We start from the raw sequence: 60,948 nt of genomic DNA, 5'->3' as shown, positions 1-60,948 counted from the left end.
TTCCCAGCTCTGCCGCCTGAGTTGTGGAGGTTTATCTGGGGAATTCAGATTAGGCTATACAGTCCCACACACGCCAGCTGGGTAACCTTGGGCTAGTCACAGTTCTTCTGAGCTCTCTCAGCCCCACCCACCTCACAGGGTGTTTGTTGTGAGGGGGGAAGGGAATGAAGTTTGTAAACCCCTTTGAGTCTCCTACAGGAGAGAAAGGGGGGATATAAATCCAAACCCTTCTTCTTAAGTTCAGTGCGGTGCAGTATTCAGTATCAGACTAGGATCTGGTTCAAATCCCCACTCTGCCATGCAAGCTTGATGGGTGACCTGGGGCCAGTCACACACTCTCAGTCCAACCTACCTCATAGGGTTGTTGTGAGGCAAACTAGAGGGGAGGAGTACCATGTGCTCGTTAGGTGCTCTTTGATAAAAATGAAAGGTATAAATGATGACCAACTATAAAATTAGAGATCAGCACTTTAAAATAAAGTGCGGTGCAGTGGTTAAGAGTGGTAGGTTCTAATCTGGAGAAACGGATTTGATTTGTCACTCCTCCACATGAGTGGCGGACTCTTAGCTGGTGAACTGGATTTGTTTCCCCACTCCTTTACCTGAAGCCTCCTTTACATGAAGCCTGCCCCGCTCCTTTACATGAAGCCTCCTTTACATGAAGCCCCGCTCCTTTACATGAAGCCTGCTGTGGTGTCACAGTTCTCTCAGAACTCTTTCAGCCTCAACTACCTCACAAGTTGTGTCTGTTGTGGGGAGAAGAAGGGAAAGAAGTCTGTAAACTGCCTTGAGTCTCCTTACAGGAGAGAAAAGGGGAGTATAAATCCAAGTTATTCTAACAAGGCTTGTAACCCAGCGGTGCTTTCTTGAATCTTAAGTCCCGTTCCCCTCACAGTTAAATATACAACCCTGAAAAGTCCTGGCTCCCAGCATGCCTGGAACGCTGCCAGTTTCCCCAATAACACCTCTTATTTTAGATGGCCTGAAGAAACAAAAGCACTCAGAGCAGCTTTCCTTAAATATCTACCCATGTCTCATGGTTTTTATCCCGGCTTTCTTCTAAAGAGCTCAGGACTTAATAAAGTCAATGAAATAAACACTAGAAGCCTGGGGTTGCCAATTCCGGGTTGGGAAATTCCTGGAGATTGGAGATGGAACTTGGGGAAGGGACAGTCTGAGGAGAGACTTTAGTGGGTGCTCCCTCCAAAGTAGCCATTTGCTCCAGAGGCACTGATCTGATCACTGTGTTGGAAAGATCTGTTGCATTAGTAGAAGATCTCCAGGTCCTACATGGAGGTTTGATAAATCATCCCTCTGCACAAGTAATGTTAGATCCCACAGACACAAGTATACCCTTCAATACATTTACCACGCTAACTAATTAAGGACCACCTTTCCTAACCCAAAGGTCTGAATATATTGTATTGTCAAAGGCTTTTACGGCTGGAATCGCTGGAGTGTTATCAGAGGATCCTCTGAAGATGCCAGCCACAGATGCAGGCAAAACGTCAGGAGAAAATGCTACTGGAACACGGCCATACAGCCCGGAAACCCCACAACACTCCTGAATATATTATTGTTTTCACAGATATTCAACAACAGAGACCATGCACAGTCAAATCATCAATTCAGTTCCAAAGAAAATAAACTCACATGTCACTATATACTCTTTACATATATAGTAAACAGTAAATAAAAGTACGTATAATAAAATATGCTCTATATAGTCTTACTCAGTCTTTCGAAATAGTATTTTCATACAATAAATCACAAAGTGACACTCAGTGGCTTTATGGCTAATATATTCAGACCTTTGGGGTAAGAAAGGTTGTGTTATCAATCAACCAATATGCCTTTATAGTGGGTTGTGCTATATTTTCTGGTGCACCTGCCCCCATTTTGGATAATACAGTGGAATATGGAGGTCGCAACCCTAAGGCCAGCTTTTGAAATACATTATAAGGGTCACATTCAAAAGTTATCTTCTTTGGGGAGGGGCAGCATTCCTGAGTGGCCACCTGACCCCTTCCCTTCACAACCCCTCGTCTATTGATCCCCCCCCCTCCGGCCACCCCTCCATTTCCGTTTCCTCTCCATCCAGGGATTTCCCTCAGGCAATAGCCTCCATTCCCCCCCGCATCACAGCTCAAGCCCCGCCCCCTCCGGCTCCCCAGACCGCCCTCACCGAGGCAGGGGCGATCCGGGAAACCCCGTTTACGAGCCAGAGCAGGGCGGGGGGAGAGTGAAAGCGGGATGCAGTGCTCCCTCACTCCACTGCTGCAATATCCCTCCGCGTCGCCGAGCATGAAGTAGCCCCTTGGAAGAGCGCACGCTTCGCCCGACTCCAGGACGGCCTCCTCCAGAAATTACCCCCTCCGTTTATTCGATCGTAAGGTCTCCCATCGGGAGTCCCGAAAGGAACCGCGACACCCAAGTGTCGCGCTTGTGGTCGCGTCTCACGGTGGATCTTTTTGTGTATCCCTCCGCAACGGGAGGAGGGAGAGTAAAAGTAGTACCGGCCAACGGAGGGCATATATAAAGGAGGCGCCGCGGAGGCGCTGCCTTTTCAGTTGAGGAGAGCGGCGGTCATCGGAACATGTCAGGCGGGTCTGCGGATTATAGCCGGTAATGAGGCTAGCCGGGTGGGGACCGACCGATTAGGGAAGTGGAGGGGGGGTATTTGAGGGAGAGGAAAGCAAAACGGGGAGGGCTGTGGTGTGAAGGGGGCCGCACAGGGTCGACGCGCTCCCTTCAAGGCCACTGCGGGTGGAATCGACCTTTGTCCGATAACGCTGGTTCATTCCCTTGCCAGTGGTACGATCCGAAAGGGGGTGATAGTGAGTCGCGCCCGCGCCGTGTCTTATTCAAAAGCCCTCTTTCCTTTGGTCGCCTGTTCCGTTTTAGCCCTTCCGAGCCATGTGGTTCGAAGGGGCTCATTTTTTACCCCGGCCCTTCTCTCTTCCCCCCTCCCCGGACCACATGGTTTCGCCCAAGCGATGACCGGGAAAGACCCCATAGCGGGTGGTTCGGAAGAGTCCATTTGTAGCCGGGGGGAGGGAGAGGGGAAAGGCGCGGCTCGCAGGCCGCTCGTTCGCCGGCAGTCTCGTCAGTCACCGGCGCGTCCTCGCGCTTGCGCAATTGGGCCTCGGGGGTGGAGCTCTCGCGAGAGTCTAGCGGCTCTTCGCGGAGGGGAGAGTCGACCCGTTCTATTCCTCTCCACGTGTGGAAAGAGTGTCCTCTCTCCAAAAATGGTGGCCCTGATACCTTTACGGGTTTTATACGTGAAAGTATCTGAATAAATCTTTGCGGATACTAAAAGCTCAGGAATATAATACCCACCCCTGGAAGTGTGTGCGGTTCAGCGGGAAGTGAACAATAATTGGGAATGTGGAAGAGGAGCAAGAAGGAAAAATAAGGGACTGTAGCACACTGCAGTTTCTGGTCAATTTCAGGAACCGCTGTGTTGGAAAAGGGATTTGAAAAGCAAGGCTTGACATGTTCGGAGCATTTTTTAAAACATTCCAGCTCTAACAAAATTGACTGTTATTAATTAAGACTTCATTTGGTATTCTTGAATGAGTGGCATGTGTACGTGCTGGGGGGGGGGTCTTGCCATGTGCTCTGCTGTTGCTCCATGCTAAGAGTTTCTCCTGCTGTAACTGGTTTAAGAAGATTTGGTGTGAAAGGGGAAGGTTGTAATATTGCAATTTTAGCTATATATCATTTCGAATAGAAGACCTATATAATTGTCTTTCTCAGGAGCATTTCAGGATCCTGGGCAGATGAGGGTTGCCTACCCAGACTCTAAATGCCATCTACTGCACCATATTGTGTTAAGCATGCATGTGGCCTCTAATCCAGTATTTTAAAAGAAGGGCAAATCCTTGTTTTACGTCATGCTTACAATATATAAATATCCTGAAGGGATTGTGAAGCATATTTACGTTAAGGATGTTTTAAATTTTAAGCTTGACAATATTGAGCAAACAATTTTATTTATTTTCTTTCCCTCAGAGATCATGGCCCAGAGGGAATGGACCCCGATGGTGTCATTGAGGTTGGTATTTCAATGAAGGATGCTTTATAATTCTTATGGGGTAAGTTTTGATGAGGGAAGTAAAAGCCTGTTTTAATTTACTTCCTGCAGAGCAATTGGAACGAAATTGTTGACAATTTTGATGATATGAACCTGAAAGAATCTCTTCTCAGAGGAATTTATGCTTATGGTTTTGAGAAGCCTTCAGCTATTCAGCAGCGGGCTATTATTCCATGTATCAAAGGTAAGCAAGTTCTTAATATTAGCAGGTGTATAGCATTTTCATTTTCTTGCGTTGGGGAGGTAAAATATCTTCATTTAAAAAGTGAGATGATGGCATACCATCTTTCGGGACTGACCTGAAATGGAGAGAAATTCTTAACTGCTGATCACTTGAGAAGGAATCTACGGTTAAACTGAATCCTTGATGTGTTGTGTGTGGGAGCAGTAAATATCTATCCTTTTTTTAGGGTATGATGTGATTGCTCAAGCTCAGTCAGGTACTGGCAAGACAGCCACATTTGCTATTTCCATCCTGCAACAGTTGGAGATTGATCTCAAGGAGACCCAAGCACTAGTATTGGCCCCTACCAGAGAACTGGCTCAACAGGTATTGATAGTGTAGTTAAAAAAGCTGCTTACATGGTGCCTAAGTTTCAGGTTTCACAACTGTAGGAAAGTTAACAGATTTGTTCTCAGTCTTGGATGGCTATTGGTTGTCACTGGGCTGCAAACACAGGTACTGGCCTCTGTTCCACTAGCCTTCTCCTTTAGATACGTGGAGAGGGCAGGTGTGCTGATAGACCAGAGACTTTTACGAGTGGGGAAAGTTGTGCAGGATCGATGAGGGGGCATGTCCAGGACGCCTAGTGGTACTAATTGTATAATCTGAGTGGAAATATAATATTCTTTGAGAAAAGGCACTCGTAAAATGCATGCAGTTGTGCAACGTAGAAACTGCAGTGCACATGTGATCAGTTGATTTTTCTTTATATGTACGTAATTGTATTGTGTGTGCTTCAGTCTCATAATCTTCTGTTTTGAACAGCATCTTTTGCAGCACTGCGCATTTCCATTTCTATCCTCTTGAGCATCACTGAATATTCTGATAAGAGCATACCAGATGGCAAAAATCTGGAAAGATTTGTGCAGCCAGAATTGTTAGATTTTCATACTTGGGCCTCGAATGTAACAGTGCAGTCTCTGGAGACAACGGACAACAAATTTCCCAAGTGGATTTTTGTACACTGTTCTTTATAGGTTTTTCTTGAAGGTAAACCTGTTAAGTAGGAGCAGAATTAGTCTTTGAACAACTAATCTCTTGAAAGCCCAAAAGTCTTGACACTCTGCAAAATCTTATGCTCTTAATATTTAATGGGTCAGCCACAAGGCATATTTGCCAGAAAGATTTCCATCGGCACTGCCCAGAAAGCAAAGGGTTTCCTAGATTGGTCATTGTCAGTTCTGACATAGCAAACTATCCTCTCAATCTAGCGTCATAGTTGCAGTGACAGATGTAAGGTATATGTGAAGAAGCTGCCAGATCTCACAATTCAGGAGGATCAATTATACTTTTGCTTGTCTTTTGGCATGCAATACCTTTTTCCTTTTAATTAGAGGTAAGACCAGTCTGCAGCTATTGGTGAGGGATACTTAAGTGTGTTCCTTTTAAAGGCAAAGGTGCTCTTACTGAGGAAGGAAACAAGTATTTAGTAGTAGACAACTACCCAACGCATAAAACAGATGAGCTGTTGGTGAAATGGCCCTTATGGGTAGCAAATAGATTTTCATACTGCATGTAGGTTGTTAAACAAGGTTTTTTTCTGTGTTAACGAAGGTCCCTTCCATACATGCAGAGTAATGCACTTTCAGTGCACTTTGCAGCTGGATTTTACTGTGTGAAATGGCAAAATCCACTTGCAAACAATTGTAAAAGTGCATTATTCTGCATGTGTCGAAGGGGTCTGAGACGTGATCACTGGGAAGTTGTAGTAAATGGAACAAGGATGGAGGTTCATTGATGTAAATTCTAATTGAGGCTTCCTGTTTCAGATCCAAAAAGTTATTCTGGCTCTTGGCGACTATATGGGCGCAACTTGCCATGCCTGCATTGGTGGAACAAATGTTCGCAATGAGATGCAGAAGCTGCAGGCAGAGGCTCCCCACATTGTGGTGGGAACACCAGGACGCGTATTTGACATGTTAAACAGGCGCTATCTGTGTAAGTGAAGCACTGTTCTAACTGCTTTCCAAAGCCCTGCAGGGTACTAGATGGAGAGGACATAAGTTATAAAACTATTAAACAAAACCTCTGGGGGAGGGGGTCAAGATTTGGAACAGTCAGGCAAGGTCCCAGTGCATAGACAAGTACGTAAAAAGATGTTACTGTCTTGCATTTGCCAGAACTGATTCATGAGTCACTCTAGAAGCGCAGTTTCTGTATCAAGCTTCCATATATTTTGATTTCTTTTAGCGCCCAAATGGATCAAAATGTTTGTTTTGGATGAAGCTGATGAAATGTTGAGCCGGGGTTTTAAGGATCAAATCTATGAAATTTTTCAGAAGCTAAGCACAAACATCCAGGTAAAATATGTGGCACAACAATAACAATTGGCTATGCAGGTAAAGTTACAATGTAGCTGTGAAGTGCTGCGCTGTCGTTCCCCCTGCACAAAGCAAAAAATGTTTCTCATCTATCCTTGTTTGCTTTGACCCCACAGCAGACAGGGACGCTTGGTCTCATACATTAATTTCTCTTGTTGTTCAGTGTGCTGGACCGATCCACTTAACACCCTTTCCCGTTCCAGGTTGTGTTGCTTTCTGCCACTATGCCAATGGATGTGTTGGAGGTGACCAAAAAGTTCATGAGAGATCCCATTCGTATCTTGGTGAAGAAAGAGGAATTAACCCTTGAGGGGATCAAACAATTTTACATTAATGTGGAGAGAGAGGTAAGGGCAGGGTTTGGGAAACGCACTGCAGCCTCACCTTCTTGTACAAGCACTGTGCTAAAACTGCAGAAGCTAGGCTGGGCCTTGGCCTCTGTAGTAATGCTAGCAGAGTACACACAGGAAGAAGAGTGAACCGCACTAGATCAGTAAAAGACTCGGGTGGACCTCTTTCTTAATGTCCAGTGTCCCAGTCTGAAGACTTGGTGCAACAGTTGTCTTGCAAGCGTGCAACAGTGCTGCCGACCAACTACAAAGCAGAGCAATGCTTTCCTAAGCCCTGTTGTCCTTAATGTGCTAAAGTCTGCGCTCAGTTACCGTACAGCAGAACTTCTGACTTGGTGGAGTTTTGTGTGGCACTTCATGCTGCTCATGATCGCTTCCTTCACTTTGCAGGAATGGAAGCTGGATACCCTCTGTGATTTGTATGAAACTCTGACCATTACGCAGGCTGTTATTTTCCTTAATACAAGAAGGAAAGTGGATTGGCTGACAGAGAAAATGCATGCAAGGGACTTCACTGTCTCTGCTCTGGTAAGACTGTAATATATATGGTGTTGGTCAAATTGCATTTGAGCAGCACACTGAAAGTGTCTGCTGTGCTTTTATTTTATTTTATTTATTTTTTGAATTTGTAGACCGCCCCATCCCCGAGGGGCTCTGGGCGGTGCACAACAATATTCATTACAATCAGTAAAATTATTAAACCAATAAAATCTATTAAAATCTATTAAAGGCAACGGTCCCGAGTGGCAGGGTTGGCGCTCACTTAATGATTGCAGTACTGCTGGTATTTCCACCCTGTGCGTTTGCCTGTCCGCAGTTTTTCTGCAGCAGAGTGGATATCAGAGGACTTGTCACTAAAAACAGTTGCATGACTCAAGGGATAGTTGGGCAAAATTCAGAATGCATAATGGAGCGGCCGGTGCTTTTCCTTTCAATGGAGGGAGAAGGCTTGAGATGTTTGGTTGAGGTGTCAGTTAACAGGAGCCATTTTTATCTCCGCAGCATGGTGACATGGACCAGAAGGAGCGAGATGTCATCATGAGAGAGTTCAGATCAGGGTCAAGCCGTGTCTTGATCACTACTGACTTGTTGGTGAGTAACTTGATGTTAAATATGTAGATACTTTGTCCAAAGCTGTTTGATTTGGTGCAGGTTATTGTAACCCTGCACTGCTCAGGCTATTGGAAGAGTAAAGGCCATGCTCCACTATGGACTTGCATAATGGTAGTTCATAACTATAACATGGTCGACAAAACCTGATGTCTGGGGGTCCCTGGACCCAGAGCGGGTTGCTCAGTGACCATTTGGCCTTCTTTTCTTGCAGGCTCGTGGCATCGATGTGCAACAAGTGTCGTTGGTTATAAATTATGACCTGCCAACCAATCGTGAAAACTACATTCACAGGTCAGTTGGGGCATGCTTCCACTGAGTGTCCACTTGGTGCTCAGGTTGCTTCAGGCTCTTCAAAATCTTTACACTCCTCAGACTTGCTTTTCTTTCTTGCATCCCCTGTGTGGTGTGTGTGTACATATAACGTGAAGATGGGAGGGGCAGAGCTTTTTCGTTAGCTGATGAAACAAAACAGTGGGAAAACTTAAGAAATGCTGATGGCTGATTGCTAATTTTGAGGTGCTCGTACAGCTTTTAATGGCCACCAAACTAATGTTTTGTGGCCTGTGTTGTAGCCTCTGCAAAAACTCTTCCGACTTGGTAGTTGGTTAGGATCGACGGAGATTCGTGCTGTTTTCAGAGTCGCAATGTGTTTTCTTACTAGACTTATCAATATTTGCCTCTTTCAGCTTGATTAATGTTGCTTTATTGGAAGTTTCCTTTGCCAACACCTTCACTACTGCCTTGGTTCTTCTTACAGTGGGATTCTTTCTCTGGTGTATTCTTCTAGTAGAACTTACAGTTTATCTCCCTAGGCTTAGCTAACTTTCCTGGTAGCTTTGTACCTAAATGAAGTAAATTGTACCTTGTTACTTGATGTAAAAAAATACAGGAGTCGCTAGCCCAGTTGATGACACGGGATGGTGCTCAGAAAGGACGACGTAATTTAGGACGTGGATTCGTAAGCGGCACACTGTATGAATAAAGAGCGAGTTGGTATTTATATACTTTCTTCTTGTCATGATTGTTGTGAGCTATGTCTGTCTTTTAAGCTCTTAGTAGCGTGGCCAGATGGAGGCAGAAGTTGTGGGTTTGTTAATGTATGCATAATGTGTGCCCTGTAAATTCTGGGTTTGTCCTGCCAAAAATAAGTTTTCCCACTGAATGATCTTTGTCTCTGAAAAGTGAAGATAGGTTAACGCTTGGCTGTTAGGGATCTGATTTGGTCGTTTACAGAATTTTAAGTTTTGCAAGCTGACATCAAGCTCTGCCCGCATGCAGAAAGAAACGGTGCAAACATTTCTCCAAGGGGTAGGTGGTTTTTAGTCATCTGCTGTTGGGTTTCTTGTTATCTGCTTTTGTTGTGTTAAATTATTTCTGGTTTTTATCAGTATATTGTAATGTTATGTTTTAATGGTATTTTGTCTGTTGTACACCGCCCAGAGCCCTTCGGGGGTGGGCGGTATAGTAAGTCTCACAAACAAAAACAAAAAACAAAACAAGGATCTGGGGAGTGAACCCCTCTTGTTTGAGTGCAAACGTGTCTTGTGTCTGCCACAAAATTTCAACCGTCTCTGCCAGCACAGAGCTAGCAAAACATGCTTTTGGCACCCAAATTAGTACTGTAAATGCAGCATTTGTGGTAACCAAATTAATTGAGTAGGAGAACTAATTATCATTCTGAATCCCGCAAACAGGTAAACTAAATCTCGGTGACGCTGGCTTTTGTCACAACCCCTTTTTGCCCTTTTTTGTGCAGGATTGGCCGAGGCGGTCGTTTTGGCAGGAAAGGCGTGGCTATAAATTTTGTCACTGAGGAGGACAAGCGGATCCTTCGGGATATTGAGACTTTCTACAATACTACAGTGGAGGAGATGCCCATGAATGTGGCTGACCTCATTTAATCCCTGGGAGGAGATGTTTTTGGAATGCAGTGCTCGCTGTTGCTGACTAGGCGATCCACAACGCGCATTGTGCTCCTTTCTTGGGGGATACATTGAATCTTGCCTCAATGCTCATTACGGATCAGAAATACAGATTTTTGATAAGCGAAGCGACTTTTTGTCGTGAGCTTTTGTGGGGAGAGCCCTTGGCTTTCCTCTTTAGGGTTTAGACTGTTGGGGTTGGGTGGAAAGTCATGGGGTCTGTAAATTTTTTCTTCATTAGACATTTATTTCCTAGTTCTTTAGAAGTGGTTGTGCTAGATGTTCTTTATCATTTAATAATTTACTTATGGACTAAAAGGTATAAGTGCTGTATAAAATCAGCCAATTATGTTAAACTGGCATACCTACCTTTATTGTATGTTATAGTTCTATATTAGACAGAATTGGAAAGGCCTTTCAAAATGACTAAACTTTTATAAAAGCATTAAAAATGCATTTTTGTTTGCTATGTATTTATTGAATAAAGTATTTAATTAGTGTTAAGTGTGATCTCGACCCTGTTGCTGAACCCCAGCAAGCAATCATTATTGTTGTCTTAGTTAGGGTGAAACCCATTAAAATTGCCATATTGCACATGTCTTAATGAAATTTGAATGTTCAATAAAATACTTATATATTCACTTTACTGGGTCAACTGGGTGCTTCTTGGGAGACCATCAATGGCAGACAAGATTCCAGGATAATGATGCATGTGCCATAGTGGTTTAATTATTGCTTTTTACAGCGAGGCTGAGGAATACAGGAAGCTGTATCTTATCTACTCCAACAATGCACTTGGCTGTATCGAATGCTTGTTTTCTGCAAGTAGGAGTGGCTTTTGCGAAGTCCCACGTTGTGCTGGGTAATGTGAGGGGCTTCCCTTAATTTGTTTGATTCGAAGACTGAAACTGGTCCAACATGCAGCGGCACGCTTGCTCACAGGGGCGCCTTCCGTGATTATTTTCAGCCTGTGTTGCGCCAGCTGCATTGGCTTCCAGTGGAATTCCGAATCATCTTCAAGGTGTGGGTTTTGACCTTCAAGGCCTTATGCGGCCTGGGACTCTCATGCCTCAGAGACCACATTACCCCATATGCCCCTACTCGACCCCTGCATTCAGCAGTGGCCAATTTGCCGGTGGTTCCTGGCCCCTCAATGATGCGGCTGGCTTCCACACGGGCCAGGACCTTTACGGCCCTGGCCTGGTGGAACACCCTTCCTCCAGCTGTCGGGCCCTGCAGGGCTTGTAAAAATGAGTTGTTCCACCGGGCCTTTGGAGGGTCCAGCTGCTGAGTGGTGCGGGGCCCCCCCTTATGCTTTTATGCATTTATTACCATCTTAAGTCTGGTTCCATCTATGCTACCCTCCTAGAGAGGGATCTGGCCCCTCCTTCCGGGGAGATTTTAATGAACTGGGTATAGGACGCCTACCATTGTTACGTGGATCGCTGTTTTTAAATAGATTTTATTGAATTTTAGTTAATGTGTTGATTGTTATGGTCACTATTGTGAACCTCTATTGTATATATATGAATGTTGTGCACTGCCCAGAGCCCCTTGGGGATGGGGCTGTCTATAAATTGAAAAAATAAATAAAAATTCCAAGAATGCAGTAGGCCATTGCAGAAGAGTGTCTGGCACTGTGATCTGAACAGTGTGCCACTTAAATTGGTTTGCTCTTTTGCAATTTACTGATCTTGTAGAGAAATTTCATTTGAGCATATTATCTGTTAGATTCTGGAAACTGTACCCTCTACTTTAGAAAGATTTTTTAAAGTATGTTTGGTGTCACTAATGCACAGGTTCTTTTATGCTTAGAGCAGCGGTTCTCAAGCTGTGAGTCGCAACCCCTTTGTGGGTCAAACAACCCTTTCACAGGGGTCGCCTAAGACTCTCTGCATCAGTGTTCTTCATCTGTAAAATAGATAAATGTTAGGGTTGGGGGTCACCACAACATGAGGAACTGTATCAAAGGGTTGTGACTTTAGGAAGGTTGAGAACCACTGGCTTAGGGGGTATTTCTGACAAAACAGTCCAAAGTAAAATGTATGGCACCTCTGCAGATGAATAAAACCCTTCTAACTGTTATAGTAGCAAGAACAAGTTTCACCATTAGATTCTATATCCCTATTTCAGGCAGAAAATTCTTGACTGCCTAAAACACAAGGGAGAGGAATGCTAGATAAGAATGGTCTTGCTTGTTGTGAAGCTTGTGGACAGGGACTACAACCTTCATAAAATCTCAAAGCAATAATTCTTAATCTCCCCTCCCCCACTACGGACCAAGAAGTTAAAAGGAAATGCCAGGGCAACTGAACGATGGTGACTTGCGTGCTTGAGCCAGATTTTTCTCAAAATTGTTCATCTTTTCTCCACAGAATTCCATAACTAATTACAGTCTTGGCTAACAAAGTACCATCGTAATCATCACACACTCCACTTTCTTTTTAAAAGTAATAAAAAAACCTAGATGCCTGTATTTCCCCAACACACACAAAAACTTAAAGGTATCTAGAATACAAATGCAAGTTGATGGGGGTGGACAGAGTGGCATTCCTAGGGTAAAAACTAGTTTAGTGGTTTACTAAATACAGAAATCTCCCTCGCTGTATGGTGAAGGACAGCTGGAAACCCTGGTGGAGATCTCAGGAATAAAAAAGAGCTACCTTTATTTCTATCCCCTTCTGAATAGTGCTGGCTTGCACAAATACAGAATGAGTTTCTTGAAAGCCATGTGAATATAAATTTGTGGGGATGGATGTGTGTGTATCCTTTCTAGAAACTCTTGAATACCCATTACAAACTGAAGGAACATTTAATGAAAGGTATCACAAGCAACACTGAATTTCCAAATACAATCACTCATTCTAATGTATAGGTGAAAGCGTGAAGATAAAAAATGTAGTACAGAAAATAGGAATTCCCTTCCTTCCTTGAACCGAGATTGTAACGGCAAGATCCAAGCGAGTGGTAAAACTGTCAGACTGCTTGCCTCTTCGCTTCTGCGCTTACACAAAGGTGCTCTGCCAAAACCACATCAAAATTTGAGGACACCCGGATCCAGGCCAGAACCGTCAAGGAGTCAGTTTCGCACGGCAGCTAGCTATTTTGAGTGAGCTGCTGCATCACAACTGCACCGAGGCTGATCAATTGCAAGAACTCGTCAGAACCGTCTGCCAAGCATTTGTCTGCCTCCTGCAAATGAACAGAGTTACAAAATAAAAGGTCATGATCTTCCTGGTTCAGTGACAGCCGTATCCGATAACAGGAGAGCAAATGATTTTACACAACCCATTAATCCATGTCCCCCCCCATCCTGATACAGAAAGACGAGTCCAGCTGCTTCCTTTCTCTAGACGGGGGTGTACATTTTTTACAAAAGTCCCACAACTTAAATTGGGGGTCTCAATCCACTTGAACTGGGCAAGTCAATCTTGGAAACTAAGCAGGTTAGCGTTTTGAAGGGAGACCAATAAGGAAGTCCAGGATTGCTATGCAGTGGCAAACCACCTCTGAAGATCTCTTGCCTGCCAGCCATAAGCAAGCCCATTTCGCCACAACTCCCAACATGGCACATTCCTTTTTTGTGCGATGGGGACGGGGGCAGGAAAGAGAGGGAAAAGAGATGATGGAAGTTGGCAAACAGGCTATTTCTGTGGCTTGGCTCAGGCCTCTCCCAACTACTGTGAGTTTACAGTTTCAGAGGGTGACATGTTGGCCTGTAGCAGAGCATCTAGATCAGGGGTAGGGAACCTGCGGCTCTCCAGATGTTCAGGAACTACAATTCCCATCAGCCTCTGTCAGCATGGCCAATTGGCCATGCTGGTAGGGGCTGATGGGAATTGTAGTTCCTGAACATCTGGAGAGCCGCAGGTTCCCTACCCCTGATCTAGATCTAAGTCCAGTAGCACCTTATATACCAATGACGTTTTCGGTATATAAGCTTTCCAGAGTCAAAGCTCCGCTTGTCAGAGACAACACTCAAAAGCTCATACCCTCTTAGAATCAGAGTTGGAAGAGACCCCCAGGGCCATCAAGTCCAACCCCTTGCCATGCAGGAACACACAATCAAAGCACTCCCGACATATATTCATCTGGCCTCTGTTTAAAAACCTCCAAAGGAGACTCCACCACTCTCTGAGGCAGTGAATTCCACTGTTCAACAGCCTGATGATGGTCAGGAAGTTCTTCCTGATGTTTAGGTGGACTCTCTTTTCCTGCACCTTGAACCCATTAATCCATGTCCTAGTCTCTGGAGCAGCAGAAAACAAACTCTTTGACATGGCATCCCTTCAAATATTTAAACATAGCTATCATGTCCTTAACCTTTGCTTCTCCGGTAACATCCCCAGCTCCCTAAGCCTCTCTTTGTAGGGCATGGACCCTCAAAATCTTGTTGGTATATCAGGTGTTACTGGACTCGAATTTAGCTGTGTGACTAAAGATATCATGTCCTGCCACACCTAGGGAGGAAAATAACCCCTATACCCATGGTGGCGAACCTTTGGCACTCCAGATGTTATGGACTACAATTCCCATCAGCCCCTTCCAGCATGGCCAATTGGCCATGCTAGAAGGGGCTGATGGGGATTGTAGTCCATAACATCTGAAGTGCCAAAGGTTCGCCACCACTGCCCTATACTTTGTCATGGATTCATCAACATGCTCCTGTGCAGTCCATAAGGGCGGGCCCCTTGAACACCAACCTGTAGGCAAACAGTGTGATACCCCTGTGAAAAGAGCCTAATTTCACATGGTGAAGACTTACAGCAAGTTTCTCTGCAATAACAGATTTCTGCTTGTCGCTGAGTTCTTCCTTCTCAACAATGATATCGTGGAGCTGATTAATGAGCTGTGTCGCCGCGTAACCTTCATTGATCAGATTCTGAACCCAAGGAAGGAAAAAAGAGCAAGCTAGAATTAACAGACTTATAAGCTGTTGACTACCAGTTCACTTCATTAACGGAAAAAGTAAAAACGTTGCTTGCCTTAAAAGAGCAGAAATCAGGGTGCCATTGACACTCTGCTTTGCCCCATGAGGTCTTGAACTAGAGAAGATTATATTGCAAGATATGAAATACCACACATCGCCAATTCAAGAAGTAGATTTAAATGAGATTTGTTGGCTACCGAGGGGGTTACTTGATGGCTTAGACAAGAGGGGACTATCTTGTTTTCTTGTCTGTGAATAGAGCTGGTGTTAATTTACCCCAAAATGGGACAGCTGCCAAGGCTCTGCATAGTTGTGGACTTGGTTATTTTCTTAGAAGAGAAGAAGAGTTTGGATTTATATCCCCCCTTTCTCTCCTGTAGGAAATTCAAAGGGGCTTACAATCTCCTTGCCCTTCCCCCCTCACAACAAACACCCTGTGAGGTAGGTGGGGCTGAGAGAGCTTCGAGAAGCTGTGACTAGCCCAAGGTCACCCAGCCGGGATGTGTGGGAGTGTACAGGCTAATCTGAATTCCCCAGATAAGCCTCCACAGCTCAGGCAGCAGAGCAGAGAATCAAACCCAGTTCCTCCAGATTAGATACACGAGCTCTTAACCTCCTACGCCACTGCTTAGATATTCTGGCTGGTTTTGTAGTCTGTTCAGAGATTTCTTCACTTTTCTTGTAGTATTAAATGTTGCACTTTTGGCATTACACCTAGCCTGGGTATAATGTCTTAAGAACATAAGAACATAAGAACAAGCCAGCTGGATCAGACCAGAGTCCATCTAGTCCAGCACTCTGCTACTCGCAGTGGCCCACCAGGTGCCTTTGGGAGCTCACAGGCAGGGGGTGAAAGCAATGGCCTTCTGTGGCAGTTGCTCCTGAACACCCTGGACTCTTAAGGCATTTGCAATCTCAGATCAAAGAGGATCAAGATTGGTAGCCATAAATTGACTTCTCCTCCATAAATCTGTCCAAGCCCCTTTTAAAGCTATCCAGGTTAGTGGCCATCACCACCTCCTGTGGCAGCATATTCCAAACACCAATCACACGTTGCGTGAAGAAGTGTTTCCTTTTATTAGTTCTAATTCTTCCCCCCAGCATTTTCAATGAATGCCCCCTGGTTCTAGTATTGTGAGAAAGAGAGAAAAAATTCTCTCTGTCAACATTTTCTACCCCATGCATAATTTTATAGACTTCAATCATATCCCCCCTCAGACGTCTCCTCTCCAAACTAAAGAGTCCCAAACGCTGCAGCCTCTCCGCATGAGGAAGGTGCTCCAGTCCCTCAATCATCCTCCTTGCCCTTCTCTGCACTTTTTCTATCTCTTCAATATCCTTATGAGATGTGGTGACCAGAACTGAACACAGTACTCCAAGTGTGGTCGCACCACGGCTTTATATAAGGGCATGACAATCTTTGCAGTTTTATTATTAATTCCTTTCCTGATTATCCCCAGCATAGAGTTTGCCTTTTTCACAGCTGCCATACATTGAGTTGACATTCCCATGGAACTATCAATTAAGACGCCCAAATCCCTTTCCTGGTCTGTGACTGATAGCACTGACCCCTGTAGCGTGTATGTGAAGTTTGGATTTTTTGCCCCTATGTGCATCACTTTGCATTTTGCTACATTGAACTGCATTTGCCATTTCTTAGCCCACTCACCTAATTTATCAAGGTCCGCTTGGAGCTCCTGCAAGCAATCCTTTGTGGTTCTCACCACCCTACATAATTTGGTATCATCTGCAAACTTGGCCACCACGCTACCCACCCCTACTTCCAGGTCATTTATGGAATAGGTTAAAGAGCACTGGTCCCAATACGGATCCTTGGGGGACACCACTCCCCACATCTCTCCATTGTGAGAATTTCCCATTTACACCCACTCTTTGCTTCCTGTTTCTCAACCAGTTTTTAATCCATGGGAGGACTTCCCCTCTTAGTCTTTCATTGCTGAGTTTTCTCAATAGTCTCTGGTGAGGAACTTTGTCAAAAGCCTTTTGGAAATCCAAGTAGACAATGTCCACTGGTTCCCCCTTATCCACATGCCTATTTACATCCTCAAAGAACTCTAGTAAGTTTTAGGTAAGACAGGATTTGCCTCTGCAAAAGCCATGCTGACTCTTTCTCAGCAGGTTTTGCTTCTTTGTACATGTTTTATAATTTTATCTTTAATGACAGATTCTACTAATTTACCAGGAACAGATGTCAAACTGACTGGCTCTGTAATTTCTCGGTCCCCTAGATCCTTTCTTAAAGATTGGTGTGACATTGGCCATCTTCCAGTCTTCAGGGATGGAGCCTGATTTCAAGGATAAGTTGCATATTAAAGTGAGAACATCAGCAATTTCATGCTTGAGCTCTTTAAGAACTCTTGGGTGAATGCAATCTGGGCCAGGGAATTTGGTAGCATTTAGTTTATCAATGGCTGCCAGAACTTCTTCCTTGTCTACCACTATCTTCAAGTTAGTTCCTCTGATTAAGCCTCCTAAGAAGCTTGGTTCAGGTGCAGGAATTTTCCTCACCTCCTCTTGGGTGAAGACAGATGCAAAGAATTCATTCAGCTTTTCTGCAATCTCCCTGTCATCTTTTAGCACACCCTTTGTTCCTTTGTCATCTAACGGGCCTACCGCTTCCCTTGCTGGCTTCCTGCTTTTGATGTACTTGAAGAACTGTTTGTTGCTGGTTTTGATGTTCACAGCCACGCGTTCCTCATACTCCTTTTTTGCCTCCCTTACAGCTAACTTGCTTCTCTTTTGCCACCATTTGTGTTCTCTCTGGTATTCTTTATCAGTTAAGTTGGACTTCCATTTTCTAAAAGACATCTTTTTTTCCCTAATAATTTCCTCAACGTCCCTTGTTAACCATGGTGGCTTTCTTTTGGACTGGGGGCTGCCTTTCCTAACCTGTGGAACACATTCCAGTTGAGCTTTTAAGACTGTGTTTTTAAATAACCTCCAAGCATCTTGGACATTTTTGACTCTCTTGATTTTCCCTTTCGGCTTCCTGCGCACTATCCCCCTCATCTTTGAGAAATTTCCCTTTCTGAAGGCGAATATAACTACATTAGTAGTTGTCACTTGTTCGCATGCAGAGATACTGAATCTGACAGCATTGTGGTCGCTGTTCCCTATCGGCTCCCACTGACTTCCCGCACCAGGTCCTGGGTCCCACATAGAATTAGATCTAGGATCACATCTCCCCTGGTTGGTTCTACAACCATCTGCTCTAAGCCACAGTCATTTAGCATATCCAGGAATGTTCTCTCCTTACTATGACCTGAACATGCATTTTTCCAGTTTATATGGGAATAGTTAAAATCGCCCATTACCACGACATTTTGCTTTGTTGGCCTCTCTAATTTCTTTTTCCATCTCAGAATCCTCTTGTGCGCTTTGGTCAGGGGGACGATAATATATTCCTAATGTTAAACTATGTTTCACCCCTGGTATTGATATCCACAGTGCTTCTGTAGAGGAATCAATTTCCCCTGCATTGTCTATTTTATGTGACACTATGCTCTCTTTGATGTAGAGGGCCACCCCACCCCCAATACGCCGTGTCCTATCCTTCCTGTAGAGCCTGTAACCTGGGATAACAGCATCCCACTGGTTCTCCTCATTCCACCATGTCTCTGTGATGCCCACTATATCAATGTCCTCCTTCAAAACTCTGTAATCCAGCTCCCCATTTTAGGTCAATGCTTCTACTATTAGCATAGAGACACTTGTATACTCTGTCTCTGTCCCTAACCTGGGATTTATGTGTTTTGCCCTCTAGCCTTTTGTAGACACTATCACTTATCACATTGCTATGTTCCTCACTTGTATGTGGTTGATTTAAAAAAACCTCCTTCTCTGTCTGCATCCCCATGGACTCTGTATTCCGAACCGAAGTCACCTCAGCTCCTGTCGGCTTTCCCCCAGGAATCAGTTTAAAAGCTGTTCTGCCACCTTTTTAATGTTGAGCGCCAGCAGCCTGGTTCCTCTTTGGTTAAGATGAAGCCCGTCCCCTTTGTACAGGCCTGCCTTATCCCAAAAGGTTCCCCAGTTCCTGACAAATCTGAAACCCTCTGCCTTGCACCACCTTCTCATCCACGCATTGAGACCCTGTATCTCCGCTTGCCTAGCTCGCCCTGCGCGTGGAACAGGTAGCATTTCAGAGAATGCCACCTTGGGGGTCCTGGATTTTAACCTTTTTCCTAGCAGCCTAAATTTAGCTTCCAGAACCTCCCGGCTACATTTCCCAATGTCATTGGTACCAATGTGGACCACAACTGCTGACTCCACCCCAGCACTGTCTAACAGCCTATCTAGACGTAGCGTGACATCCGCAACCTTCGCACCAGGCAGGCAAGTCACCATGCGGTCATCACGCCTGTCACAAACCCAACTCTCTATATTCCTGATGATCGAATCACCCACTACAAGGAGCCCCCCACCTCCCCGAGGGGTATCCTCAGTGCGAGAGGAGTCTTGTTTATGATTCACTGTCTGGCTTGCCCCTGTGACTACCACATCCCCTTGGGTTAATATGCTATTATCTACCACCACAAGGAAAGGGCATGCAGGTGAGGCTTGCGGCAGGAGGGCTCACAGAAGGCTGCCCAGCTGGACAATGTTGGAGGACCATACAGGTGGGCAAGCAGGTGTGTGGGAAAAGGTGCAATCTGGGGCCGTAGTTCTCCATTCCCAGGAGTTAACAGCCAGACCTTTCCTTCCGCCAAAAAGTGCCATAAAGGTACAGGGACCAAACAGCAAGACACTCCTCTACACAAAATGGATGCCTCTCTGAGAATTTTGGGATACATCTTATGTGTCAAGCCTGGGCAGGAAGGCAGTTGACTGCTGAACTTTTTCTTAGGCTGAAGGTGTGGCTTGCTGAATAAAGGGGCTATCTAATCAGCCCCCACCAGCATGGCCCATTGGCAGAGCTGATGGGAATCGTAGTCCATGGTCATCTGAAGGGCTGTAGGTTTAGACCAGTGATTCCCAAAGTGGGCGCCACCGCCCCCTGGTGGGAGCTGCAGCAATCCAGGGGGGTGGTGATGGCCACAGGTAGAAACATTAATACATATATCTTTCTGTTTAATTGCTATTAAAATTTAAAAAAATTAATTTCCAGGGGGCGCTAAATAATCTAGGATCTGAGCAGCCTAGGTTTGAACCCCCACGCCACGGTGGAATCCTTCTGGGAGATCTCAGACCAGTCACATCCTCTCAGCCTAACCTACTTCACAGGGCTGTTGTGAGGATACAAAGAAGGAAAGGAGAACAATACAAGCCACTTTGACTCCCCTTTGGGGAGAAACATAGGGTATAATTGAATTAGATACATAAATAAATGTTCCAGAAAGGTAATATGGGTTGGATCCAGACTAAGTTTTCTACCAGAATGGAATTTTCATTCCTGCTCTTCCCACTCCATCTCGCTGATCATCAGATAGTCTTCCTAGGGGACGCGGGGGGGGGGGGGGGGGGGGAAGGGGCACAGGGAGGATGTAGTAGGATGGGAAAGTCGGTGGAAATGTCCAATTTAGTCTGGATCGAGCCCTACATACTGAAGGGCTGGATATTAGATCACACAGAAAAACTGAATGGGACCTACTAGAAAGACAGGAGGGATGGTGATTGGTTAAGGATAAGAAGGGGAAAGTGAAAATAACTTACTTAGCCTAAGGGGCCAAAGGAACGTGAATATGCAGGAATCCTATCCAGAGTTTCTTTTGCTTGGTCTCTCTACCTGGATCCCATTTGACAACCTGAAGGCAGACTCAGGCCCCTTCCGCACATGCAGAATAATGCACTTCCAATCCACTTTCAATGCACTTTGCAGCTCAGTAGAATAGTAAAATTCTACGCAGTAGAATAGTAAAATCCTACACAGCAGTGGCGTAGGAGGTTACGAGCTCGTGTATCTAATCTGGAAGAACCGGGTTTGATTCCCAGCTCTGCCGCCTGAGCTGTGGAGGCTTATCTGGGGAATTCAGATTAGCCTGTGCACTCCCACACACGCCAGCTGGGTGACCTTGGGCTAGTCACAGCTTCTCGGAGCTCTCTCAACCCCACCCACCTCACAGGGTGTTTGTTGTGAGGGGGGAAGGGCAAGGAGATTGTCAGCCCCTTTGAGTCTCCTGCAGGAGAGAAAGGGGGGATATAAATCCAAACTCTTCTTCTAAAATTCACTTGCAAACAATTGTGAAAGTGGATTGAAAGTGCATTATTCTGCATGTGTGGAAGGGGCCTTAGAGAGGGGGAAAGACAGGGGACTTCAAAGTGGTGTATGATCCATTATTTTCATGAATGGCAAGTAGCCAAAACTGTAAAACAAAACAGTTCGTTCTGAGTCTACTCCCTCAAATATGCTCGAGCCTTTTGCGGGGCCTGAGACACAAATCCTCAGAGCTATAAAGAACCCTGAGAGAAAAAAAAAGAACCAGGCTGCACAAATCTTTACCGCACAGCAAGCGCAGCCACTCCAAGCACTTTCCCACCTAAGGTCACAGCCTTCATAAATGTCAGCGGGTTCATGTTACATTTATCACGATCGGCTTCAAGATGAGCAGTTTTTAGTTTCAATGTGCTTATGTAACTGCTGTCCTCTCCTCGCACACCATGTGCAACTGGCCAGTGCGACAAGCGGCATTTCAGGGGAGAGAGTAAAGGAAGGCAAAAAAAGCCCTACAGCCAACGCTCACATATTTAAAATCCTCGACGTGGTTACCTGTGTTACGACTTCCAGTTTTTCAAATGAACCACTCTGACAGGCAGCAAGTAATCCATCCAGCGTTTCTTTAGGTACCACCTGGAACAGATTTTGCACGTAGATAGTATGAACGTGTCACGTATCTTATGCGTAATATGCCAACATGTGCGATTTGACGGAATGTGTTTATTTTTGAAAGCAGATACTCGAGCAAAATCCAGAGATTAGTATCACAAGAATCACTTCCCAAGGATTTAGCCCATATTGCCCAATTAGGTTCCCTCCGCTCCTTGGAGGAGAACCTTCTGGAAATCCCTGGGCCAAAACATATCTAGCTGGCCTCAGTTAGGGCCAGGGCATACTCTTTCCTGGCCCCTACCTGGTAGAATACGCTCCCAAATGAGATCAGGGCCCAGCGGGACTTGAGTAGTTTCCGCAGGGCCTGTAAGACGGAGCTATTCCAGCGGGCTTTTCCGGGAGGCCAGCCGGGCTGATATCCACCTGTATTGGCCTCGCAGGGGGTATCTGAATTAAGTTGCCATCTTGTTTGTTTTAGCTGCGGTTATATTGTAGTTGTGCTTTTATAACGTTTTAAGGATTTTATTGTTGTTTTAATTGTGTTTTCTTGTTGTATAGAATTGTAAAAAAAACCCACCCAAATAAATAAATAAATAAATCCAATGCTGAAACAGAAACACTTGGTCAACAAGGTGTCTCACACCATTCATTCAGAACATTTTGGAATGTGTGTGAGTTGAACACATTCCTTTAAACAGCAGTCTGTAGCAGAACGGTCCGCATACAACCCCAAGTTCTTACCCAAAAATAGCTTACAGACCACTTGTCCTTTCAAGCTACCACTATAGCTGCATAGAAGTTGATCTATGATGGCTACCAATCTTGATCCTCCTTGATCTCTGATTGCAAATGCCTTAGCAGACCAGGTGCTCAGGAGCAGCAGCAGCAGAAGGCCATTGCTTTCACATCCTGCACGTGAGCTCCCAAAGGCACCTGGTGGGCCACTGCGAGTAGCAGAGTGCTGGACTAGATGGACTCTGGTCTGATCCAGCAGGCTAGTTCTTATGTTCTTATGTCTGCTTTCACTTAACTGAAGAGCTTTCCCACACATGAGATACAGTCAGATTTACCAGAATGGTGTTGTGGTGTCTATTCTAATTAGCAGCTTTTTTAAAAAAATCAAGTAAATAAAGACAGAGGAACTAGAAACACAGTAGTATAGAAAGGAAGCGTAACAACAGAAACAATTTCACTCAGTGTTTCTCCTTTGAACTGGAAGTTCAAAGGAATCCATAAGAATCCATAAGAACATGAACTGCTAGACATATCTTTACAGTGGGGAGATATTATGCATCATTTTGCAACTAGTTAGCACAAGGTAGGCCATTTTTTAAATAACTAAAAACTTACCCCTGCAATTTCAACGACAACTTTCTCTGTCACTTCTTTCTTGCCCATTAGTCGCGTTGCACTCTGAAGAAGCGTGATTGCTTTTCTCAGGTCTCCTTCAGACACATGAACAAGGCAGGAGATTGCCTGCAAAAGCATGGGGAAAAGAAAGATTTAAAAATAAAGCCAAAATGAAAGATGACCAGTAGGAAGGGACATCAGGAACACCCACACCGTCCAGCACAGTTAGGGGAGGGGAAACAAAAACCCCACCTCCGCCCCTGTGCTGAACTTTGTAAACTTTTATGCCATCTATGTGAACAAAATAGATTCCAGGTCTTCAAGCACCATTTGCGTGAACATGTCAAACACATACATCTGTTTACCCGTTACAATGAAGAACATTTCCCAATTACTTCCTTACCTACCTGATTCATAGGGTTGCTTCTCATATTACTTCATTCTACCAGCATCCTTAAGCAGATACTGAAATCAGACTGTGGGCTCTTTTCTACACTAATATGCCTGGCACTGCATAAATAACCTAAGCAAAGTACAAGCCAATTATGCGCTTTAAATTCATTGACTGCAGAGGTTAGGGCAGGGGTCTTCAAACTATGGCCCTCCAGATGTTCAGGAACTACAATTCCCATCAGCCCTGCTACTTGGCCATGCTGGCAGAGGCTGATGGGAATTGTATTTCCTGAACATCTGGAGGGCCATAGTTTGAAGACCTCTGGGTTAGGGTGTGCCCTGGGCGGAAAAGCAAGAGGAGAATTATACCTGTTCATCCCATGACAGTTTTGGTCTGCTGCAGTCCTTTATCGGGAGCAAATACCATATCTTGTTGGGGCAAGCAAATAAATCATGCTCACCCCTTTCTGTTGGAATAGTACCAGAACAGGGGCACATAGCCAAATATCTTGAACTATTAACTGAACCCCAACAGAGAGGGATTATTACAAGGGCCAGATGCAATACTTTCCCATCGGCCATCGGTCACTACCTATCTATCTCTCTCCAGGATCGGGTCTGTTCACACTGGAAAAACCAAGTGGAGACTCTTGCTCACATTATACTTGACTGTCTGAGGTATGTGGGTATTAGGAATTTCTCTCCTGGGCTGGTCTTAGACAAACCTGAAGGAGACTCTGACAACTCTGTTGTGGAGCTTTTGTTAAATAATACAGAGGCCGTGCTCTTGGAAAAAGTAGCAAAATTTCTTTTACAAGTGACAGAACTTTCTAAGTAATGTCCAATGCTAGATACAGTTTATCTGTCTGTGTTTTGAATGTACATTTGATTTGTACTTCAGAAATGTGTGTAACGCTCTGGAGCCTATTTAATATGCCTAATAAAGGTTGTTGTATTATTATCCCTTTTATCCAGTGAGAACAGACCTCAAAATGGAAGATGAAGGTCACCCTCTCTTTTTTTCCCCCAACGACTGAACTGTGCTTGCCGAGGAGGGAAGTTATTTTGGCCCCCTTCTCCCTACACGGCCACTATCATGGTCTTTTCTGCAGACAGGTCCGCTGGATTCAACCACTAGTCCTGAATCCCTCACATGCCCCCTCTCCCACAAACAATATTCATCGTGTGAGCACTAAAACACACTCTGCAATAAAAGTTAATAATGATCCGCAAGATTATGAAGGTGCTGATCTAGAAAACTTGCCTGGACGACCCTGGGTACACACCCCAGTTGATCAACATGGGATCGAGGAAGACACGTGATATATTAGGCAAGGGAATCTATTTCAGTGGAAAGGTATTACGTGGAAAAGCATGCAAAAGTCTAATCTACACTGAGCACTTTCTTGGGCAAAATCGAACAGACAATAGTTTCACAGTAGGTTTTATAGGGATTGTCCCCATTCCCTGTGCTGTTACTGTGCGAGAGATTTCCTGGCAAAAGAAAGAAGCCCACAACGTTCCTCCAAACGGGAACACGGAACAATGCAGACGAGAAGCTGCCAAGACTGGCGTGAATGAGCAAGTGACATTTTTGTGCTTGCCCCTTGGCAACTTGTTTTAAGCATACGGCACTGCAGCACGGGCACAGAGCTTGTGGCGCTCCAGGACGCCAGGAGGGTCTAGCCTCTCCAGCCCCACAGCCTTCTCAGGAAGCCAGAGATAATGTCATCTCATGGCATGGGAAAGTTGAAAGTGTACTGTTCTGTATCAGGAAGACTGCCAGGTTTTTATTGTTCTATATTATATGTCAAACAGGACTGTGTAGAAGAGCACTTTTCTGAAAAGGGGTTATGACTGTAGTTTTAAGGTCTGTGCAAAAATGAGGCAGCTCTATTGCACTTTTGGTGAAACGCATGATGGTGAAAAGGGCTGTCAAGGAGCAGCCAATTCATAACTAGATCGAGGTTTCAACGCAAGCGATGAAGAGGCCACAGCCTGCCTCTGCGTAGCAACCCTGGATTTCCTTGGTGGCCTCCCTTCCCTTTTTGTTCTCCATACCTTTGGGACGTTAAGTGCAGAACCTTTTCTGTATTTGAGGTTAAGTGTTTTTAGTCACCATCTATTTTTTTAAATTGTTATTCAATTCATCGTATTATTGTCTGATCACATGTTGGAAGCTCATGAGGGAAAGGGCGGAATCCAAGCTGAAGAAATAAAGAAGTACTAGCAAGGGCTGACCCTGCTTAGATTCAGAGAGCGGAGGAGATCAGGCTAGCTTGGGCCATCCTGGTCTGTGTCCCAAGACAGCAGCTGTGCCTGACTCAGAGGCCGGGCCTGTGACTTCATTGCCTCCAACCCCGGCCCATGGGAAGCACAAACTCCCACAGGGCTGCAGACCCGACTGCCTTCTCCCATATGAGACAAAACCTGCCACCCACCTTGTCCCCAGCCACTCTGGGGCAGCGGCGCATCATTCACCAATCCGGCCACCTCCACTAGTAGCACCAGGGTGTGAACTGGAGCACAGGAGCACCCACCCATGGTACAAGACCACCCCGCCCTGCAAGTCGTGGAAGCCGCAATGGCAAGCCAATCTGACACAGGTGGGCCCCAGGAGCAAGCGAAGACCTTGAGGGGCGGCAACGGAGGTGTTCGGAAACAGGGCGAGGCCAGGGAGGTGTGATTAGGGGCAGGTCTGGAAGGGGGTGGGCGAGGCTGAGGGTGACAAGGAAGCCAGGACAGGAATGAGCTTGTTCCCAGCCCTGAGATCCTGATTGGAGGGGGCTGGGGGAAGGGGCAGGGCTAGCCCTATAAGAGGGGAGAAGGGTCAAGGATGCTGCTGCTGGTCACTGTTCCTACAACCGGGGAATTTGGCGCACCAGGAGGGAGAAGCAGTGAGTGAGGCCTCCTCCCTCCATTCTGTGGCTCATGCAAACTCCGGGGAGCTGGAGGGAGTGACCCAGGGAGGGTCCGGAGACGCAATCTCCGCCACCAGGGGCCACCCCGGTCTGTACGCTGTGCAGCATTTTTAAAAAATCACGATGTTTAATTTTGTGACTTGCCCTGAGTTTCAGCAAGTCGGGCAGACTACAAATGAAGTAAACCACATACACATTTACCAGAACAGCCCCTGTCTTATACTTTGGAGTTCACATGTAGCCCACCTGTCTAAAAGGCAGTGCCCACTGACTAAGCACTATGCATGAATGCAGTAATTTTGGCTGGTTTCCTGGACCTTTCTATCCTTCTGCGAAGTGGTTGTATTTGGTCCAGCATTAACCCAGTCAAATTTGGATAAAATGTAATGCTCAGTCATGCATCTCTGTCTCTTTTCACAGCACTAAAACAAAGGCCCTATACCTCACTGCTGACTGCCACGCTCTCCTTTTCAGCGATGTCTAGAAGTCTCTGCTGTTGGATTTTGTCCGAAAGGGGCTTGAAACGAAACTTAGAACACCGGGACGTGATGGGTTCGATTATCCTGTCACAGGGAGAAAGGAAAATAGTTAACGCAAGTTTACGCAACAGTCTCCTTAAGTAGAATCCATTCCAGTGGGTAAAGAAGGAAACAATATGGCTCTCCCGCAAAAACCAGCAAATAAATATGATTTAGTGCACTTCACTTTTACTAGATTTCTTATTTCCCGCATGTGTAAATTGAGCAGTTCTAAAAATACAAGTTTAACACTGAGCTCTCTAAAGAAGAGGAGTTAGGATGTATATCTCCCCCCTTTCTATCTTATAAGGAGACTCAAAGGGGCTTACAATCTCCTTGCCCTCCCCACCCCCCAACAACAAACACCCTGTGAGATGGGTGGGGCTGAGAGAGCTCCAAAGAACTGTGACTAGCCCAAGGTCACCCAGCTGGCATGTGTTGGAGTGCACAAACTAATCTGATTCACCAGATAAGTTTCCACAGCTCAAGTGGCAGAGCAGGGAATCAAACCCAGTTCTCCAGATTAGAGCGCACCTGCTCTTAACCACTATGTTACCGCTGCTCTAAAGAAAGAGCTGGCAGATAAAGAAGCCTGAACCTAGGGAAATGGCACATCACACGTACCTGCTGATATAATTACAGATAAGGCAAAAACGTGTCGTTTTGGACTCTCTCTCCATGGTGCGCCTTAAGGCTGCCTGGGCTGCTGAGGTCATAGAGTCCGCTTCATCCAAGATCACAATCTTAAAAGGGGGACACGGCTTGCCACTAAACAGACACATCAAAAAACATCTGGCATTAGTGAAGTTACACCGAGGAGTCGTTTTGCAGAAGTACATATTGGCAAAAAAACAAGCTATGACACAACATTATGGATTGGATCCAACTACTTTGTTGTGCTAACTCTTCCACTGGCAGTGAAGGACGCTTTTTTCTCTGCTGGAGGACTTGGCAAACGGTGTTGCTGGGGTGGATGCGAGCCATGTTTTCTGCTGACGGAAGACACAGGAACCAGCAGAAAAGAAAGGCACAATTTTCATTAGTCCCCCACTTCCTGATGAACCCCCCCGCCCCATCCAATGCTGTTCTCAGTGGTGCACAAAGATTAGCTGCAGACAAGAGAGGAAAGCTGGCTTCTGGAAATGCTCCAAGCATGTTGAACAGGCCTGTATTTGGACAGTTTTATGGTATTTATGCCCCTGAGCTAATTTAAATGGTTGTCTTTTATACTCATAATGTATTATCAGGGTGCTGTAAGGCACCTCCAGTAGGATTCTGAAGCAACACAGAAATGTCCTAAATAAAGAAGAAAAACAAGCAACGACTCCCTTGGATTCAACTTTATGCTTGCCCACTCTTTAAAGTATGTAGTAAGAAGGTGTTTTAATATTCCAGAATTTCTCTTGCTCATAAGACACTTGTCTCAAAATATTCTGAAGAGGATCTCTGTTCAATTTTTTTCCCTGTGTCTACAGTATTTGCTCTCTCTCTCTCTCTCTCTCTCTCTCTCTCTATATATATATATATATATATATATATACACACACACACAGAGCTTTATTTATATATAGCTTTATTTATATATATAGCTTTATTTATTTATATATATACACACAGAGACACATAGCTTTATATATGTGTGTGTGTGTGTGTGTGTGTGTGTGTGTGTGTGTGTGTGTGTGTGTGTGTGTGTGTGTGTATAAAGCAAATACTGTAGACACAGGGGAAAAAATTGAACAGAATATATATATTGCAAATTTCTTAAATCTCTAAAAAAAGTAGTACATAAATGGCTCCAGTCATATTCAGATGTCACCAACAAACCTGTTTTCTTTGTGATGGGCAAACTTGGTTCATACTTGTGGCCACAGACACCTGCATTGCAGCTGATAATGAAATAAGGTAGCCGACAGCCTTCATGTTTTCAGTGGTGTTCATGGCCTGTTGTTGGTTGTGACATGGACCGTCACAAATAGGCAATCTGTAGGTTTGATCAGTTTCGGGATCCAGTCTACAATATCTTTATTGGCAAACCACAACTTGGGCCAGAGGATCAGGCCTGGACAGATACCATTCTATACTGCTAAGCAGAGAGTCACTTATGACCAACACTGTCCTTTTCCTTCCAGAGCCATTTTTTTCAAAATGCTTTGTCCTCCTCCCTTGGTCTTTCTTGTGTTTGTGGTTCTACTGCTGCCAGTGTTTCCGTCTCTGCCACTACCACAAGGGCCCGAAATCAATTCCTGGGTTCTAACGGCCCTGAGTGCCACCTCACTCAATGTCATGATGAGCCCGTTTGATCCTGCCAATGTCTTCTGTTCCTGCTTGGGATGTGGAGCCTTTCTCTACTCCTTCCCCTTCCCTGCTATGCTTATGTTTTTTTTTTCACTTTGCTTCTCATGCAATACCTTATCAGTTCATTAGACACCTGCCGTTATAGCTCTCTCAGGAGTGAGGAATTTGGTTGCTTTGACCCCAAGGGAGGCTTTTCTTGTCTGGACCGTGGGACTGGAGGAGTGCTTCCCCCCTTGGGAACTGGTAGTCGGGGGGGGGCGGGGGTTTGACATGATATGTAACGTGGGATAAAATGGAGGCCACATTGCTGATTATGCTTAGTTCTGGCAATAGAGGTCTAAATGTTTATTCCTGATGCTGTTTCATAATAAAGAAATCAACTGAATACAGTCTTATTATTGGACAGTTCAGATGCCACCACATGAAGTAAACTGGGCACAGAGGCCTTCAAATCAAATAGGTCCCTTGGATGCTTTCAAAGGTGACTGGAGCATTTTAGAAAAACATTTTAGAGTTGAAGGGCAGCAGGGCCTGTCCATGAGATGTAAGGCTCACAGAATCAAAGAGTTGGAAGAGACCCCAAGGGCCATCAAGTCCAATCCTCCTGCCATGCAGGAACACACAATCGAAGCACTCCAGACACATGTTCATCAGCCTCTGTTTAAAAACCTCCAAAGAAGACCCCACCACTCTACGAGGCAGTGAATTCCAGCCTTGATAGTCAGGAAGTTCTTCCTAATGTCTAGGTGGAATCTCTTTTCCTGCACCTTGAATCCATTACTCCATGTCCTAGCCTCTGAGGCAGCAGAAAACAAGCTTGCTCCCTCTTTGACATGAATTCCTTCAAATATTTAAACATAGTTATCATGTTCCCCCTTAACCTTCGCTTCTCCAGACTAAACATCCCGAGCTCCCAAGACTCTCTTTGTAGGGCATGGACTCCAGACCTTTTACCATTTTTGTTGCCCTCCTCTGGACCCGTTCATAGTGCTCAATTTTACCTCTGGACCCATTCCAGCTTGCTCTTTTCCACCCAGATTTTCTCATGCTGAATAATGGAATAAATTAAGCCGGAGAACATGTGGAAGACTCATTTTCCTATGAACTTTTGGTACCAGAGACTTGAAGAGCTCTTACTGGGGAGTTCTCAAACCTAACCTTAAGTGACTCTCCAAGAACAAGAGAAAAACAAACAACTTAATATATTCTTCCATGTGCCAAGTTGTCCAGGGGAAAAAAAGACCAATAACTGAGAACTCGGACTCTGGAAAACACAATCATCCCATTATTTTCCTGAAGCATGTCTAAGAAATTCCCGATTTCTCTTCAGAAGTCTTCAGCCAATGCTGATCAATGGAAAGACAGGTTTACAGACTAGAAGATTTCAAGGACCCTAGATGGGTTGTGAAGCAGTGGTTCATATGCCAATGGCTGAATCATTCAGAGTGCAGTACAAAACAAGTCCATTCAGCATTATAAGCAGTGCCCCCTTCTACTGACTCAATTCACATTTCAACAAAAGAAAAGTAACCGGGAATGGGGGAGGGGGGGGGACAGAACACAAAATCAAAACCAAGAGATACCCACCTGCATATACTCAGAGCTACTGGTTTTGGAAAACCTTCAACAGCCAATAAAGATGCAAAGTGCTCAATTTTAATAATAAGGCATAACAATCATATATCACAAAAACACATAAACAAGTTCTGCACACATGTTGTTTTTGTGATATATGACTGCCTTATTATTACATTGAACACTTTGCATCTTATTATTGTCAGTTCTTCTACAAGCCAGTAGCTCAGGTGCAGCATCTATACACATTTCATTAGGGCCACTAATGCAAAGATGTGTGCAGATGGTGAAAGATAAGTTCCCTTAGCTTAGAGCAGGGGTAGGGAACCTGCGGCTCTCCAGATGTTCAGGAGCTACAATTCCCATCAGCCCCTACCAGCATGGCCAATTGGCCATGCTGACAGAGGCTGATGGGAATTGTAGTTCCTGAACATCTGGAGAGCCGCAGGTTCCCTACCCCTGGCTTAGAGTGTAGTTATGCTAAGGTGACTCATTTTGACATGCATTTTAGAGCATGGAAGCCAAAAGGCATTGCTGACTTGTGGCTTAATTTAGCATTACAAAGCTATCCCACATAAAACCGGCACAGAGAGAAATACAATCCTATAAGAAGAGTGCCTCAGATCGTTATGCATACTCTGAACGGCTTCCCGAAACTGTCAGCTGAGCAAAAGTCTTCACTTTCTCTCGAACGACTTGTATTCCACGTTCATCAGATGCGTTTAACTCGAGGACTCTCTGCCGGAACAGCTCAGGCCTATGGACGACAAAAGACATGTGGCTTTTTAACAAATCTGTGAAAGTGAACAGTTATAGAGCAATGCTATGTAGAAGAAGAGTTTGGATTTATACCCCACTTTTCTCAACCGTAAGGAGTCTCAAAGCAGCCGACAAACTCCTCCTCTTCCTCTCCCCACAACGGAAATCTTGTGAGGTAGGTGGGGCTGAAAGAGTTTCTGTGATTGGCCCAAGGTCATCCAACAGTCTTCATGTGGAGGAGTGGGAAAATAAACCTGGTTCACCAGATTAGAGTCCACTGTTCTTAACAATTCCCTGTCTGTTCCAGTCAAAGCTCATGGATTTCACTAATATTCTGCACAGAACTGCACCATGGCTCTGGCTTCACATGTTGCAATCTGGGTACATCCCTTGGGTAAAGATTTTTCTGTTCTTTCCTTCTTTTTAACTGAAGGATCTATTGCAGGGGTCTGCAACCTTTAAGACCCAAAGAGCCATTTAGACCAGTTTTCCCCGGAAAAGAAAACACTTGGGAGCCGCAAATACTTTTTGACATTTAAAATGAATATAACACTGTATATATTGTTTTTTACCTTTACGCTTTGTATAAACAATTATAGTGTGTTGCGTATGAAACTCTACACAGAGTTTGGCTATTGGAGAGGCCAGGTCTACCTTCATAGGGGCCAGAGCTACCTTCTCGGAAGCCAGAGCTACCTCCTTGGAGACCAGGTCTACCCTCCTGGAGGCCAGGGCCACCTTCCTGAAGGGCAGGTCTACCCTCTCTGTCCTGGAAGCATCGTTCTACCTCTTCTCTGATGGACTGTTGGAAAAGGGAGACCAGATCATCCCTAGACAGTCCCTGAATGATCTCAGAGTTACTGGGGGCTGAATTGGGGAAAAAACCCTCCCCATCCGCTCCGTTTCCCTGTTTCAAGGGGCTCTCTTGCCTGAGGCTGGAAACGCTGAGTTCCGTCGGAGCTTCTGAGGAGGATGGATCACTGCTGTAGCTGGAGCCTTTCCCCCTCATTGCCAGCTGGGCTTTTGAAGTGGTGGTGTGCTTTCGTTTTTGAGCACACTTTCACAAAATAGGGTGGCAAGGAAACCACGCATGTATTATGGATGGAAGCTTGGGGATGGATTGGACAGAAAGAAATCCCCTTCCCCAGCCTTCAGACGCCCTGCTCTTGTTATCTCCTCAGACATCCCGCTGCAAGCATGGTGGCTACAGGTGCCCTTCAAATGCTGCACAGGAACTTCACCCAGAGATGTCACTAATGAATGGAGCCGCAGCCTTGTTAGAACTGCCCCAACCGCATCACTGTCTTCCTAGACACAAAAAGCTGCCTTAAATAGAGGCAGATCCTCTATCAGGATCAGTATTATTTACTCAGCCTGGCTGTGATTCTCCAGGGTCTCCAGTGGAGGTCTTTCACATCACCTATCACCAGATCCTTTTGGCTGGAGATGCCGGGGACCGAACCTGTGCCTTTCTGCACACAAAAGACAGGCTCTTTTGCTAAGACACCAATGTGATGGTGGAAAACTGAGACAAAGACCCACATTCTAGCCTTCTAGTGGTTTAGCCTACAAGTAGAATAACACTACAAGTAGAATAACACTACAAGTAGAATAACACGCAAGTGCGATTGGATCCAGCCTATGGCTTTCTATAGTTTGGGAGACACGTCCTGCAGTATGTTATCCACAAAATGTTAACGTATGTAGACCGCACTTCATATACTACCAGATTACAAAATGGTAATCAATTTGTTAGCTCCTATAACCAATACAGATGTTTTATATACTAGCAAATAAATGAACTTCTGGAATTAAGGAGTGTTTCTAGCAGCAGTGGCGTAGGAGGTTAAGAGCTCGTGTATCTAATCTGGAGGAACCGGGTTTGATTCCCAGCTCTGCCGCCTGAGCTGTGGAGGCTTATCTGGGGAATTCAGATTAGCCTGTACACTCCCACACACGCCAGCTGGGTGACCCTGGACTAGTCACAGCTTCTCAGAGCTCTCTCAGCCCCACCTACCTCACAGGGTGTTTGTTGTGAGGGAGCAAGGGCAAGGAGATTGTCAGCCCGTTTGAGTCTCCTGCAGGAGAGAAAGAGGGGATATAAATCCAAACTCTTCTTCTTCTTTCTTTTGCCCCTTTGGATGTTCCTTGTATATCTGTATGTAGCTTCTGCCCACCCCTCCAACAATCACCTGCTCAGAACTGCAAAAACTAGGGAAGCTGTCAAGTGCCAGCCGGGCTACAATACAAGACGGGTTGATACTGTTTGGCTTGATGACAAGCTGCACAGCCCTGCCTTGTCTGAATTCTTGCCAACTTAAACCACGCTCTCAGTTGTGAACGTTAAACTGACTTCCTGCCCATTTAAGATGGTTTCAAACCACAGACAGCCGCAAGACTAAGCTGCTGTTCCCACGACTCTTTGAGCATTAGGCTCCAACAATCAGCCCAGTGTACCAGCTTCACATCCCTCTATGATCTTCTCCCCGAAGTACAGGATTAGCACATTTACAGAGCTTACCACAAATGCAGAAAAGATTTACTGGCCACTTAAGGGCTCTCCAATAAAGATATTCATTCCTTTGCTTTCTTGCGAACTGTGTCTTGGGCAAAACGTTCACCCTATAGCGGTATTTTGCTTTTTTTGAGGAAATGGGGAACAGGAGGCAGCGGTGGCTTGATCAATAGAAACCAAGAGATGCATTCCCAGATAATGGTTCCCTGTAGCATTTTTAAATACTAGTGCCTTCCTTTGCGTTCCAGGAGTCCATTCTGATTACACCTCCTTCATAAGTTAAATTGAACTCGGTATACTTAAATTTCCAACTGTGTACATGCTTATTTCTGTAAATATACAGGTCCCTTCATTTTCCAGACCCCCAACAGAACATTTCCCATCACAGTAATTCAACTCCCTATATCGCCCTTCTAGGCCCCTCCGTTCATCGGAGGCGGACCTACTGGTGATCCCTGGCCCCAAGGCGATCCGGCTGGCCTCTACAAGGGCCAGGGCTTTTACGGCTCTGGCCCCTACCTGGTGGAACAGGCTTCCAGGTGCAGATCCAGGGCCTCACCTGCCCAGGGATTTACAAAGGATTTCCTTGGGGCCTGTAAAAGCCGGACCATGTTCCGCCAGGGGCGTTTTAACTCCAGCCGGGATGATATCAACTGCAATAAAAAGCAAACATCTGGCCTCCCGTGGGTACATAAAAGAGGGAATAGAATAGCTGAAGCCATCTCTAATCTAATATTTTATGTATTTTAATTAACTTATATATATATGATGTTTTAACTTTTTATTTTGTTGGAAACCGCCCTGAGCCTTCGGGGAGGGCAGTATACAAATACAATAAATAAATAAATAAATAGATAAATAAGTAAGTAAGTAAGTATAAATTGTCTCTGAAGAAAAAAAAAATTCCGTGTTCAACACAGAGCAAAACAGACTGAGTGGATTGTTGTGGGATAGAAAGCGACTTTTTCAGACGGCACAAGTCCAGTTATCGGTTCCAGCTAAAAATTCTCGATTCCCCTTTTTAAATTTGTGAAATACAGTTCTTGGCTTCTGCTGTTAGGTGTGCTTCTCCCACCTACAGCATCACCAATAGGAATGGGAAGTATATTTCTGTGTATCCCCTACCCCGCAAAATGCAGAGATTTCTTTTTAAAAAGGGAATGCTCCTGATGTCTATAAAATGAAACAGTCCATGCATTTATAGAGATGTACAATCAAATCATCAGAGGGATAAAAGGACTGAAAAGGACAAATGAAAGTGCAGGTTTCAACTCTTCTGCCTTGGTAATGGTTTGATGTCAGACTTACCCATAGAGTTCTCTAGCTGCTGCCAAAATAGTAGATGTCTTTCCAGTCCCAGGAGGACCATAGAATAAGAGATTGGGGAGCTGCAAGAAGAAAGGTGGTTTGTCATGCAATTTTTAGTAAGTAGACATTTCCTTGCTGTTCCTGGAGACAAACGCTTGTAAATACGGATGACAGGCGAAAAGGGGATCTATAAGAATTCAGACATAGGTGCACTACCTTTGTTGTGTCCATACGCACGAAATCCCATTTACATCTCCATCTGCACAAACTTCCATTTATCAGCCCAGCTGACTACTTCCATGAGGTGTTGTCATCTCTCTGCTCAGGAGAGTGCTCAGGAGCAGCAGCAGCAGAAGGCCATTGCTTTCACATCCTGCCTGTGAGCTCCCAAAGGCACCTGGTGGGCCACTGAGAGTAGCAGAATGCTGGACTAGATGGACTCTGGTCTGATCCAGCAGGCTAGTTCTTACGTTCTTATGTTCTTACTCTTTCTGCCAAAAGCTTTATCAGCTACTGCTCTGTTCCATCATTTTTCAAAGAAATCTTCTGAAATATTCTACAACCACACATCTCCAAACTCATTTGCAAAGCTGACTGCTCCTCCATCAGGATCCCCTCCAAATTCTCTTGTGAACTGGAGGGGAGGGGGCAAGTGAGGGGGAAGGTCTATCGCTATGTCAGAACAAGAAGTCTCCCTAAATCTTCTGGTATACCCCAAGGATTTGGGGGCAAAAAATCATCTCACATTGTACTGGGTTTCAGGAAATGCAGAAGAAGAGCGATGCCTCCTGATTTTTGGTGTGCTTTTCTGTGGGTCAGTGTGAAGCAACAGCCTGCTTCTGTACCCCCCCCCCCCCCCAAAAAAAAAAACAACCCCTTGGATAGGGAAATGTAGTTGCAATCACAGTCAGCAGCTACTATGCCAAGCCAAAATTCTTTTTTACTGTCAAGTTGCAGTAGAAGTGGGTTTCCGGAGGTGAATCAGCAAAATTGTTCTTCTTCTGCAAATCTAGGTTTATTCTGCTTTAATCATATACTTTATTTCTCTCTCCAGCCATAAAAAGACCTTAGACATTATTCCAATATGACTTTGTCTTGAGATATAAATACTGAGAAGCAAAGCAAAAAGAAACAGAGACATAGACTCAGGAATATATTTGTTATCAGACTGCTATACTTTATGCATGTTAACAGCTTTTCTGTCTGAACAAAATCAATTTACCGTGAACAATTCTGGCTTAATTCGTAAGAGTGTTGTGACCTCTGGTGTTATGAGAGGAAGATTATTTACTGTTCAGCAGATGATTCAAATCAGTTGTTCTTTTGCAACAGAAAATGTCTGTATCTGATGAAAACAGCGACTTGAATTTTTTCATCCTACAAAACTATTCAAAATTAATAAAGGTAACTTTCTTTTCAGCACTTTTCTGCTATTTATACCAATGATCAAACAGCCATAAGTGATATGCCCATTGGCCTAAAACTAAAGAAAAGTATTTTCCAATGCAAGGGGTAAGCTGAATTTTGAGTCAAATATAATAACTGGAATCTTTCATGGTTTTACTTCAGGTGAAAGAAATACTGGATTCGGCCCGAATCTGGGCGAATTCGGGCAAATATCAGCCGAATATGTGAATCTGAATGCAAGGTATTTGGGGAAGCTTCAGTATTTTTTTGGTGTTTTTTACACTTAGCATTTTTTTTTTGGCCTGCAGTGGGCGTATTTTTAAAGCTAGTGGCACCAAAATTTCTGGGTATCATTCGGAGACTGTCCTGATGATACCAACCAAGTTTGGTGAAGTTTGGTTTGGGGGGGGTGTCAATGTTATGGACCCCCAAAGGGGGTGACCCATTCCCATTGTTTCCAATGGGAGCTAACAGGAGATGGGGGTTACTTCCTTACAAGGAAAAAACGCCTCATTCTCAAAAATGATCATTATTTCTCAGGCTTGGAATTATGATTGGGACTATTTATCTGCATGCTAGGGTCTCAAGGGGAAGTTATTTAGGATGCAACAAAGTGTCCATGGCCCAGCTGATATACCGAGATATCCACAGAGAGCTATGCACCAAGTACCTACTACTCTACTCATTGCTGCTATTCTGATAATAGAGGCTTGGAGTTAGTAAAGTGCACGTTTTCCATAAATAAACTAATTCCAAGTGTATTGACACTGTAGGCTTAGATGTCATGCAATCTGGAACACAAGGAAAAAGGGAGCCAATCCCCCCCCCAAAAAAAATTACTTGCCAAATTGGCAAGGAAGCACACAATGTGATATTAAATTTCTGTTGTATTAGTATTAAGCCAGAGTACTACAATACACCAGAGTACTACAATACACCAGAGTACTACAATACAGCCAGAGTACTACAATACACTAAACAACCATTAATTCTGTCATACAAAATGCGTTCTTTGCATCAGATTCATTCATAAGTACCAGGACCTTTCATGAATGATTTCTGTTAAACGTCACAGACGGCTAAGGAAACACAATTCGTCGGGGACAATTTAAATGGCAGCTTATGTCCTCCGGTGTGTTGATATTTCTTAAGTGAACCGACACACCACATCCAGGTCATCAAGCAAATTGTTCATTAGCTGCTACTTGGTGTTGTATGGTCCCAGCGTAACACCTGAGTATCTTGAGGAGATAATATCAGCCCACAGGAAATTTTCACAGCGCCAATTGCCGAGAAGTGCTTGAGTATATATATAGTTCCAGCTGTTACGATTCAGGTGTAAAGCTTATGCAAAATGCTTAGCAGATGCAGAACAGTAATATGCACTATGTTTCTACAAGAGCTCATTTAGCAGCTCTTATGTTTTGATGATCAACCACTTCTTCTGAAGCATGCAGTCTTCAGCAAATTACAGCAATCTTCAATGATATGCAAACCGCACTCTTCAAAGATATGCAAAACGCTATGCGCTACGAACGTTTTCGGTTCTTCATCAGTGCTAAAAGAGTTAGCTTACATGTGCAATAATTTAAGCATAGTGCATTTTTTTGATCTAAAATACAATACAAATATCTATTAAGAATGTTTACAAAAATGTTTTAAAGAATTTTTTAAAATATAATTAATTAGTGCAGCTATATTACTAATCCACAATTCTTAATATATAAGTTTTTTTTTTAAAAAGAAAATGATTCATTATTATTACATTACATTAATTTTAAAACTAATTTTAAACTTGTTACACACTATTATGCAATTTTAAGTAAAAGCTACTGGTGTAGACATTTGGAATACTGGACACTTCCACGCACAAGTCAGATCACCAGCTAAGAAGATGCAAAGGGGTAATTACACTGCGGTTCAGACATTTCCCTCTACCTTATGAAGTACACCACACAATTTAACTCCTCTCACTGACTATGCCCTTTAACTGCAAGTACCTCACTGGAGAGCAGGAAGTAAACACTCAAACAGCCATCAAACGAGGACAGAGCACAAGTGCCCAACAACCAGGACTTCTTCCTCATTCTTATCGACAGAAACAACAAGCTCTGTGTAACCTGGCACCTGGCATGGTCCTTAATAAAGCACCTGGGACAAAGTGAATTCTTCAAGTCTTCCAGCCCAGAACCTACTTTTAAACTTTAACCTGGAATGTAGGAGCTGCTTTTAACATTTTTCTTTTCATGATGTACATTGCAACTTCTTCACCCGAATTCCCATCCTACCTTTCCTTTGCATGTCCACTCCTCTTTTTCCTTCCCCAAAATAAAGATTAGTAAAGTCAGAGAGGGCCGCTGGACACATGCTATCTAAGGGCGTGCTACAAATTTGTAGATACTAAAAATAATAATAGTAACAACGGTGAGTCATAAAGTCACAAGTGACTAATGGTGACCCCAGGACCATGGTATTTTCGAAGCAAGAAGAGTTTGGATTCATACCCCAACTTTCTCTCTGTAAGGAGTCTTAAGGTTGCTTGCAAACTCCTTTTCCCTTCCTCTCCCTACAAGGGACACCTTGGGAGGTAGGTGGGGCTGATAGAGAGAACTGGCACTAGCCCAAGGTCACCCAGCAGACTTGATGAGGAGGGGCAGGGAAACAAATCCAGTTCACCAGGTATGTGGAGGAGTGGGGAATCAAACACGGCTCTCCACTACACCACGCTGGCTCCCAAGAGATGAGCAGAAGTAGTTTGCCATTGCCTTCCATTGCACAGCAACCTGACCTTTCTTGGTAGTCTCCCATCCAAATACTAACTGTGGCCAACCCTGCTTAGCTTCCAAGCTAAGACGGGCTACTGTTATTTGTTACTTCATTGACACACTGCCTTTCGTTTTAATGGAGATCCAAAGCAGTTTCATCATTCTCTTCTCTCCCATTTTATCTAAACAAAAACTCTGCAAAGTAGGATGGTGTCCAGTGTCCAGCGAGTCATGCACGTTTCCATGACATGGAGTCTGTACATGTCTAAAACTGCTTGCTATGAATTATGCTCATGATCTCACTGAAGGTCAAATTCCACTAATTTTGAGAAGGAACGGACATGGACACATGTCTAACACTTCTGATAAATTCAGATGCATAGTCGTGTTGAGGGAGCAGAAAAAAGTTTGAGGCAGCATCTTTAAGACCATCCAAGTTTTATTCTTTGTTGGTCTTAAAGATGCCGCTGGAGTCAAATGTTTTTCTTCAGCTGAAATCAGCCTAACCAAATCCTGGTTGGATCTCATCCCATATTTTTAAAACAAATGGCGAAGTAGAGTCCAATTAAATACATCAGTAATTATGCATAAGCCTTCAGAATGTTCAATCTAATGCATAATGCAGATGTTGCTTATACAAAACTTGAGAGCTTATGTTGACTTCCTTTGACATAAGACCATCAGGAAATAGGGTGGAGGAAAGTAGTGTTTGGCAAGCACGGATACCTAGAGCAGCAATGGCGTAGTGGTTAAGAGCAGGTGTACTCTAATCTGGAGGAACCGGGTTTGATTCCCCGCTCTGCCACCTGAGCTGTGGAGGCTTACCTGGGGAATTCAGATTAGTCTGTGCACTCCAACACAGCTGGGTGACTTTGGGCAAGTCACAGTTCTTCTGAGCTCTCTCAGCCCCACCTACCTCACAGGGTGTTTGTTATGAGGGGGAAGGGAATGGAGTTTGTAAGCCCCTTTGAGTCTCCTTACAGGAGAGAAAGGGGGGATATAAATCCAACTCTTCTTCTTCTCCTATCTGTATAAAATCTTCATGGCATTCCACCCCCAAATCCAGTTAAAACAATGATGATTTTATTTTTTTTATTTATTTTATTTATTATCTAAATTTATAGACCACCCAATCCCCAAGGGGCTCTGGGCGGTGCACAACATCATCTATGTACAATATACAACAAGGGTCACAATAGTGACCATATGTACTAAAATTTGTTAAAACCATGTAAATGGCGTCCCGCAATCCAATTCCTTTTAAAACCACCCCAAAAAGAAGGGAGCAACCAAACTCCTCCCTAAAAATAGCAATAAATATGCAAGAGCAGATTATAAAAATAGGGAGCAAGAGAGCCAGGGAGCAAAGCAAAGAAGGGGGGGCGGCGCAAAATACTATTCAAATTCAAAATACTATTTTGAATAGTATTCTAACATTTGTAATTCTCCTAAAATGATGAAACAGCAGTTGAGATTCAAGCAACTGAGACACACCCAATGGTGTCAGTGACTCTTTCTCCGAGCAACACCCATAACGTATCACAAACTGCGGTTGAAAGTCTCCTTGTCTTCAAATGCCAGCTGTTGTTTGGCACAGGGGGCTTCCAAGTAAGGAAAGGAAACCCAAAGCCGCTTCAGCCTACAGAACTAATTGCTTCTTTGGATCCCAGCCAATAACATATACTCTGCCCACCCCAACCATGAATGGCATCAGTAACAAATAAAGCTTAGCTTGTTCATGTTAACTATTGCAGAACATGAACCTCCGTATAACTTGAGCGTTAAATCTCATTCTTTCCATATGAGGAGAAGCAAAAAGAAAAGTTAATCGTGGTGGACTGTTGTGCCCTTACACTGTTCCTGATACGGGTCTATAACGTCTAAAATAGTCGACTCAAAAATAGAACCGGCAAGGCAGCTCTGGAAGTCATACGAGGCACCGAATATCAGTCTTAACGGGGGAGAAATAACAGGATTTTAGTTACATGGAATGTTACTTCTATAACTGTCCACAGAAGGAGCAAGTAGTAAGTCTCTCCTTTCAAGGTAAAATCCCAGAAAGACAATAATTTACTGGATCCTTAAGCTGCCTAATAGCTCACCCTGGCCTAATCTTGTTGGAAACTATTCAGGGTCAGCCATGGTTAGTATTTGGATGGGAAACCACTAAGGAAGAACAGGGTTTAAGTGCAGAAAAAGGCAATGGCAAATGACTCTGCTCATTCCATGCCTTGAAAACCTATGAGGGGCCTTAGATGTGACTTGATGGCATTTTACTATTATTAAAGTATGAAGAGAGAAAGGATTTCCATAGGCTTGGAGATTTTGATGCAACAAACACTGGATTCGGCCCAAATCTGGGTGAATTTGGGCATATTTGGGCAAAAATCGGCCAAATATGTCCTGCCCAAATATGAACGAATCCAAATGCAAGGTATTTGAGCTTTTTGGGTATTTTTTTGCATTTCGGCCTGCAGGGGGTACACTTTTAAAGCTAGCAGCACCTAAATTTCAGGGTATCATCTGGAAACTGTCCTGATGATACCCCCCGAGTTTGGTGTCGTTTGGTCCGGGGGGGGGAAAGTTACAGACCCCCAAAGTGGGTGCCCCATTCCCCATTGTTTCCAATAGGAGCTAACAGGAGATGGGGACTACCCCTTGGAGGGTCCACAACTTTGGCTCCCCTGAACTAAACTTCACCAAATATGGGGGTATTATAAGGATAGTCTCGGGATGAGACCCTAAAATTTTGGTGCCGATAGCTTTAAAAATGCGCCCCTGACAGTCTCCCAAAGAAACTACCCAAAAATACAAAAGAATTCAAACGGGCCTGAATTTTTCAAATATACCCCGATATTTTGTATCTCCGAATATGTTATGTGTCTTATTCGGCCATACAGATAATTTTATGCCAAAATAAATCCAAATCCTTTGTTTTATCTAATTTTAGGGTGCTGACCAAGTATAAGTAACAATTTGTGACTGAATAATTTTTTTAAAAAAACTTCAGGGTTAGGAGTAAGGCTAGGATAGGGGCATGGGTTCCGTTTAGGGTTTCATTGACTTTTAGGGCACAGACTAGGGCGACAACTACAGTAAGCTTTTCAGTTCGTGTTAGGGTTCGGGTAACAATTTATCACTGAATATTTTTTTCCCAAAAACATAAGTTAGGGCTAGGGTTAAGGCTAGAGGAAGGAACTCAGTCTCAGATTCGGGTTAGGTTGAGCTCTGGGGTGAGGACTAGGACTAAGGCTAAGGTCAGTTTCATATTTCGGTTTAGCATTAGTGTAACAATATATCACGGAATGATTTTTTTAAACCAAGTTAGGGTTAGGGTTAAGTCTAGCGCAGGGGATTGCATTCCCTTCTGTTCTAGGGCATGGACTAGGACTAGAGCTATCGTCGGTGTCAAATTTCGGCTCAGAGTTACGGTCCAGGTGACAATTTTTGACTAAATAATTCTTTTTAAAAGACCAAGTTAGGGTTAAGTCTACGGCAGGGGATCGGATTTGGGTAAGGGTTGCATTGTGTTCTAGGGCATGCACTAGGAATAGGCCTATGGTTCCTTTCAGGTTTTGAGTCAGAGGTGGGGTTTGTATGACAATTTGTGACTAAATAAATTCCTTTAAAAATAACAAGCTAAGGTTAAGTCTATGGCAGGGTATCGGATTTGGGTTAGGATTACATTGCGTTCTACAGCATGGACTAGGACTTGGGCTATGGTCCGTGTCAGGTTTTGACTCAGATTTAGGATTCAGGTGACTATTTGTGACTAAATAAATTCTTTTTAGAATACCAAGTTAGGGTTAAGTCTTTGGCAGGGAATCGGATTTGGGTAAGGATTGCATTGTGTTCTAGGGCATGGACTAGGAGTAGGCCTATGGCGCATGTTAGATTTTGGCTCAGAGTTAGGGTTCGGGTGACAATTTATGACTGAATAAATTATTTTTAAAAGGCAAGGTAAAGTTAGGGTTAAGTCTGGACAGGGGATCAGATTCGGATAAGGGTTACATTGTGTTCTGGGACATTGACTAGGTGTAGGGCTGTGGTCCATTTCACATTTTTGCTCAGTGAGGGTTCGGGTGACAATTTATGACTGAATAAATTCTTTTTAAAACTTAAACGTTATGATGACCTCACACAGCAAAATTTGTGATTATCCCAGGACAACAGATTATGTAACGTAAAAGATGTCTTTCTGATCACATATCCAGTAGAGCATAGGTGTCAAACTTGCGGCCCTCCAGATGTTATGGACTACAGTTCCCATCATCCCCTGCCAGCATCATGCTGGCAGGGGATGATAAGGGCTTTAACTGCTGAATCCCTCTGAGAGAACATCTGGATGGCCTGGAACATTGACCTATAATGGCTCATTCTGGCTGTCAGCGTGCCGTTCAAAAAATCTGCACCATGGAGCCAGATATAGCCAAGATACTTTTAAAACAACAAGTGTTGGAGTTTGCTGAAAAATATTTTCTAAGGACAAACTGGGTTTTAAAGAAAAAAACCCACAATCTTCCAAAGGTATATCATAAGATCGCATCTGCCAGCTTGTGAGTGGCCTTGGAAACCGCAACATGGATTGTCATTGCTGGAGGCAGCTGTAGTCACCCAGAAAGTGAGAAGAAGGCTGGTAGCAACTGCTGGGAAGCGGTAGCATCAGCTTTGGGTGCTGACGGCAGAAGGCACCAGAGGGTTCAACGCCTGCCAAGCACTGGCAGCGTTTCTGCTTGTACGACAAAACAGGTTTGGAAAGTGAAGGAGGCAGATGCGCAAGGAAGAGCTCAGAGGTGTTGGAACATAGGCCATGTCTAGTGTGCAAAGAAATGAGAAGATGACCCTGAAGGGCCAGTAAGGACTGTGAGGTTAGGGACCCTTCCATTCGTTGAAATGTCTACTCTTGTCTGTCTGCAGACTCATATTCTTAGGGGCAATTTCCTTCTGCTTCTTCTCACAAGTTCTCTCTCTGTTTTCTCGGTAGTTAGGAAACTGTCTCCTACTAATTATGTAGTCCCTCAATAAATATTTATCTAGCTTTAATTAGACTGTACTAATTTCCACTGCGTGACTCTCTCATTCCTCTAACAGGAGGCAATAGCATCAGTACAGGGAGGGGGTTGGGAGAAAGACATTGGTACATGGACGTAGACTTCCCAAATTCCAGGGAGCGGGAGCTGGGCCAGAGGCCCAGTGAAATCACAGATAGGAGCCTCCATTGCCACTATTTATGGAGGTGGGGGCATGAGGGATTGAGGGACAGCCAGCGTACAGAGTTCAGAGTAGTAGCTATCTTCTTCTCACTTCAAACTCAACTCTTTTAAGTGAATAATAGCACGTTTTGAGGTAATTCAGAACAGTGCCTATAGTCATGACCCCAAAGGAAACCCAGTCATGCCACCTAGAACTTTATTCATCTTGCTTTTTTAGCAAACTGTTTAAAAACTCCACCTAAAAAACACACTCAGAACAAATTATTATTAAAATCATATACATTAGTTTATGGGAAATGACTGCATTCCTGTGCATAACTAATTTCTGCTCTTTAAGTTCAACTTGAAAAACACATTTGGCTTCAACAAATGATCTTCAGAGAGCTGAAATACAACTTTAACTTTTAATGAGCAACACAAACTGTTTCTTTATTTAAATTTTTTAAAATCACAATATAATCAAATATTCTCCTAATCCCCTATTATCAGTGGTGGGATTCAAATAATTTAACAACTGGTTCCGGTGGTGGAATTCAACTAATAAGCATAAGCATTTTATTGTCATTGTGCACGCACAACGAAATTTACAGCAGCATTCCTCGATGCACACAATTTCAGTCTCATACCCCACCCTCACTTTCCCCTTCCTCCACCCATCCCTACACAGCCCCAAACACATCAACACGAAGCCGCGGAGTTCAGCATCCGCCACAAAGCTCTAGAGTAGAAGCTTGTCTCTAAGCCTCCTTTTGTCCCTAGTTTTTTTTGATAGACCTGTATGGAGCTCTGCCAGATGGTAACAGTTCAAAAAAAGAGAGTGTGCTGGATGAGACGGGTCTCTCAGAATATTTTGGGCTTTCTTTAGGCTTCGGGAATTATAGAGTTCTTCCAAGGAGGGGAGAGGGCAGCCGATAATCCTCTGTGCAGTAGTGATCACCCTTTGGAGCGCCTTCCTATCTGCCACTGTGCAACCAGAGAACCATACACAGATGCAGTAGGTTGAGACATTCTCTATAGCACAGCGGTAAAAGGACACCAGGAGTTTTCCATTCAGTTGTTGTTTCCTTAACAGTCTCAGATAGTACAGTCTTTAATAACTGTCAAAGTGATGCAAACCTGCTGAATCCCACCACTGCCTATTACCCCTTCTCCTGCTCCCACAAGAATCCTCTTCTCCCATCTCTCCTTTCCAACTTCCCTATACAGACTATCTATCTAAGAGCAACCCACTTGTTAAGATGCAACCCTGTACTTAAATGACACTGAATGTGTTTGTTCCAATTGATGTTCTTTAAATGAACGTATTAATTATAACACTAAGATCGATTTCCTGAGACATTTGATTATGCCCATGAAGAGCCACGTGACTGAATCTTGCCTGTCTTATGCTTGATGGCAAAAAGGTCTTTATTCTATGAAGGCATGAGGTGCTGGAGGTAAGGCCCTATTCTGATGTTTAGCTAATTCTGGTATTAGCCCTCACAGACATTTTCCTTGTTCTCCACTGAACAGATCAATCATGTCACAAATTGCTAAAAGTTTAATTTTCCGCTCCCTTGCAAAATCTAAAAACTGATGAAGTTGTAGTCAGTAGTAACCACACCTTGGCGTACATACACTCAATATTAGAGTACAGTACAAATAATAAGTTATGTATACAGTCTCAATTTGCAAATGTACCCAACAGGTGAAGCAATAAGTAATGCAATTAGAGGTTTATAAGCTGAAGCTGAGGCTACAAAACCTTTGGATATGGTTTTATTTCAAAATCATGTTCTTTCTCAAGCCAATTACATTATGCTTTGTCAACAGCCTAAAAGAAATATTTGTTTCACATGAAGGCTCTTCTTAAAGTCCTTGTGCTGTTCCCTTAGACAGCTCTCTGAAAAGAACCTGGGTTTCAGAAGGCACCTGGCTTGGATGTTCATTTCTTTAAACCCCATCCAACTGCTAAGGATTTATAAACCAACACCACAGAGCCAGTGGTAGGATCCAAAAATTTTAGTAACAGGTTCCCATGGTGGTGAGATTCAAACAGTGGCGTAGCGCCAATGGGGCTGGACGTGGCAGGGCAAAATGGGGGCGTGGCCGGGCATTCCGGGGGCGGGGCATTAACTCTTACTGTTAAAAAAAGTTCCTAATTTCCAGCTGGTATCTTTCTGTCCATAATTTAAACTCATTATAGCAAGTCCTATCCTCTACTGCCAACAGAAACAACTACTTCTCCTCTAATTGACAGCCTGTCAAATACTTAATACTTTCAAATACTTAATTTTGTTTCTAGAAATCAAAAGAAGGATTCTTTCCTAAACAAGGAACTTTACCATATTTCTAAAACATGTTTTTAAAACAGCCCAACAGGGAGAATTATCCCTTTTTCTACCTTCGCTAACCAGCCACATAAGAAACAACAGGACTTTATGATTTTTGGACCTAATGGAATTTCTAACGGAAAAGCAGACCCAATTAGTAACCCCCTCTCGGCACACACAAATAATTAGTAACCCACTCTCGGGAACTGGTGAGAACCTGCTGGATCCCACCTCTGCACACAGCCCAGTTTCTTCCACTGAAGGAGAAACAACAGATAACACATATATTTGAGAAAACTGAAGCACTCACATCAGCTCCTTCTAAGGATTTCTTCAACACAGCAACAACTTCATCTTGAAAGGCGACTTCATCCACACACTTTGGGCGGCTAGATTTAAAAAGAAAGAAAATGAAAAAATAACTGATGCATACTAGTTGTAAATATATACTCACACACAATTATAAATACACACACACACACACACACTCCATTGTGCTAAATGATCCAGTCAAGCCTTACTTCGTCTTCTTCCCTTGATGAGAGTGAAGAGGCATTTTTATAATCATAGTGCCCACCCTAATGAAATCCCAGATTTCCTCCCTACCCTCTTCTCTGCCAACTGGTTTTTTTTTTCATCTTTAAGATGGATTTTTGACAGATATGTAGCTGAGTCCCATTTTAAGTTGGTTTTCTTCTGATACTGGCATTGTTCTAGAAGAAGAGGAGATTGGATTTATATCCCACTTTTCTCTCCTGTAAGGAGACTCAAGGCGGCTTACAAGCTCCTTTCCCAGAACCAAGGGTCTGATTTAGCATAAAGGAGATCCATGTGTGCTCATGCAAGAGAAGCATGACAAAGGAGTAGTTGCTGCAGTCTTCCATGAGCAGCTACTCCAGGATCACACAGTTCACTCATGTAGGCTCTGGGTATGGAGACACATAGATAGCCTGTTTATTAAATGCAACAGGATTCTGACAGGAGGCAGAAATAAGTAGGGACATCTAGTGGTCACAATAATCATTTCCATTATTTTTTGTCTACCGTGTTTCCCCGAAAATAAAGACAGTGTCTTATATTAATTTTTGCTCCCAAAGATGCACTATGTCTTCTTTTCAGGGGATATCTTATTTTTCTGTGTTCTCTTCGTCGGACATGCTTCCAAACAAAAACTTTGCTACGTCTTACTTTTGGGGGATGCCTTATATTTCGCACTTCAGCAAAACTTCTACTACATCTTATTTTCCGGGGATGTCTTATATTCGGGGAAACAGTGTAGCACAACCACTTTTATCCAGTCTTTTTATCCCTTGCATTCGTCACACCAGTTTGACCCCAAATTACAGACCCAGTCCTTACTATTTTTCCACCCAAGGGATGGGTCTGACCCTCTTGCCCTCCCCACTGCTTCCTGAAGTGGCAGCTGCTCCCCGTTCCTTAGAAGGTGGAGGTTTTGTGCTGATTGACGATGGACCTTTCAGAAAGGCCTGCATTGTTTCTCCCAAACCTGCAAGAAAGGAGAAGGAAGAGTTAAAAATAATGAACACGCAACGTTGTCATTATACTTGAATGACTGAGTCTATGTTAGTACTTTCACTAAGTAAATAATAAAAAGTTGTGTGTATGTGAAGTGCCATCAAATCACAACCAATTTAAGGCAACTCCAATGGGTTTTCAAGGCAAGAGACTAAAAGAAATTGCCTTTCTTTGCATAACAACCATTGTCAAATTCCTTGGTGGTCTCCCATCCAAATAGTAACCAGGGCCAACCATGTATAGTTTCCAAGAGCTAACGAGATCAGACAACCCTGGCCCATCCAGGTCAGGGCAATGAAAAGTTACAGGTGGGTCAATATTGCACATAGTACTTTGTTGAGAGAAAATCAATTCTGCTTATTGATTATTCCAGCCAGCAGAAAAAAGGAATTTTTAATCACAATGAAACATTTTTTTTGCAATTCTAATTGCAATTTCATACTGTTTTAATCCTTACTTTATAAAGAACACCTGCTACAGATTAAGCCAACTAAATTAAAACAGGAAAAGTTTATCATCACAGCTTGTATCTGATCCTGGCTCAATCTAGAGATTCAATCTAAAACACATAATCTTCCAGGAAAAGAACATCAAAAGAAAATCCTATGTCTGAAGCAGCTGAATTAGAATTTGTTAGGAAGTCTGATATCTTCTCCCAAAGATAACACAAGGATGGGATCTCTCAGTGATTTAAAAAGTTAAGTAGTATAGTAAAGCGAGTGAGGTTATCAAAATTGCTGCTGGCAAAATAGCCAATATGGTTTTCTTAATTACGTTTGAATTTACCCAAACACATCACACTTCCTGCTTTTCATACCTATCATGCTCATATCTTTGTGGATGCGTAGAACAGATCCACTGCACGTATATAATCAAGCACCAGTCCATGAAAGCTTAACCTGGAATAAAAGTTTGCTAGTCTTCAAGGTGCCAAAAGAGTCGTGTTCATTGTTTTAATAAGTTACAACTGTTCTCAATGAACCACTTTTTGAATTATAGGGAGAAATGTGGGCTTGGATCCTGCAGAGGATTTCAAGAGTTGGCTTAATACAACTCTGCAAGGCCTGTGAAGCTGTTCTACCAGGCGTGGCTGAAGCAGAATATGGTTTTCCATCTTGGCCTCCCCCCCACCAGTATTCTCTGCTATTTTCCATATTTTAATGGACATTATTCCACCTTTTCCACTTGGTGGTTCATAGTAGTTGGCACTGTAGATTTTAATAAACTGTGTGTTGCATTTATTGATTTTGTATTTTAAATGTTGCTAGCTGCCCTGAACCCATGAGGGGAAAGGCTGGGCAAAAAAATCTAGTAATAAGTTTAAAAATCTATATATTTTCTATAATTTTGTAATTAGCGGTTCTGAATTTGCTGTTTCTTGACCTTTGTCTCCTCTCAAGGTACACAATCTCTTCCAAACTCAGGACTCAACCCAGATGTAATCTGGCTAGGTTCTGAGTTCAAATCGCCACTCAGCTATGTGAAGTACCTTGAGCCAGCGTTGTTGTGAATATGAAATAGAAGAGAGAGGTGAGAGGGAGAAGAAAACTAGGCTCAGACCTCCACTTGCCATGAAACCCCCACTGGGTTGCCTTTGACAGTCACTTTCCCTCAGCCTCGCCTACCTCACAGGGCTATCATACGAAATAGAAAGTGGGGAACTAGGCTCAGATCTGTGCTTACCATGAAACTCACTGCACTGCCTGTGGGCATTCACTTTCCCTCAGCCTCACCTACCTCACAGGGCTGACGTATGAAAGACAGAGGAACTAGGCTCAGATCTCCGTTTGTCATGAAACCCACTGGGTTGTCTTTGACAGCCATTTTCCTTCAGCCTCACCTACCTCGCAGAGCTGTCGTACGAAACAGAAAGAAGGTAACTAGGATCAAAATTTTTACAAGAAATAAATAGAGGTAAGCCCCGCCTAGCCTCCCTCCCGGGCCAAACACCGCCAGCCTGCAGCCTCAACAGTGGGAAAAATGAACCACTGAGGAGTCGTCACTCATGGGACCCGGGCCACACCCCAGGGGCCAAAGAGGGAGCCCGTCTTCACCTCAGAAGCGCCCGCGTAGCTCCCTTCAGTCGTCTTCTAAACAAGGAGGCCCATAGAGCCACTTCCCGCCAAAATTACTCTTACTTTCCCCCACCCACTTCCGGTGCCTCGTGGGGCCGTTCTAGGAAAGCGGAAAGCCATAGAAGTTCCACCATACAACGAGCCGGAGAGGAAAGGGTAAAAAGAAGAGTGCGAAAAGGGCGGAGGAAAGCAACTCGCGTCACGTGACTTAATTTGTATGTACGGCAGCGATAGATGTTTGCACATGCGCTGAACTGCACTCCCGCCCACTTGAGCGGGGGAATTACGTAGGGTGAGTGGGAGAAGTGCGCATGCGCTGAGGTTTCCCAAAAGATACATGGGGGAAGAGAGAGAATGACGAGCAGCGGCCGAAGGTACCCGGGAGCGCATGCGCGCTCTTGGGCGCAAGTGTTAGAGGCTGGCGTGTTTTGTGTGCGAATGACATTTCGTAATTCTTTTCGAAGTCTTGCATTCAAAATGAAAACAAGTACAGCTATTATTCTTTATTCTTTAAATTTATTAGCCGCCCTCCCCCGAAGGAAGCAGTGCAGAAATTCAGGATTTGGTGGTTAATGATGCCCTCTGACCACTCCAAAATCAGGACTATTTACGTGTGGAAGATGTTACTTTTCATTTTTAAAATTTAAATTTGTTCAGCAAAAGCAATAGGAGGGTCAAATAATTAGCCCGATATTATTATACACGCGTTATATTGCACGTGGAGAAGTCTGAGAGATGTTGTACCGCAATGCAGCACGATTGTCTTGCAATGTTGAAACTTGTGCCTTTACATTAAGGGGCAGTTAAGACTGAGAACCTCCAGGTGATAGCTGGAGATTTCGCACTATTGCAACTGATATTCATGAGACAAAGATCAGTTTGATGTATTGTCAAAGGCTTTCACAGCCAGAATCAACTGGGTGTTGTGGGTCTTCCCTGGCTGGAGCCACCCCCACCTCAGCCCCCACCCCCCAAATCTTCAGATATTTCCCATTTCACAGCTGGCAAGCTGACTTTCAGTGGAGGGGCATTTGCTATTCCCTGCCTCTGCACAATAACCCTGGACTTGCTTGGTGGTTTCCCATCAAAGTAAGCCCCTGGTTAGCTTTGACAGAAAATCTGACACGACAAAGCTAACCTGAGCCATCCAAGTCAGGGCAATCTTGTGGCACCCTAAGAAATCTAAGTTGCTACATGTCAGGGGATGGCACTTAGTGGTTGAGCATTCCTGACTCTGAGTCAATATTATAAAATAGATAATAATCAACTCTACTAATCAACTCTACTAATCAACAAATCCAAAATCCATTTATTAATTCAAAAGTCAAGACCAAACACTACAATACCCCAGGGAAGCGTTATTATTTGCTGTATGTATACTGATGAAAAGTATCATCAAGTCACAGCCAGCATATGGCCAACCCATGTGGTTTTCAAGGCAAGATTGTGTGTTCCTGCATAGCAGGAGGTTGGACTGGATGACCCTTTTGTCTCTTCCAACTCCATGATTCTATGGGCTTTTTCGCACACACGGTTTGTTCTTGAATTAAGGCAATCCGCATCGACATCCTGACCTTTTTGTTGCTGTTTAGAGTAAAGTGAGATCATTCACACATCACCAGGCTGTTGTGGATGTTCTTGTTGCTTCAGAAACCACATTACGGCTCAAGTGTGTGTGAAAAAAAGGCAGAAACCGTGATGATCTCATATATTAAATCAAGAACAAACCGTGTGTGCGAAAAAGCCCTATGACAAATAGAGGTGGGTTTGCCATTTGCCAGCCTCTGCATAGAATCAAGGGTCTCCCATCCAAGTATTAACCAGGGCTGACTTTTGCTTAACTTCCAAGGTCTGGTAAGATCAAGCCAGCCTGGACTATTCAGGTCAGGATAACAATGGAAACAAGTACTGATAATGAGACAAGCGTGCCTTAAGAACTTTGTGGTGCCGTCCAGTAACATCCAGTAATTATCACAAAGTTATATGGGTATAACAATGTTCTTGTGCTGTTCTGGTTTTTTTAATTGCAAAAGACCTACAGCTTAAACCCAGAAGGGTAGTTTCATGGTGGCCAAGGATGGCCCAACTGTGCTGGCCAGGAACAGCCCCATCACCTCCAAAGAAGTTTCCAGGAGCACATGCTCCGGGAAAAGACGGAAATATCCCCAGCCTCCATGAAACGTTCCTAAATGACCAGGTGGACTTTACCACACTTTTAGTTAGTGTATGTTAGCCAGAGGGGGTGGTTCCAGGCTGAAAGACCTCGAGTAGCCAACTAAAGGTGGCTCCTCCACCAGGAACACCCCATTGGCGGCGGCTCCTGTGGTGCAGAAGCGCTGGTGCTGCAGTTGTGGTGGCACCTGGATGATGCAGAGCCACGCAACTCCCCAGCGCTTTACAGTGGTGTAAGTGCAACCCATGCCATTTTAGTATTTTTTGGTTTTGTTGGATCTTAGGGCCCAGGGGATAAAAGCTCACTGAGCATGTGCAGTTGGTGAGCTTGCTTACTTATTACCAACTGCAAGAGCCCCACCCTCCTCAATTGGTCTGGCCTGCAGTAGGAGAAGGAAGGCCTACAGCTTAATTGAGGGAATGACTTATTGTTTTACAGGCCCAAATTGGGGAAAGACCTGCAGCAGCTACATCAGATGCAGAAAGCCAGATGGAAGAAAGAAGCCCTGCTTGATTAATAGTTTGGACTTTATTGATATTCTTTCATTACTGGACACTGTTAGTGGTGGTAACTGTTCTGAGTGCTTTTTTCTTTAAAAGCACTGAAGATTTTGTTCAATTGAGTTGTGCTGCATATATATACATATATGTTCACTATATGTTCACTATTATTTATCCTTAAATGATAGAAAGTTGTGTTAAAGATTAAAGGTTTGTTGTTTTGTTCAAGCAATTTCATATTTGTTTGTTAAGCCACAGGGTGCTGTCATATATTATTTCCTAGGTCTCCAATGGAGATTGATGTGGCCAAGGATAAGTAGGTTACATAAGTACCACTTATATCGCATGGACTGGCAATTGCACTGAGGCTGGGGTCATGCTGGTTCCATAACCCTTCCACACACCCCATACCCAGAGGTGGGATCCAGCAGGTTCTCACCAGTTCCCGAGAGTGGGTTACTAATTATTTGTGTGTGCCGAGAGGGGGTTCCTAATTGGGTCTGCTTTTCCGTTAGAAATTCCATTAGGTCCAAAAATCATAAAGTCCTGTTGTTTCCTATGTGGCTGGTTAGCGAAGGTAGAAAACGGGATAATTCTCCCTGTTGGGCTGTTTTAAAAACACGTTTTAGTAATATGGTAAAGTTCCTTGTTTAAGGAAAGTATCCTTCTTTTGATTTCTAGAAACAAAATGAAGTATTTGAAAGTATTAAGTATTTGACAGGCAGTCAATTAGAGGAGAAGTAGTTGTTTCTGTTGGCAGTAGACGATAGGACTTGCTATAATTTATTTATTTATTTATTTTATTAAACTTATAGGCCGCCTATCCCCGAAGGGCTCAATGAATTTAAATTATGAACACAAAGATACCAGCTGGAAATTAGGAACTTTTTTTTTTACAGTAAGAGTTTTTTACAGTAACAGAGAAATTATTAATGCTCCGCCCTCGGAATGCCCGGCCACGCCCCTGTCGTGCCCCGCCCAGCCCCATTGGCGCTACGCCACTGTTTGAATCCCACCCCCATGGGAACCTGTTACTAACATTTTTGGATCCCACCACTGCCCCACACCCCAATGGATTGCACAACTAATGACCCAGGAAGGGCAGCATTGGAGGGAACTGGACAGGAAACTGTGGGGAAACCTGACTCGTGATGGTTCATTTGTGGCAGCCATGCCAGCATCAAGCAGAACCACAAAATCCCATTTCTGTACGGAAGACACCAGTGGATTTTATTTTTTTATTTTATTTTATTTTATTATTTATTTTTATTTATACTTTAGGCTTCTATACCGCCCCGTCCCCGAAGAGCTCTGGGCGGTGCACAGCATATAATAAATACAATCATAAAACCATCGTAAGTTAGCTAAAACTTATAAAAGCAGCGAAAAACTGACTAAACATTAACATTTAAAATACAAGTATGAATATAAGCGTAGATGGCGCCCGATTTACATCCCACTATTGCTTCGACTATAGTGAGGCAAGGGAGACTAACAGACCAAATAATGCAATCAGTTGGAAATACATACCATACATTGTATAAACTATAATGAAAATCTTATTAGTTTAAAAATTCCAATTGGAGCCCTTAACATCAAATGGGAATGACCGTTCATGGAAGGGGGCGAGTAGGAGAAAGGGAAGGGAAAGCAGAATTTTAAAAAGACCAAACACAACTGGGGGAATGGAAGCACATGTTGGAATAGAGATAGGAAGACAGATGTCTCATCCAATGAGCGTTTTAAGCAGAGGTGGGATCCGGCAGGTTCTCACAGGTTCCCAAGAGTAGGTTATTAATTATTTGTGTGTGCCGAGAGGGGGTTACTAATTGGTGATTTTGCCACATGATTTTTGCCTTAGTTACACCCTCCTCTCAGCAGTAGCGCGCAGAACTTGAAGCAGTCTAGCAGGAGGTGCACTGGCGTGCGTGGCAGCCTGTGCCTGCGTGCATTCGTTTCCCGCCCAAGGACCGACGCAGCAGCTGCGTCCTTGCCATAGCCCCGCCCAGGAATGCCCCACCCCAGGAATGCCCGGCCACACCCCCATGCCCCGTCCATCCCCATTGGCGCTACGCCACAGTTTGAATCCCACCACCATGGGAACCTGTTACTAAAATATTTGGATCCCACCACTGGTTTTAAGCATCCCTTCTTAAGCAGCTGCAACCCAGGATTTTTAAAAAGACTCGCTTGTTTAGTGATTAAAAAAAAAACAGGTTGGGGAAAATAACACTCGGCAGGCTTGTTTTGGGGGTGGGACCTGTGCAAAGTCCCTCCCAACAGGCCTAAGGCTGCATTTTCAGTAATGTTTTTATGGTTTTATTACTTTTAATGTTGTGTAGCATGTCTTGCAAAACACTTTGGACCTACTTGTCAGAGAAAGGCCGTTTATATATAAACAACGCAGCCCCAAAAGAGCAACTCTCTGTTGCTGTTCTTGGAATAATAAATTTGACGTTCTGCGTAGATGTAATTTTTCAGTGCAAAATTGAGTATAACAACGGTGCAGTTGACAAATTAGACAAAGACAAGGGGTAATCACTTGGGAAGGGAGCTAGGGTCTGGTGGAACGCTGACCTGGAGATGGTCTCTATAGCAACAACAGTTTATTGAAAAGTGAAGTTGCATGGGCAGCATCAAGTTGGAATTACATCACTCTACTGGGAAAGGAAGGTTGTAATTTTGTTTGGGGAAATGTGAAATAAATAGCTTCCTGTTATTAGGCACAACAGCATCCTCTTCCATTGAATTAGACCAAATCCCAAGTAAGGGTCAGGAATATTTGTAAAACCTGAAATTGTATCTGAGCATTATTTTCCATATCATGTGGAACAGAATGTTATTTGCATCCAGTGAGGGCTAATGGTTTCTTTGTCTGAAAGAAGAGGAGCAGAGGAAACTCCGTGAGGACACAATTGTCTTTACAGAAGACTAAGTGTTGTCAATGTCTTTCATGGCTGGAATCAACTGGTTGTTGTGGCCGTCATCTGGTAGCTTTTGCTTCCAACGTTTCACCCGCATCCATGGCTGGTATCTACAGAGGCATGTCCAGAGGTGGGATCCAGCAGGTTCTCACAGGTTTCCGAGAGTAGGTTACTAATGATTCGTGTGCACCGAGATGGTGTTACTAATTGGTGATTTTGCCACATGATTTTTGCCTTAGTTACACCCCTCCTCTCAGCAGTAGCACAGTCTAGCAGGAGGTGCACCGGCGTGCGTGGCAGCCTGCGCCTGCGTGCATTCGTTTCCCGCCCAAGGATCAGCGCAGCAGCTGCGTCCTTGCCACAGCCTCGCCCAGGAATGCCCGGCCATGCCCCTGTTGTGCCCCGCCCAGCCCCATTGGCGCTACGCCACAGTTTGGATCCCACCACTGGGCATGTCACAAAAAATGTTTTTCTCTCTTACTGTGGCATGCCTCTGAAGATGTCAGCCATAGATATGGACAAAACATGGAGGAGGAGGAGGAGGAGGAGTTTGGATTTATTTTCTACCCCACTTTTCTCTCCTGTAAGGAGACTCAAGGTGACTTAAAAGCTCCGTTCCCTTCCACTCCCCACAACAGATCCCTTGTGAGATTAGGTGGGGCTGAGAGAGTTCTAAAGAACTGTGACTAGCCCAGGGTCACCCTGCAGGAATGTAAGAGTACAGAAACACATCTGGTTCACCAGATAAGCTTCTGCCACTCAGTTGGAGGAGTGGGGAATCAAACCCTGTTCTCCAGATTAGAATCCACTTGCTCTTAACTGCTACACCATGTTGGCTAAGAGCAATAACTACCGGACCACAGCTACACAGCCTGGAAAACCCAAAACAGCCAGTTTATCATCATTTTATCTCATCTATTATTATCTCATCTATTATTATCACATCATTTTATCTAATCTTATCTATTATTATCTCATCTTTTATTATCACATCGTTTTATCTCGTCTATTATTATCCTGCTCCATTTTATTGTCACAACAAACCTGCAAGGTAGCTTAGAAAAAAAGAGGGACTAGCAGAAGGTCATATTTTTATCCTGTCCTACTTCCAAGGAGCTGCTTATGTGCTTCTCTTTTCCTTCATGTAAATCAGACAGACGTAAAACCTTTATTGCATATAAAACATTCCAAATAATCATAACTGAACAAAATTAATAAAAATTAACAAAATTAAGGGTGAGCCAATCTTCTCTTGGCGCTGCTTTATTGCAAAAACTTTGCTTCTTTCTCACTTATTGCAAGATTGGGATTATTCAAGAGAATGAACATCTCTGCGGGATCAGAAAGTCCACTCCCGTTTACTAAAATAGGGCTTAGATTCTTTGTTCAGATTTCCAGATAAAAGAAGCCATGAAATAGAGCATGCTGGAAAGATTCAGTCCCGCCCATCATACAAAGGCTATCTGAACATGCCACATTTTGAGATCTTCTACAGAGAACTTCAAATGGCATAACACTGAATCTGGCCAAAGAAAAAGCTCTGCATTGATGCAGATTTTGGAGATGGTAAAGATATAAAGCAGAATGGCCTGCATTAAGTGCAATCCCCAATCGCAAAGGGGAAGAAGCATTATTGACTGCACTATTAAGATTTTGCGCTTTGATCCCCAAAAGTCTGCATTTTATTTTTTCCAAAGGCCTCGGATGCCTAAAGAATAAAAAGCAAGTCCGTGGATCTAATTTTTTTTTCTCAATAGCAGGAAGTCAATTTGAAACATTGGATTCTGAGAGCATTTGATAAATGAGACTAAGAGGATCAGAATTATAGTGTACTAGCTGTAAAGCCCACACTAAACAATACAATGGGCTCTAGAAAACAGTGATGACATACAATCATATAGTTGGAGGAGATGCCAAGGGCCATCAAGTCCACCCCCTCAATGCTGGAAAACATAACTAAAGCACTCCTGACATTATAGAACCAACATTCCAGAAGACCCCCTATGTTTGAGGTTGTGTTTCCTGTGTCAGATTGGGGAATTCCTGGAGATTTGGAGACTGTTTCTGGGGGAGGGAGTTCATCAGGGATGTGACATCATAGAAGCTGGCAACAGGGATGATCCCGCCCACTTAGCTCGGTTCCAGGGGGCCAACTCAGTTGCTGTGGGGACAGCCTGGAATCGCCCTCCACTGAAGGGAACCGATGTGTTGAACAGGAATGTGACATTATAGAAGCTGGCAATCAAGTCCATGGGGACTTGATGGTCCTTGGGGTCTCTTCCAACTCTGATTCCAACCCCTGCTACCACAATTCTCCTGGAGGGCAACCCTACTCGTGAGATAATTTATCCCATGTGTCTTTCCAGATTCTTTGCAGCGCCTTTTGTGGGCAGTTCAAAACAAAAATAGCTTTATTGAGCACTCATACGAATTTGGAAGCATAATAGCCATTTGCTTGTTTCCTGGAAGGCTGTTTATTCACAATATGGGTGGGCAGTAGCAACCCAGATACTGAGATTGATTTTTTTGCAGTTACCTGGCAAGCTAAAAGCCAACCTAATTTCTTCTCTTTTCCGCAATCACCCCCTCTTTCCTTGCTCCACATCCGAATGCAACCAATTAATGCATTTCTCCTTGCATTTGGCAGGACTCCAAACTGGCATCAAGCCCTCTATCCATTACAGATCTTCTAAAAGACATCTGGCACAGGACGGTACTCCCGGGGGATTCTTCAGCGTCTACCGAAAATGCAGCTGCTCTGCTTCTGTATCTAGCCTCCTTCTAAACACAGGTCATTTACCCTTTCCCTTCTTATTGAATTTATCTGACCCAAGGGCCTTTGGTTTTATTCTATACATTCTCACTTTCCGGCCTTCTCTTTCTAAACATTGCAACATCTGATCCATTTCCCTGGGAGTTAAAAAAGTCAACCCGAGATGGACATTTGATTCTTAAATGCTGGAATATGTATGGATTTTAGCACATGTTTCATGTACACTTCTGTTTTGCTCCCTAAAATTAGGCATACAATTTGACGTGCAAAATGTGGACTTTGTAAGGCACAAATAGGAAGGAAGATTTTAAAGGAAGACACGATGCGCTGGAAATCATGCTCTGAAACTTTGAAGGAGGAAAAGAGGAAGAGAGAAAGACTCAAGATGAGGTGGACTGAGTAATGCATAGGTCTGCAACCTGCGGCTGTCCAGATGTTCATGGACTACAATTCCCATCAGTCCTGCCAGCATGGCCAATTGGCCATGCTGGCAGGGGCTGATGGGATTTGTAGTCCATGAACATCTGGACAGCCGCAGGTTGCAGACCCCTGGACTAATGAAAGAAAGCCTCGGCCCTCAGTTTGCAAGACCTGAGCAAGGCTGGTAACAACAGGATGTTTTGAAGGTCATTAATTCATAGAGTCACCATTAATCGTTAGCAACTTGATGGTGCTACACACACACACACACGCACACAATCAATAATGTGGTTGACCATCACAAAAGCCTGGGAGAATACGCAGGAACCAAAAACAGGTGGATAATCTTAATGTACAGTTATTAAAAATGGATGAGAGGTTCAGTTAAGTCATCCCCTTTATTTATAATTAAAATTAATTTAAAATTAATTTATAATTAATTTATAATTAATATTCATTTTTCTGCCTTCTTTCCTCTAAGGAGTTCTGAACAACTTACATGGATCTCCCCGATTTTATGCTCACAATAGCCTTTAGGACAGTGGTGGGATCCAAACATTTTAGGAACAGGTTCCCATGGTGGTGGAATTCAAACTGTGGCATAGCGCCAATGAGGCTGGGCGGGGCATGACGGGGGCATGGCCGGGCATTTCGGAGCGGGGCATTCCTGGGCAGGGCTGTGGCAAGGACGCAGCCGCTGCACCGGTCCTTGGGCGGGAAACGAATGCACGCAGGCGCAGGCTGCCACGCACGCCGGTGCACCTCCTGCTAGACTGCTTCAAGTTCTGCGCGCTACTGCTGGGAGGAGGGGCGTAACTAAGGCAAAAATCATGTGGCAAAATCACCAATGAGTAACCCCCTCTCGGCACACACAAATAATTAGTAACCTGCTCTCGGGAACCTGTGAGAACCTGCTGGATCCCACCTCTGCTTTAGGAGGAAAAACAGCAACTGGTCCAGGATCATCTGATGGTTTTCATGACTGAGTTTGGACATAGGTCTCCTAGGTTCTAGTCCAACACGCTAACCACCAAACCACACTACCTGTGCCTCGCCAACTAACGTATCCTTCTACATGCACACAACAGTATATTTTTAATAACTGAGTTATCCTCACTTATATCTATAAAATGTGTTGACTTTTTGGCAACCTTTCTGGTTTGTATGAATGTGAGTCCCCTATCTGGCTGGACAGATACACCTCAATTATCAATACACATTTGATTCTGCGAAATCACATCCACGTTTATCCTATGCAACATCAAGACGAAGAGGAGGAGGAGGAGTTTGGATTTATACCCCACCTTTCTCTCTTGTAAGGAGACTCAAGGTGGCTTACAAGCTCCCTTCCCTTCCTCTCCCCATAACAGACACCTTGTGAGGCAGGTGGGGCTGAGAGAGTTCCAAAGAACTGTGACTAGCCCAAGGTCACTCAGCAGGAATGTAGGAGTGCAGAAACACATCTGATTCACCA

The 60,948-nt window shown here is 44.0% G+C and overlaps 2 protein-coding genes and 3 non-coding genes across 9 annotated transcripts; 4 read left to right on the top strand and 1 right to left on the bottom strand.

The window, feature by feature from the left end:
• Positions 1-2,529: 2,529 nt before the first annotated feature.
• On the top strand, positions 2,530-10,666 carry EIF4A2 (eukaryotic translation initiation factor 4A2). Of its 3 annotated transcripts, none has more exons than XR_007245272.1 (12): positions 2,530-2,625; positions 4,015-4,057; positions 4,148-4,280; positions 4,507-4,646; positions 6,089-6,257; positions 6,510-6,619; positions 6,844-6,987; positions 7,381-7,518; positions 7,993-8,082; positions 8,315-8,394; positions 8,993-9,092; positions 9,860-9,997. XR_007245272.1 is itself a non-coding variant. In XM_048505887.1 (11 exons), exons 1-11 carry the CDS (start codon positions 2,597-2,599, stop codon positions 10,002-10,004), a joined length of 1,221 nt encoding a protein of 406 aa, XP_048361844.1. In that variant the 5' UTR covers positions 2,532-2,596; the 3' UTR covers positions 10,005-10,666. The 3 variants fall into 3 exon arrangements, 1 of the variants encoding a protein (XP_048361844.1); XR_007245271.1 differs by having other exon boundaries at positions 8,993-9,096; positions 9,860-9,996; XM_048505887.1 differs by lacking the exon at positions 8,993-9,092 and having other exon boundaries at positions 2,532-2,625; positions 9,860-10,666.
• On the top strand, positions 4,360-4,431 carry LOC125438677. Its single transcript, XR_007245381.1, has one exon. It is a non-coding gene; the product is annotated as a small nucleolar RNA SNORD2 (small nucleolar RNA).
• LOC125438665 lies at positions 6,653-6,783 on the top strand. Its single transcript, XR_007245372.1, has one exon. It is a non-coding gene; the product is annotated as a small nucleolar RNA SNORA63 (small nucleolar RNA).
• LOC125438675 lies at positions 7,023-7,201 on the top strand. The gene has a single exon (XR_007245379.1). It is a non-coding gene; the product is annotated as a small nucleolar RNA SNORA81 (small nucleolar RNA).
• A 2,152-nt stretch (positions 10,667-12,818) lies between the features above and the next one.
• Positions 12,819-50,803, bottom strand: RFC4 (replication factor C subunit 4). Of its 3 annotated transcripts, none has more exons than XM_048507071.1 (12): positions 50,664-50,784; positions 50,293-50,462; positions 48,433-48,580; positions 47,384-47,462; positions 35,377-35,456; positions 31,432-31,551; positions 27,549-27,692; positions 26,849-26,969; positions 23,093-23,218; positions 21,683-21,763; positions 14,791-14,907; positions 12,819-13,217 (listed from the first exon to the last, which is right to left on the bottom strand). In XM_048507071.1, exons 3-12 carry the CDS (start codon positions 48,564-48,566, stop codon positions 13,122-13,124), a joined length of 1,098 nt encoding a protein of 365 aa, XP_048363028.1. In that variant the 5' UTR covers positions 48,567-48,580; positions 50,293-50,462; positions 50,664-50,784; the 3' UTR covers positions 12,819-13,121. The 3 variants fall into 3 exon arrangements, with proteins under 3 accessions (XP_048363028.1, XP_048363027.1, XP_048363026.1); XM_048507070.1 differs by having other exon boundaries at positions 50,347-50,462; XM_048507069.1 differs by lacking the exon at positions 50,293-50,462 and having other exon boundaries at positions 50,664-50,803.
• Between the last annotated feature and the right edge of the window lie 10,145 nt (positions 50,804-60,948).

The sequence above is a fragment of the Sphaerodactylus townsendi genome, linkage group LG08 (genome assembly GCF_021028975.2).
Source record: "Sphaerodactylus townsendi isolate TG3544 linkage group LG08, MPM_Stown_v2.3, whole genome shotgun sequence".
Taxonomy (NCBI): Eukaryota; Metazoa; Chordata; class Lepidosauria; order Squamata; family Sphaerodactylidae; genus Sphaerodactylus; species Sphaerodactylus townsendi.
The sequence above is the reverse complement of the archived record's forward strand: the minus strand, read 5'-3'. Positions and strand labels throughout refer to the sequence as shown.

Coding starts and splice junctions, on each gene's coding strand:
- EIF4A2 (XM_048505887.1), top strand. CDS start 2,597: ATGTCAGGCGGGTCTGCGGATTATAGCCG. Junction 7,519..7,992: donor ACTTCACTGTCTCTGCTCTG/GTAAGACTGTAA, acceptor TTATCTCCGCAG/CATGGTGACATGGACCAGAA. Junction 8,395..9,859: donor CGTGAAAACTACATTCACAG/GTCAGTTGGGGC, acceptor TTTTTTGTGCAG/GATTGGCCGAGGCGGTCGTT.
- RFC4 (XM_048507069.1), bottom strand. CDS start 48,566: ATGCAGGCCTTTCTGAAAGGTCCATCGTCAATCAGCACAAAACCTCCA. Junction 35,457..47,383: donor AATCCTTAGAAGGAGCTGAT/GTGAGTGCTTCA, acceptor TTCTTCTTGCAG/CTCCCCAATCTCTTATTCTA. Junction 14,908..21,682: donor AACTGGAAGTCGTAACACAG/GTAACCACGTCG, acceptor CCTTGGGTTCAG/AATCTGATCAATGAAGGTTA.